This window comes from Arachis ipaensis, chromosome B5 (assembly GCF_059453495.1).
Source record: "Arachis ipaensis isolate K30076 ecotype BB chromosome B5, ASM5945349v1, whole genome shotgun sequence".
NCBI classification, from domain to species: Eukaryota; Viridiplantae; Streptophyta; class Magnoliopsida; order Fabales; family Fabaceae; genus Arachis; species Arachis ipaensis.
In genome coordinates this window covers 86,707,937-86,780,025 of record NC_142440.1, presented here as the reverse complement: position 1 = coordinate 86,780,025, position 72,089 = coordinate 86,707,937, and the positions used below count along the sequence as shown (strand labels likewise).

At 38.8% G+C, this 72,089-nt stretch overlaps 1 protein-coding gene and 4 non-coding genes across 5 annotated transcripts; 2 read left to right on the top strand and 3 right to left on the bottom strand.

Annotated features, from left to right (window-relative positions):
- Nucleotides 1–2,266: 2,266 nt before the first annotated feature.
- On the bottom strand, nucleotides 2,267–16,535 carry LOC148564862 (uncharacterized). The gene is made up of 6 exons (XM_088487101.1): nucleotides 16,266–16,535; nucleotides 15,507–16,196; nucleotides 14,516–14,594; nucleotides 13,968–14,278; nucleotides 3,199–3,504; nucleotides 2,267–2,305 (listed from the first exon to the last, which is right to left on the bottom strand). The coding sequence occupies exons 1-6, from the start codon at nucleotides 16,533–16,535 to the stop codon at nucleotides 2,267–2,269; spliced, it is 1,695 nt and encodes a 564-aa protein (XP_088343227.1).
- A 3,247-nt stretch (nucleotides 16,536–19,782) lies between these two features.
- TRNAW-CCA (transfer RNA tryptophan (anticodon CCA)) lies at nucleotides 19,783–19,856 on the bottom strand. Its single transcript has one exon. It is a non-coding gene; the product is annotated as a tRNA-Trp (tRNA).
- A 9,973-nt stretch (nucleotides 19,857–29,829) lies between these two features.
- Nucleotides 29,830–29,936, top strand: LOC148564861 (small nucleolar RNA R71). Its single transcript, XR_015884809.1, has one exon. It is a non-coding gene; the product is annotated as a small nucleolar RNA R71 (small nucleolar RNA).
- Nucleotides 29,937–41,394: 11,458 nt separating this feature from the next.
- On the bottom strand, nucleotides 41,395–41,502 carry LOC148564860 (small nucleolar RNA R71). The gene has a single exon (XR_015884598.1). It is a non-coding gene; the product is annotated as a small nucleolar RNA R71 (small nucleolar RNA).
- An 11,651-nt stretch (nucleotides 41,503–53,153) lies between these two features.
- Nucleotides 53,154–53,257, top strand: LOC148564859 (small nucleolar RNA R71). Its single transcript, XR_015883904.1, has one exon. It is a non-coding gene; the product is annotated as a small nucleolar RNA R71 (small nucleolar RNA).
- Nucleotides 53,258–72,089: the final 18,832 nt, after the last annotated feature.

Below are 72,089 nucleotides of genomic sequence, written 5' to 3'. Positions count from 1 at the left end.
CAAGAACACACATTCATAGCTTGAATTTCATCAAATTTCATCAAATTTTCACCAAATTTTCAACAAGAATTACTCATACAAACAATCAATTTCAAGCACAGCCAAACCATATCATAATCACACAACTCAAACACAATCAATCAAGATTAAATTCGTCAATCCCTACCTGGTTTTGCTGCTCCTAATTCGGTTAAACTTTCAGGTGGCCCTTAAGCACTTTTTCCTCCTAAATCACATCAAGAACAACTTTAAATCCAAAAACTCTCAACTGACCAAATCTCACTCAGTATGTTAGGAAGAGATATCTCACCTTAGACTTGCTGGAAATTCACGTTTCTTGGCCCTCAAGTCAAGTTAAGCATGATTCCTAAGGAAGAACATCAAGAAAACACATGTTTTGCATGGTTTTCCTTGAAAACCGAATTGAAATGGGAGGGAGACAGCCATCTCACCTTATTTCCATCCTTGATATGTTACATGGTTATGTAGAGGAAGAAGAGAGGATCATTTTGGTGAAATCGGAGTTTTGATTTGAGTTTTAGTTCAGAAGAAATCAAGCTTTGAAGATTAAGTGTTCATGAAAGTTTCTCTCTTTTCTCTCTTGTTATTTTCGGCCAAAATGATGAAATGAGACAGCCTTGGAGGTCTTGGGGGTGTAAGGTGAGTTGTGATTGGTTGGCTTGGAGGTGGATTAAAATAATATTAAAATATCTCTGGTGTACAACTACTAAAACTAGGTGTATCGGAACACTCGTAAAAACATCTCTAAAAATTATTTTCTGAGCTACTAGCATAAATGACACTAGTAACATATTTATTATGAGAATAGTACATGTATAATGAGGCCTTAGAATTGCTAAATTCATCAGAGAGTGTTGGTGCTAAGCTGCACCAGTAAACCGTAAACCCGGTTAAACCGATTTTCTGTTTTTAACTAAAACTGACCAGGTAACCTTATAATATTATTCAAGAAGCTTCTAATACTAATATAATGATAATATCATCCTATTATCTCTCTTCTCTCATAAATCGAGTCCGGTTCATCAAACTGAGACTATTTACAAAAAACCAAATCAAAACTTCTAACCGATACGGTTCAAAAACCAGGTTCTTTGTGACCGCGTTATCGAGCTTGTCTCGGAAAAGGTTCTAACTTAAAGATGACATAATGACAATGAGGATTGAGATACTTGATGATATATCAAAGGTTTTCCCCTTACTGATCTTCCGGAGAAATCCGTACTTTCAGAAAAGATTTCGTGTTCTCGAAAACCGGGGTTGTTACATTCTACCCTCCTAAAAGAAAATTTTGCCCTCAAAATTTTAGTTACCTGCGAATAGATGCGAGTAATCAGCTGTCATCTTATCTTCCAATTCCCAAGTGTGCTCTTCTTCTCCTCTTGGTTCCCATGCTACTTTGACTAAGCGAACAGTCTTGCCTCTTAGCTGCTTATCACTTCTTTCTACGATCTGAACTGGTGATGCTTGATATGTCAAATCATTTTATAACTGTACTGTTTCTAGTTATGAAATGTGACTATCATCGGAAACATATTTCTTAAGTTGCGACACATAAAAAAAAACATCATGAAGGTTTGATAAATAAGGAGGAAGGGCTATTTGATAAGCTACTAGACCGACTCTTTTAAGTATTTGGAAAGGTTCTATGTATCGTGGGTTAAGCTTCTTCATCTTAAGGGCTCTACCTATTCCAGTAATCGAAGTTACTTCTAGAAAGGCATGATCTCCCTCACTAAACTCTAAGGGTCTACGTCTATTATCGGCATAGCTCTTTTGACGGCTCTGTGCGGTCTGGATCTTCTGGCGAATCCCCTTTATCTTCTCAGTAGTTTCTTGCACTAAGTCTGGACCTAAGACACTAGCTTCTCCGTCATCATTCCAACACAATGGAGTCTGACATCTCCTTCCATAGAGAGCTTCATATGGTGCCATCCCGATACTTTGTTAGTAACTGTTGTTGTAGACGAACTCGACCTATGGCAAATACCTATCCCAACTGCCCTGGTTATCCATCACACAAGATCTTAACATGTCTTCCAATGTCTGGATTGTTCGTTCTGATTGTCCGTCTATCTGAGGATGGTATGCTGTATTCTTATGCAATTCTGTTCCTAAAGCTTTCTGGAATGCTCCCCAGAATCTGGAAGTAAACCTCGGATCTCGATCTGAAACAATTGACGAAGGTATCCCGTGCAATTGTACGATTTCTTGAATATATAGTCGTGCTAGCCTTTCTAAAGTATAGTCAACTCGAATCGGAAGAAAATGTGTTGATTCTATTAACCTATCCACAATCACCCAAATAGCATCGTGTCCTATTGAGGTCCTTGGCAATCCCGTGACAAAATCCATAGTGATCTGCTCCTATTTCCATGATGGTATTTCCAAGGGTTGCAGGGTTCCTGACGGTTTCTGGTGTTCCACCTTCACCTTCTGGCAGGTTAAACATTTTGAGACATAATCAGCTACCTCTTTCTTCAACCCGGCTACCAGAACATTTGTTTCAAATCCTTGATACATCTTTGTTACTCCAGGATGCATAGAAAATATACTTTGATGAGCTTCTGCAAGAATCCTTTGCCGCAAATCTCCAGAGCTAGGCACATAAATTCTGTTCTTATATCTCCAGAGGCTGCTACGATCTAGTCTTACAGCTTCTGGTTCCTCTACTTTCATCCGTCTCAGCATCGTCATCATTTCTGAATCCTATGCTTGTGCTTGCTGAATCCTAATCTTAAAATCTGGTCGTATATGCAATTGGGCCAAACGGACTCCACTTGACGTCTCAGTCATAGCCAACTTAAGATCCTCAAATTCCGCGAGTAACTTTTCTTCCTTTATCATCATCCAAGAGATATTCAAATTCTTCCTGCTCAAAGCGTCTGCCACCACGTTCGCTTTTCCTAAGTGATAACTTAACTTAAAATCATAGTCCTTCAGGAACTCCATCCACCTTCGCTGTCGCATATTAAGATCCTTCTGGTCAAAGATATACTTTAAACTTTTGTGGTCAGAGAAAACTTCTAGTTGAGCACCATACAAATAGTGTCTCCAGATCTTCAGAGCAAACACTACTGCAGCCAACTCCAAGTCATGCGTCGGATAATTTCGTTCATGAGGTCTCAGCTGCCGGGAAGCATAAGCCACCACATTTTTGTCTTGGATCAGCACACATACAAGTCCTTTATGAGAGGCGTCACAGTATACTTCAAAAGGTTTCTGCGAGTCGGGTAGTACTAATACAGGTGCAGTTGTTAACTTCTCCTTAAGCATCTTGAAACTTCTATCACACTCAGCCGTCCAAACGAACAGAACTTCCTTTCGTGTAAGGTAAGTCAGAGGTAAGGCTATCTGTGAAAACCCTTTAATAAACCTCCGGTAATATCCAGCAAGTCCGAGAAAACTCCGAACTTCTGTAACGATCGTAGGTGGTTCCCATTGCACTACTGCTTCAATTTTTGAAGGATCCACTGCAATTCCTCCCTGTGATATAACATGTCCCAAAAATGCCACCTTCTCTGTCCAGAACTCGCACTTTGATAGTTTAGCATATAACTTCCGAGTCCTTAGTATCTGCAATACAGTCCTTAGATGCTCTTCATGCTCTCTTTTTGTCTTCGAATAGATGAGAATATCGTCTATGAAGACTACTATGAACTGATCAAGGTACGGACGAAAAATACGATTCATGTAATCCATGAAAATCGCAGGAGCATTAGTTAGTCCAAACGACATAACCGTATACTCATAGTGACCATATCGAGTTCTAAATGCAGTCTTCGGTATATTTGACTCTTTCACTCGAATCTAGTGATAGCCCGATCGCAAATCAATCTTCGAAAACACAGTTGCACCTTTTAAATGATCCATCAAATCATCTATTCGTGGAAGTGGGTACTTGTTCTTGATAGTGACTTTATTTAACTATCGGTAATCTACACAAAGTCACATTCCACCATCCTTCTTCTTTACTAGCAACACCGGAGCTCCCAAGGTGATACGCTGGGACGAATAAATCTTTTTTTCCAAGTAGCTCATCCAACTGCTTCTTCAACTCTGCAAGTTCCAGTAGTGACATCCGGTACGGTGCTATGGAAATCGGTCCGGTTCCAGGTACAAGTTCAATGCTAAATTCTATCTCTCGCTAAAGAGGAAACTCAGGTATGTCGTCCGGAAAAATATCAGGAAATTCCTTCACCACTTGGATTCGTTCTAAGCTTAGTTCACTATCATTCGAGCTAGCCGCTAACAGAACGTACACCTCACAATCATTCCCGTCGAATGCAACTCTTACAGAATTCTGATATAAAGTATGAGACAGAAATGGTTTAATATCTAAACTATCAGACGGAATAACAGCAGTTCTTTCATAGCAATCAAGGAAAACATGATACTTAGATAACCAATCTAACCCTAGAATAACTTCTAAACCACATAGAGGCAAACAGATTAGATCATGTATAAAAGTTCTATTCCTAATAGTGAATGGTACTTGCAGGCACACTAAACTAGTCAAAGCATTTTGGGATGCAGGTGTATGGACAATTAGATCAAAGTTCAACTCAGAGAAATCTAGTCCCAACTCACGAGCAACAGTTAAAGAAACAAAGGAATGCGATGCACTCGAGTCATACAGTACAGTTAGAAATCGATCTTTGACAATACACTGACCTTGGATCAGGGCGTCTGATTGCATAGCATCATCAGCAGTCATGGCAAACACTCGACCTTGTTGCTAGGTTCGCACTAGATTCCGAAAAAACTTTCTTGGGTACATCCTAGCTGTGTGTCCAGATTCCTCACAAGTAAAATAAGCGTTCGTTCCTTACAGCATCCAAATATAACATAACCATAACCATGGAGATCATAATAGCTATGAGGATAGCTGTGCCTCGCATCGATTCATCATTCGAAACTCAATTAAACTATGTCTATTCGCAGTCATTAAGGTCCTATCCACACCAAACAATCAATATTAAGGTGATCAGTCTTAATATTTTAAGTAAGGCACGAACATTCCCAAAATGAGCACTCATAGACATTCATGCCAAATGTATCTTAAAGATACCCTAATGGCGTGAGACACACAAGCAGAGTATGCAATGAAGCATAGTCAGTCCACTCCCCAGGCTCTACTGGGAATGAACTGCTCTGATACCAAATTGTAACGACCCAATTTTCAGTACGCCTAGGGCATACCAGAAACTGAGTGCTACCAATTTGTCATACTATATATTATCTATTATTTATTATATGAGCCTGATTCGTTGTTAAAAGCGTAGTTAGTTAGCGAGGTACTTTTTTTTTGAAAACATTTTGATTAATAGACGGATTCATTCATAATCAACTCACATCTGATAACAGATAAAACAGTTATGAGCAACCACACATAAATACATCACAAGTAGCTAGCAACATTCATTTATCCAGCCTTTATTAGAGTATAGACCTTTAGTTAGAACACCTCTAGGTATAGCTAGATAATAACTATATACATATACATACATACATACAACATCCCAGGTCCTGACCTGTTCAAGAGGTCCCTAAGCTGGCACCTAGGCTAGCCTAGACTCTATACTCACTTAGTCCCTCTAAACTACTAAAGCGAGGGAAAGTACGTTCTAAGTCTTAACAACTCAAGTCAGGTGGAACGTCATCAAAAGATAGAACATCATCTGCTACTCCTCTGCATGATCAGACTTTTCCACAGGACGTCTCTCTGGTACCTCATGAAGTATCCACAAAATAGGAATCTCGTACACAGGATTTTGGTTAAAGTGCGCATACGAAAGGGTTCAGACGTTGGCTGGTCTCACAATATTTACATATAATCAGAGAATGATATTCACCCTAGACTCAGAAGACTATCTAGAGCAGAATCCTCTTCTTGCGAATGGTCATCAGCGAACTATGGTAAGGTACTCTTACTTCCATCTAAAGGGGGAAGGGAGAGAGAAGGGGTAAGAACTGGGGAGTTCTTAGTAGGGTCGGGGTTATTAGTTACGTTCATTAATTCTATGTTGTTTAGCAGACTATTAGAAGAATACAAGGAAGCAGTAATTAGAAAACACAGATAAGTAGAGAAGATAGAGAAAACAGATAGCAGAACACAAACAGAAGAATACAAGAAAATATCACAAGCGCAGAGAATGGAATACAAATAAGGAAAGCATACATTCATACCACAAACATAACAAAGGAAATGCGCAACCAAGTATGATGCATGTCTAGCCCTAGTGCAGGTAATGAGCTCATCTGTCGGTTACTAACCCGCTCCCGACATTATCCAGCAACCTCTGTCTGGATAAGGCTTTCCTATTGGCTATACCCCTGTGTACAGGAAATAACCCCTCTGCCACCACAGGGTCCACTGCACGCAGGAAATAACACATCTGCCACTGCAGGGATGTACGCCGACACACCTTCTGTATACAGGAAATAACCCCTCTGCCACTAGAGAAATGGAATAGGTGGTCACGGTACTTCTGTAGCAGGAAATAACCCCTCTGCCTTACAGAAATAAAATATGGATCTGTACCGTAGGAAAGCGTTCTCAGTTGTCGTACCACCATCTATCTGACTGCCTTCACGCAGTAGATCATCACATAATCATTCTCATTATCATCATTCATTATCATTCTCATTATTCATCATAACTTTCACATTCTTATGCAGTACTTCTTTCTTTCTCTGTTCAATCATACTATACAAACTTTACATCTTTCACTTTTACAATATCTTGGCTCAAACCATTTCTCTTTATCATATTACTCTTTTCTCTTTGTATCTCTTTACTCTATTCTGGTTTCTCTTTTCTCTGTATCCCTTTATTCTGCTCTGGTTACTCTGTTCTCTGTGTTTCTTTACTCTGCTCTGATTTCTCTGTTTAACGTATGTATTTTAAGCTTATGTAAATTTCGGTATGAATAGTTAGTCTGTCCCAAGTATAGGTTCATTAAGTCTATACTGAAACAGTTTAACTTTTCATATAATACCTAACCCTATTCGCAATTCCAGGACTAACTATGTTGCCCTAGTTCGTTCACTAGTCTCTGTCTGTTTTTCTATCATTAAAACTTTACAGACTTTTTCTTCGATTTTTATCTTTTCTTCAACTTTTTATCTTTTATTTATCTTTGCCTCACTAATATGTTTTTACCACTCCCTAAGTATTTTATGAAGGTAATTATGAGATTCTGCGCTTAAAGTTGTCTTTCTAAAGCTTTTGTAGAAAACTGCCTTTTCTGCATTATTTTATTATTTTTATTAAAATATTATTTTTAATTAAATATTATTATTTAATATTTTATTATTTTTTTATTATTTTATCATTAAATTTTCGAAAATTAACTTAACTTTTACTTTTAACCTTTAAAATTCACTTTTTACCACCCGTAACTTTTAATATTTCTACTTTTACCACCCTAACTTTCAGAAATTACCAAATAACCCCCCAAACACCAAATTAATTACTTCCTTGCCCTTTTATGAATCAAAAAGGTGTTCTTCATTGTTTTTCATCATACTCAAAGTGTTCTTCATGTTCTTCATAAATTCTTCAAATTCTTTCTCTGTTTTTACCCGTTTTTCAGTCTTTTCAGCAACCGATTTTTACTATAATTCATAATAAATTAGCAGCCACTAAAACCCCATCTTTTCTACATGATTTCAACACAAATTGAACCTCAATTTAAGCTTAGGATTTCATTTTTCCAGCTGCCCAAGAACATGAACTTTAAAGCTTGAATTTCATCAAATTTCATCAAAATTTCACCAAATTTTCACCAAGAATCAATCATATAAGCAACCAATTTTTAGCACAGCCAATTTATACAACATTCACACAACTCAAACACAAATAATCAAGATTAATTTCGTGACACCCTACCTGGTTTTGCTGCTCCTAATTCGGTTAAACTTTCAGGTGGTCCTTAAGCATTTTTTCCTCCTAAATCACATCAAGAACAACTTTAAATCCAAAAACTCTCAACTGACCAAATCTCACTCTGTATGTTAGGAAGAGATATCTCACCTTAGACTTGCTGGAAATTCACATTTCTTGGCCCTCAAGTCAAGTTAAGCATGATTCCTAAGGAAGAACATCAAGAAAACACATGTTTTGCATGGTTTTCCTTGAAAACCGAATTGAAATGGGAAAGGAACAGCCATCTCACCTTATTTCCATCCTTGATAAGTTACATGGTTATGTAGAGGAAGAAGAGAGGATCATTTTGGTGAAATCGGAGTTTTGATTTGAGTTTTAGTTCAGAAGAAATCAAGCTTTGAAGATTAAGAGTTCATGAAAGTTTCTCTCTTTTCTCTCTTGTTATTTTCGGCCAAAATGATGAAATGAGACAGCCTTGGAGGTCTTGGAGGTGTAAGGTGAGTTGTGATTGGTTGGCTTGGAGGTGGATTAAAATAATATTAAAATATCTCTGGTGTACAACTACTAAAACTAGGTGTATCGGAACACTCGTAAAAACATCTCTAAAAATTATTTTCTGAGCTACTAGCATAAATGACACTAGTAACATATTTATTATGAGAATAGTACATGTATAATGAGGCCTTAGCATTGCTAAATTCATCAGAGAGTGTTGGTGCTAAGCTGCACCAGTAAACCGTAAACCCGGTTAAACCGATTTTCTGTTTTTAACTAAAACTGACCAGGTAACCTTATAATATTATTCAAAAAGCTTCTAATACTAATATAATGATAATATCATCCTATTATCTCTCTTCTCTTATAAATCGAGTCCAGTTCATCAAACTGAGACTATTTACAAAAAACCAAATCAAAACTTCTAACCGATACGGTTCAAAAACCAGGTTCTTCGTGACCGCGTTATCGAGCTTGTCTCGGAGAAGGTTCTAACTTAAAGATGACATAATGACAATGAAGATTGAGATACTTGATGATATATCAAAGGTTTTCCCCTTACTGATCTTCCGGAGAAATCCGTACTTTCAGAAAAGATTTCGTGTTCTTGAAAACCGGGGTTGTTACAAGCAAGGTGAGAATGCAGTAGTGACATTAGACTAGCAAGCACAAACCTAGGCAATGAAAATACTAAAGACAGAATTGAAAATCCTAAACTACCATGGAAACATGTTCTATTTCATACATGATTTTCCTTATTTAAAACTTGAAAAAGATGAAACAAAGAGGGAACTCCACCACCTTTTACTCACGGGGTGTCCATGCTCTCCCTCTTGTTTGTCCTCTTCGTGTCTTTCTTGAGTGCTTGAACCCCCACTTCCCTTGCTTTTTTCAATCAACTTATTCCAGAAGCCAGCATCTTCCATCTTCTTTTTCAATGTTTCCTTTTGCTCTTTCACCTTCCTTTCCTCTTGTTCTGTTAGATCTTTTTGGACTGTATCATACCTAGGGATTGCAGAGTGCAAATTATGCATATGCCCAGATATATAGTTCAACTTGGCTTGAGTGTTTATGTTGAACTCTTCCCTATGTAGTTGTTGTCCTTCATTAAGTACGCTGAACTCATTGAATGCCTTCGTCTGAGCTAGCTGACGTTGGTTGAGTTCTTGAAGGCGTTTGTCTTGACACTCTTGCCTTTTAGTCACTTGATTGATGGCTTGAGTGAGCTGGGAGTAGTGTTCCATTTGCTGTTTCTGCCACTCCCCTTGTTGATTCATCCAATTAGAAAGGAGTTCTTCTTGACGATCCATCCTTTGGAATTGAATGTGTAGTTGTTGTTCTTGTCCCTCCATGTATCTCCTTGCTAGATCCTAAATGGCTCCTTGAATGTGATTTAGGTTTATGTTAGTTGGATCAAAGTACTCTTCCTGCTGGTATTCTTCTTGATGAGGTTCTTCTTGATGAGGTCCTTCCTGTGATGTTCTTTTCCCTATTTGGGGCCTTCTTTGCTGTTGGGCAGGTGTCACATAAGTTATACGCTGGAGCGTGACTAACCTCCCAGGGTTTACCCAATTTGGATTGCTGTCCTCGACGACTACCTTGGCTTTTGTACACAGTCTAAGGATGGTGCTGGGGTACCAAAGTCTAGCACCCAGATCATTCTTCTCGGCTGACTCTTGAATCCCCTCAGCTATAATTTCGTGTACATTGATGCCTCCACCCTTTATTAAGCAATGTACCATAGTAGCTCGAGTAGTGTTAACCTCAGAATTGTTCGCGGCTGGGAGGATAGATCTCCTCACGAGCTCAAACCATCCCTTGGCTTCCGGGATGAGGTCTCCTCTCCTGATGAACCGGGATCTCCTATCCGAATACCTTTCCCAGTCAGATCCTATAACACACATATCGTTCACAATTTCTTCAAGTTCATCATTGTTGTAACGACCCAACTTCCAGTATGCCATGGTCATACAAGAAGCTAAGTGTTATTAACTTATCCTTCCTAATTATTATTATTTATTTAATATATGAGCCTGTTCCTTGTTAGAGCGATGCCAATTTTACGATTAATTTTTTTTTGTTTGCGGATGGTCAGGTAAAATAAACAAGCATACATTGGGAGTAATAGAAAAGCGGCATAAAGAAACATAGAAATACAGCTGATAATATACATCATGTACACTATAACAAAACATGTAGCGTTTACACAAGATCAAGTCAGTTTACATCCTCGTCATCCTACGTAGCTAATATTTACACGACACTCCCAGGGCCTGTTCTTCATTGTTCTTTATCACACTCAAAGTGTTCTTCATGTTCTTCAGATTCTTTCTCTGTTTTTACCCGTTTTTCAGTCTTTTCAGCAACCGATTTTCACCATAATTCAAAATAAAATTGCAGCCACTAAAACCCCATCTTTTCTACATGATTTCAACATAAATTGAACCTCAATTTAAGCTTAGGGTTTCATTTTTCCAGCTGCCCAAGAATGTGAACTTTTAAGCTTGAATTTCATCAAATTTCATCAAAATTTCACCAAATTTTCACCAAGAATCAATCATATATGCAACCAATTTTTAGCACAGCCAAATAATACAACATTCACACAACTCAAACACAAATAATAAAGATTAATTTCGTGACACCCTACCTGGTCTTGCTGCTCCTAATTCAATCAAACTTTCAGGTGGTCCTTAAACACTTTTTCCTCCTAAATCACATCAAGAAAACACATATTTAAGCATGTTTCCTTGAAACTGAATCAAAAGAGAGATGGTACAGCCAACTCACCTTGATCCCATCCTTGATAAGTCATATGATCATGTAGAGAAAGAAGAGAGGATCATTTTGGTCGGATTGGAATTTTGATTTGAGTTTTAGTTCAGCAGAAATCAAGCTTTGAAGATTTGGAACTAAGAACTTTTCTCTCTTTTTCTCTCTACCTATTTTCGGCCACAAAGTGAAAATGAGCCAGCCTTGGGGGTTTTGGGGGTATAGGGTGAGTTGTGATTGGTTGGCTTGGAGGTGGATTAAAATAATATTAAAATATCTCAGGTGTATAACTACTAAAACTAGATGTATCGGAACACTTGCAAAAACATCTCTAAAAATTATTTTCTGAGCTACTAGCATAAATGACACTAGTAACATATTTATTATGAGAATGAAACATGAATAATGAGGCCTTAGCATTGCTAAAGTCATCAGAGAGTGCTGGTGCTAAGCTGCACCAGTAAATTGTGAACCCGGTTAAACCGGTTTTCTGGTTTTAACTAAAACTGATAAGGTAACCTTATAATATCATTCAAGAGGCTTCTAATACTCATATAATGATAATATCATCCTGTTATCTCTCTCCTCTCATAAATCGAGTCCGGTTTGTCAAACTGAGATTATTTACGAAAAACCAAATCAAAACTCCTAACCGATACGGTTAAAAAACTAGGTTCTTCGTGATTACGTTATCGAGCTTGTCTCGGAAAAGGTTCTAACTTAAAGATGACATAATGACAATGAGGATTGAGATACTTGATGATATATCAAAGGTTTTCCCCTTACTGATCTTCCGGAGAAATTCGTACTTTCAGAAAAGATCTCGCGTACTCGAAAACCGGGGTTGTTACATTCTACCCTCCTAAAAGAAAATTTTGCCCTCAAAATTTCAGTTACCTGAGAATAGATGCGGGTAATCAACTTTCATCTTATCTTCCAATTCCCAAGTGTGTTCTTCTTCTCCTCTTTGTCCCCAAGCTACTTTGACCAAGCGAACGATTTTGCCTCTTAGCTGCTTATCACTTCTTTCTACGATCCGAACTGGTGATGCTTGATATGTCAAATCGTTTCGTAACTGTACTGTCTCTGGTTGTAAAATATGACTCTCGTTGGGAATATATTTCTTAAGTTGCGAGACATGAAAAACATCATGAAGGTTTGACAAATATGGAGGAAGGGCTACTTGATAAGCTACTAGACCGACTCTTTTAAGTATTTGGAAAGGTCCTATGTATCGAGGGTTAAGCTTTTTAGTCTTAAGGGCTCTACCTATTCCAGTAGTCGGGGTTACTTTAAGAAAGACATGGTCTCCCTCACTAAACTCTAAGGGTCTACGTCTATTATCGGCATAGCTCTTTTGACGGCTCTGTGCTGTCTGGATCTTCTGGTGGATCCCCTTTATCTTCTCAGTAGTTTCTTGTACTAAGTCTGGACCTAAGACACTAGCTTCTCCGTCGTCATTCCAACACAATGGTGTCTGACATCTCCTTCCGTAGAGAGCTTCATATGGTGCCATCCCAATACTTTGTTGGTAACTGTTGTTGTAGACGAACTCGACCAATGGCAAATACCTATCCCAACTGCCTTGGTTATCCATCACACAAGATCTTAGCATGTCTTCCAATGTCTGGATTGTCCGCTCTGATTGTCCGTCTGTCTGAGGATGGTATGCTGTACTCATATGCAATTCTGTTCCCAATGCTTTTTGGAAAGCTCCCCAGAATCTGGAAGTAAACCTCGGATCTCGATCTGAAACAATTGACGAAGGTATTCCGTGCAATCGTACGATTTCTTGAATATATATTTGTGCCAGCCTTTCTAATGTATAGTCAACTCGAATCGGAAGGAAGTGCACTGATTTTGTCAACCTGTCCACAATTACCCAAATGGCATCGTGTCCTGTTGAGGTCCTTGGCAATCCCGTGACAAAATCCATAGTGATATGCTCCCATTTCCATTGTGGTATTTCTAAGGGTTGCAGGGTTCCTGACGGTTTCTGGTGTTCCACCTTCACCTTCTGGCAGGTTAAATATTTTGAGACATAATCAGCTACCTCTTTCTTCAAGCCCGGCCACCAGAACATTTGTTTCAAATCCTGATACATCTTTGTTACTCCAGGATGCATATAAGATCTACTTTGATGAGCTTCTGCAAGAATCCTTTGCCGCAAATCTCCAGAGCTAGGCACACAAATTCTGTTCTTGTATCTCCAGAGGCTGCTACGATCTAGTATTACAGCTTCTGGCTCCTCTACTTTCATCCGTCTCAGCATCGTCATCATTTCTGAATCCTGTGCTTGTGCTTGCTGAATCCTAATCTTAAAATCTGGTGTTATATGCAATTGGGCTAAACGGACTCCACTTGACGTCTCAGTCATAGCCAACTTAAGGTCCTCAAATTCCACGAGTAACTTTTCTTCCTTTATCATCATCCAAGAGATATTCAAATTCTTCCTGCTCAAAGCGTCTGCCACCACGTTCGCTTTTCCTGGGTGATAACTTAACTTAAAATCATAGTCCTTCAGGAACTCCATCCACCTTCACTGTCGCATATTAAGATCCTTCTGGTCAAAGATGTACTTTAAACTTTTGTGGTAAGAGAAAACTTCTAGCTGAGCGCCATACAAATAGTGTCTCCAGATCTTCAGAGCAAACACTACTGCAGCCAACTCCAAGTCATGCGTCGGATAATTTCGTTCATGAGGTCTCAGCTGCCGGGAAGCATAAGCCACCACATTTTTTTCTTGCATCAGCACACATCCAAGTCCTTTATGAGAAGCGTCACAGTATACTTCAAAAGGTTTCTGCGGGTCGGGTAGTACTAATACAGGTGCAGTTGTTAACTTCTCCTTAAGCATCTTGAAACTTCTATCACACTCAGCCGTCCAAACGAACGGAACTTCCTTTTGTGTAAGGTAAGTCAGAGGTAAGGCTATCTGTGAAAATTCTTTGATGAACCTCCGGTAATATCCAGCAAGTTCGAGAAAACTCCGAACTTTTGTAACGGTCGTAGGTGGTTTCCATTGCACTACTACTTCAATTTTTGAAAGATCCACTGCAATTCCTCCCTGTGATATAACATGTCCCAAAAATGCCACCTTCTCTGTCCAGAACTCGCACTTTGATAATTTAGCATATAACTTCTGAGTCCTTAGTATCTGCAATACAGTCCTTAGATGCTCTTCATGCTCTCTTTCTGTCTTCGAATAGATGAGAATATCGTCTATGAAGACTACTACGAACTGATCAAGGTACGGACGAAAAATACGATTCATGTAATCCATGAAAATCGCAGGAGCATTAGTTAGTCCAAACGACATAACCGTATACTCATAGTGACCATATCGAGTTCTAAATGCAGTCTTTGGTATATCTGACTCTTTCACTAGAATCTGGTGATAGCCCAATCGCAAATCAATCTTCAAAAACACAGTTGCACCTTTTAACTGATCCATTAGATCATCTATTCGTGGAAGTGGATACTTGTTCTTGATAGTGACTTTATTTAACTGTCGGTAATCTACGCAAAGTCTCATTCCACCATCCTTCTTCTTTACTAGCAATACCGGAGCTCCCCAAGGTGATGCGCTGAGACGAATAAATTTCTTTCCAAGTAGCTCATCCAACTGCTTCTTCAACTCTGCAAGTTCCAATGGTGACATCCGGTACGGTGCTATGGAAATTGGTCCGGTTCCAGGTACAAGTTCAACGTTGAATTCTATCTCTCGCTGAGGAGGAAACTCAGGTATGTCGTCCAGGAAAACATCAGAAAATATCTTCACCACTCGAATTTGTTCTAAGCTTAGTTCACTGTCACTCGAGCTAGCCGCTAACAGAACGTACCCCTCACAATCACTCCCATCTAATGCAACTCTTACAGAATTCAGATATAAAGTATGAGACAGAAATGGTTTAATATCTAAACTATCAGATGGAATAACAGCAGTTCTTTCATAGCAATCAAGGAAAATATGATACTTAGATAACCAATCTAACCCTGGAATAACTTTTAAACCACATAGAGGCAAACAGATTAGATCATGTATAAAAGTTCTGTTCCTAATAGTGAATGGTACTTGCAGGCACACTAAACTAGTCAAAGCATTTTGGGACGCAGGTGTATGGACAATCAGATCAAAGTTCAACTCAGAGAAATCTAGTCCCAACTCACGAGCAACAGTTAAAGAGATAAAGGAATGCGATGCACCCGAGTCATATAGTACAGTTAGAAATCGATTCTTGACATAACACTGACCTTGGATCAGGGCGTCTGATTGCATAGCATCATCAGCAGTCATAGCAAACACTCGACCTTGTTGCTGGGTTCGTACTGGATTCCGAGCGAATATCTTTGGGCATTCCTTAGCAATATGTCCAGTTCCTCCACATCTATAACAATTGAATGTTCCAAACAAACACGGCTTAATACCATGATCCTTCCCACATCGCTTGCATGTAGTGTTCACCTGCACCTGTTGAGGTCGATTACCATTATCCTGCCTCGGTCTACCTCCGTTTCCTCCCATAGGGCGAGCAGGGATGTTACCAACCTGTGGGTTTCTTTGATGTGGCACACCAGGTGTCTTGAAGTTTGTCCTTCGTGGTTGCCAATTATAATTATTGTAGTTCCTTGGTGGAAATCCTTGACGACTTGCTTTAGAGGCACTTACCTTCTTAGCACATTCTTCCACTAACTTACACTTATTAACCAGCTCAGCAAAATTTCGTATCTCCAATGGAACTACTGAACTCATCAGATCCTCACGAAGGCCCCCTTCGAACTTCAAACACTTCCATTCTTCAAAGTCAGCAGGATTCCCTTGGCAGATCTTGGAGAAACGGCACAAGTCATCAAACTTACGGGCATATTCTGCAACAGTTGTGTTACCCTGTTTCAGCTGCATAAGTTCCATCTCCTTAGCGTCACGAGCTGCCCTCGGAAAATACTTCTTATAAAATTCATCCTTAAAAGTATTCCAAGGAATATCGCCTTCATCTTGTTGCAACAGTCGCTGTATCCCCTGCCACCAATGCTCAGCTTCTCCTTCCAGCATATAAGTAGCAAACTCCACGTGTTGGCCTTCCAGAACATGCTGCGCTCGCAGTGATCGTTCGATAGCTCGAAACCAGTTGTCAGCATCAGTCGCAACGAGTGTACCTTTAAACTTAGGCGTTTTAACCTTCAGAAAAGTCACAAGGGTCATAGGTCTTTCGAAATGCCCCAAGTTATTCTCATCATTTCCACTATCTTCCCCATGCTCATTCTCATTCTCGTTTCTCACTCCAAGATGATCAACAGCCCTAGCCGCTGCTACTGCAGCCTCACGCACTGCCTCAGCCACAGCGTTCATGGTAGTCATAAACGTTTCCTGTTCCCTCTCGTAGTTAACATTAGGAATTCCTTCCCGTACGCCTCGTCTCCGTGAACCCATCATGGTCCTGTTCACACCAAACAATCATTATTAAGGTGATCAGTCTTAACACTTCAAGTCAAGTGTGAACACTCCCAGAATGAAAACACAGAGACAATCATGCAACACATATCATATAGATATCCTATAAGCATGAGACACACAACAGAGTATGCAATGAAGCATAGTCAGTTCACTCCCCAGGCTCTATTGGGAACGAACTGCTCTGATACCAAATTGTAACGACCAAACTTCCAGTATGCCATGGTCATACAAGAAGCTAAGTGTTACTAACTTATCCTTCCTAATTATTATTATTTATTTAATATATGAGCCTGTTCCTTGTTAGAGCGATGCCAATTTTACGAGTAATTTTTTTTTGTTTACGGATGGTCAGGTAAAATAAACAAGCATACATTGGGAGTAATAGAAAAGCGGCATAAAGAAACATAGAAATACAGCTGATAATATACATCATGTACACTATAACAAAACATGTAGCGTTTACACAAGATCAAGTCAGTTTACATCCTCGTCATCCTACGTAGCTAATATTTACACGACACTCCCAGGGCCTGTTCTTCATTGTTCTTCATCACACTCAAAGTGTTCTTCATGTTCTTCAGATTCTTTCTCTGTTTTTACCCGTTTTTCAGTCTTTTCAGCAACCGATTTTTACCATAATTCAAAATAAAATTGCAGCCACTAAAACCCCATCTTTTCTACATGATTTCAACATAAATTGAACCTCAATTTAAGCTTAGGGTTTCGTTTTTCCAGCTACCCAAGAATATGAACTTTAAAGCTTGAATTTCATCAAATTTCATCAAAATTTCACCAAATTTTCACCAAGAATCAATCATATATGCAACCAATTTTTAGCACAGCCAAATAATACAACATTCACACAACTCAAACACAAATAATAAAGATTAATTTCGTGACACCCTACCTGGTCTTGCTGCTCCTAATTCAATCAAACTTTCAGGTGGTCCTTAAACACTTTTTCCTCCTAAATCACATCAAGAAAACACATATTTAAGCATGTTTCCTTGAAACTGAATCAAAAGAGAGATGGTACAGTCAACTCACCTTGATCCCAGCCTTGATAAGTCATATGATCATGTAGAGAAAGAAGAGAGGATCATTTTGGTCGGATTGAAATTTTGATTTGAGTTTTAGTTCAGCAGAAATCAAGCTTTGAAGATTTGGAACTAAGAACTTTTCTCTCTTTTTCTCTCTACCTATTTTCGGCCACAAAGTGAAAATGAGCCAGCCTTGGGGGTTTTGGGGGTATAGGGTGAGTTGTGATTGGTTGGCTTGGAGGTGGATTAAAATAATATTAAAATATCTCAGGTGTATAACTACTAAAACTAGATGTATCGGAACACTTGCAAAAACATCTCTAAAAATTATTTTCAGAGCTACTAGCATAAATGACACAAGTAACATATTTATTATGAGAATGAAACATGAATAATGAGGCCTTAGCATTGCTAAAGTCATCAGAGAGTGCTGGTGCTAAGCTGCACCAGTAAATTGTGAACCCGGTTAAACCGGTTTTCTGTTTTTAACTAAAACTGATCAGGTAACCTTATAATATCATTCAAGAGGCTTCTAATACTCATATAATGATAATATCATCCTATTATCTCTCTCCTCTCATAAATCGATTCCGGTTTGTCAAACTGAGATTATTTACGAAAAACCAAATCAAAACTCCTAACCGATACGGTTCAAAAACTAGGTTCTTCGTGATTGCGTTATTGAGCTTGTCTCGGAAAAGGTTCTAACTTAAAGATGACATAATGACAATGAGGATTGAGATACTTGATGATATATCAAAGGTTTTTCCCTTACTAATCTTCCGGAGAAATTCGTACTTTCAGAAAAGATCTCGCGTACTCGAAAACCGGGGTTGTTACAATTGTCGGGGCATTACTTATTCTTACATGATAACTGGGCTCATCAAAATGTGGCGATTTCAGCTGAAGAGTCCTTGTTATGGCGTTGGGGCTGAAGTCCACCTCTGTTCCTCTCACATAACTTTTGAAGGTGGGGGCCTTGGTTTTGTCTTCTCTGACCACATTTGCATAGAACTCTTTGATGAGGTTTGCATTTATCTTTGATTCTGGGTTCGTGAGTCTTTGCCAACCTCTTTGTTCAATCTTCTCTCGAATCTGTGGGCACTCATCCTCGTTGAACTGGAATGTTAACTCAGGAAATATCTTTTTGAGCTTTATCCGTTCAAATTCGAGTTCATGGAATGCAGTTTTGAATCTCCCTTCATCGAAAGGGATGCTCTCCACCGGTTCCTTCCTCTTTTGCCTCTTGGAGCTCGATGATGCCATGAGTAGGAGTTGATATGTGAAGGTGGGAAGTGTGTCTTTGATGGGGAAAGAGGAGTTGGGTGTCGAAAGTGGAGAGTACAAAGAATGGGAAGTGGAATGTGAAGGGAGTACGGAATAAGGACCACTTATATAGGGAGGTGGTGAGTGAATGAAAGGTGTGGATTGATGGAGTGGGTGTAAGATGAACGGATGGGGTTTAGCATGGGATGAGCACTAGGATCATCACTTTTATGATGGGGTTGGTTCAGTTTCCAAGCGTGTTCTTCTTCCAATGTTGCATGGCAACATTTTCCAATGCATTCCCCTTGAAGACACGTGTATATTCCTCTTCTTTTGAAGTGGCCGAACCCTTCCTCCTTCAATTGTCCCATCAATTTCCTACAAAACAAAAGAAATATGATTAATGAATTTGTGGATAGTGGCGGCAAAATTTAAAAGGAAAGAATAACTACCTTTTAAAATTTTTGTTTTTTGAATTATGGGGATAAGAAAAAGAATTCAATACGTAAATTTAGCATTCAAAGAATATTCTTTACTAATCTTATTTTTCAGTTATTTAACCCCCTTGTCTTACCAAGTTCCATATTAGTCAGATTAGTAAACAAATAAAAAAAGAGAGCGAATTACTAAAAGAATGAATAAAAAAGATAATACATATATATATATATGTATATATATATATATATATGTATATATATATATATATATATATATATATATGAAGAAATTCGTCCACCCCCAATATATTTTATAGCCTCTCCCATAAAAAAATAGGAGGTCAAATTCAGCCTTTAAACTACTGTTTAATTATTTCATTGTCATTCTCAATATAACAAGAATGGAATCACGCTCTGTAGGATTTGAACCTACGACATCGGGTTTTGGAGACCCACGTTCTACCGAACTGAACTAAGAGCGCTTATTATTTATTTTTTTTAATAACATAATAATATTATATTTTGGCAAAATTACCCGAAGCCTATGCTTTTTTGAATCCAATTGTAGATATTATGCCAGTAATACCCTTACTCTTTTTTCTTTTAGCTTTTGTTTGGCAAGCTGCTGTAAGTTTTCGATGAAATAGTCAATTGGAATAAATATCCGAACTAGTTTTTTTTTTTAACTTAATCCATAAATTTTCTGAAAAATCAGTATCAGCCTTGAATTTTGAAGGACTTGTATTCTTTCCGGAATATGCACACATAACGCCTAAAAAAATTCAATTCTTATTTGACGCAATTCGAACAGATCTGAAGGATAAAACAATTAAAAAAAATGTATTGTAATAAAGGAAATCGAAAAACAAGTTCCTCGATGGCCTTACAAACTAATCGATGAAATCCAAGACCTCGAAGAGGGAAACAAAGACGAACAGAAGTATGGAATTCGTTCCCGAAAAGCCAAACGTGTAGTTATTTTTACTTATACTAAAAAATCAAAAGATTTTAATCCTTATGGGGATACTAGAGAGTTCTTCTTTCTTTTATCACCTCCTTTTCAGGGAGAACTAATGCTTGTTGGGTAGTTTGGTTTGACACGGCTTCACACCCCAAAAGAAGCGAGCTACGTCTGAGTTAAATTTGGAGATGGAAGTTTTCTTTCATTTCTCGGAGGTGAAGTAAGACTAAGCTCATGAGCTTATTATCCTAGGTCGGAACAAGTTGATAGGAGCTCTTTCTTTTTTAATTTAAGATACGAAGGCTTCTTATTCCACAACAACGAAAGCACTTTTTCACTCTTTCATATACTAGGGGATTTCACTTGGAAAAGAGAATGTTCCATACTAATGGACTCGGGTGCATAACCATAACTATGGGTTCCAATGTACGAGATCTTGTAGCACTTACCAATGAGGCCCTATCGATTAGTATTATACAAAAGAAATCCATTATAGACACTAATATAATTAGATCTGCTCTTCATAGACAAACTTGGGATTTGCGATCCCAGGTAAGATCGGTTCAGGATCATGGGATCCTTTTCTATCAGATAGGAAGGGCTATTTCAAAAAATGTACTTCTAAGTAATTGCTCCATAGATCCTATATCTATCTATATGAAGAAGAAATCTTGTAACGAGGGGGATTCTTATTTGTACAAATGGTACTTCGAACTTGGAACGAACATGAAGGAATTAACGATACTTCTTTATAAAAATTGGGTGCTATCATATAGCATAGCTTTGTATCGGCTAAGTTCACGAGTTGGAGATAAGCTGAATCGAACCGCTGACATCCGCCACAAGGTAAACCACCGCCTCTCAGGCCCTGACTGATTCTACCGTAGAGGCCAACGATAGACAATAACTCCCCCCCGAACACAGCTTACAACTTTCATCGTACTATGCTCTCCAAAGAGCAACTCTTCTCAAAATCTCAAAAGGTGCTGAGTTGGAATCCCATTCTAACTAAGGATTCTTGTGGTTCCGGAGGATCCAGCTACAGGAGAACCGGGAACGGAGAGCCCCCCTTTCCGCCCGACTCTTTGGTCTTAAGAATGCTGGTTTTAAGAATGAGTGATTGCCCTTCTCCGACCCTTACTGCCCAACCTGAGAGCGGATAGCTAATGCGTTCCGCTTTTTGAACAGGGTTCTATGGTCGGTCCGCGACCCCTGGATGCCGAAGGCGTCCTTGGGGTGATCTTGTAGTTCCTACGGGGTGGAGACGATGGGGTCGGTCCATGGATTTTCTTTCCTTTTTAGTTTAGTAAAAAAAATAGGAAAAAGATTCATTTATTGGACCTGAAAATTCAATTTCTACAATAAATTTTGGTAGGTCACTGGCATAGTTAGTTCCCTATCCATGATTCGGCTATTTACTGAAAAACTATTCCTGGAATATGGGAAGAATCTCTTGGGTGGTGGCGATAAAGAAAAAGATTGGAATGTTGTTTAGCTTGCTTTTGTAAAAAATAAAAATAACAAACTTTCCAATTTGACCTAACCCGCGGATCTTTTTTTCAGTCATTCATTGAATGATAAATCACGACAAGTGATGGAGATACGCGATTTAAATAACGGAAAATCCAATATTTTATAATAGTATCTAAAATGACTGGAAATGTGGAAACAAGACCAGATTTAATTTGATCATTCTGAGCAAATCCAAAATCTTTATAGAGAGAACCAATCATTAGTTCCCACCCATGGGTCGAATGGAATCCTATACATAAATCTGTTAATAAAAGAATGGAAAAAGCTTTTATTGTGTCACTTAAGTTTTATAGGAATTCTCGAACCCATGAGTTAAGAATAAGAAGTTCTTGATTACCCAGACTGGAATAACCACTTAGAATAACAAAACTAAGTATGTTTGTCGAGAAATGCAAAATTGCATGGATACGATCCTCGTTGTGCGTCGTGATCAATTAGATGGTTTCTTTGTATATTTTGGTACGAAGATTTTAAAGCTGCGCGAAACTATCACAAGAGTTTATGTACAAAGAACGGGCAAACCTGTATGGCTTGTATCCGAAGACATGGAAAGGGATGCTTTTATGTCAGCAGCAGAAGCTCAAGCCCACGAAATTGTTGATCTTGTCGCGGTTGCGAATTAGCAACAATGATTCCGCGCAAATGCACGATTTTCTATTTTTTTTATTCATCTAATCTTCTTATTATCTTATCGGATTTCTTATAACTTATAATATTTATATAAAAAATTTCTATTAATTAGTTTATAACTGATTTTTAAACATCGGGTTAAGATTGATCTAAACCAACTCAGTATGTATACGACTCACCATGCCAACTATGAAACAACTTATTTTATTTGAACTTATCTAGTTCAAAATCCTTCCAGTCTGAAAAAAAAAAGAGGAAACGAGACTTTCATACAATATCTTAATTGAATTCTACGTAATGATCAATAATTTCAGTTTTATTCTATTCTATATCTATATGGATATTAAACTCCCAGCAACATTAATAGTGTTTATGAATGTCGAATAAAAAAAATGGGGCGTCGCCAAGCGGTAAGGCATCGGATTTTGGTCCCACCATTCGGAGGTTCGAATCCTTCCGTCCTAGAGCATATCCATTCATGATGTATATCCTATTTGAATAAAAATTGTATCTCGGGATAAAAATGACCCTTTTTTAATCATTCGTTTATAATCTAAATAGAGTCGCTTTTGAATCCACATCAATCGTCAAACTCTATTTTTTTTATATTTGATTTCCATATAAAGGATACGACGAGTAGAAATACCCTCTTTAACTTCTATTCTGATGGACTGAATATCTTTCATAAGAAATCGAAGAAAAATACGACGATTTTTTCCAGGAAATCCCCAACGAAAAATACACACTATTCCCGCTTTTTTATCGAATCGATCATAACCACTACCCACATTCCACCAAATTGTACACCACAAATATGAACTAATAAAGAGACCCGTGATTCCATAGAAAGACATCACGATTCCTTGTGGAAAAAAAAGAATTTGCTGAGACGGAAATAAGGATAACAAATTCCTACCAAGATAACTGGAAATTCCAACCAATAAGAACCCCAATGAACCTAAAAAAAGGATAAAGGCCCAGCAGAAATTGCTAGTTTTTCGAGACCCCGCTATAAGTTCTACCCATATACGTTCTGATCGATAACTCATATTAGATCCAGTTCTGTTTTATTGGAATTGTTAGAATAAATAAACCAAACCCAAGTAAATTAATTTGACTTGATTCTTCTTTGTTTCCGAAGTAACTCTCATCAACTAGCACTATTATGGTGTAAACCTTTAGGAGTGATTATTCATCAAGTTGCTCCCTGATCTAAAAAAATATACTTGATTTATGCCTATTGTCTGTATCTAAAAGATCTTGTTCTTTTAAACATAAAGAAATAAAGAAGCCATTGCAAGTGCCGGAAATACTAGGCCCACTAAAGGCACAAAAATGGAAGGTAAGTTTATCATAGAATGGGTACCTCGATTTAATATTTGTACCTGCTATATATAATTATTAATTATAGAATATTTAATTTATATATCGCATTTTTTTCTTATATTGTTATAAAGATAGTCTATAATCAATAGAATTCAAATATACTTAGTATGACTCAATGGATCACTTTTTTCGATAAGTATTTTTTATGGATTCTACTCATCCTATTCCTATTAACTGAATATATATATTCAGTTAATAGAATGAGTAGAAAAGAGTATATTGAGGAGTATAAAATAGAATCTAATTCTATATATAATAATATATTATTAAAATAATAAAAAATAGAAAGAATGAATGTAAAACGTAGAACTAAAAAAATGGATTGATTTCGCCTTCTATTTCCGCAAGGAACATAGGTATGATAATACACTTTTTCATTTTTTCTGAGGTTTTGTTTAATTGTTCATAGGGTCTTAACAAGAGAATTCTTATCAATACTAATAATAAAGAAGACGGCACTAAAAAAGTCGCATTCTACAAAAAAATCAAAGAAAAAATGAAGTAAATAGAATATTCAAGAGGCCTGTAAAGATCAAGATAAAGACGAGTGCGCCGACTTGAGATTTTGGCATTATAACCCTGCACAGATCAATTTAAGGATTTATATATTTTTCTTATCTTCAAATAAGATTTGGAATAATAGGATTAAATTAAGAAGTTTAAAACTTTTTATTATTTAACATATCCGTTTCCGTTACAACCAGTATTGGGTTTTTCTGTTTGAGCCGTACGAGATGAAATTCTCATATACGGTTCTCAGAGGGATCCTTTATTCCTCTCAATGAAAAATTCAAGGAATAATCTAAATTATCGTAATTTGTATCTAAGAAGAATCAATTCTCAATTGACAAAAAGTAAAATGTCTTGACAAGAAAAAGGTCCTATTTGACCGCTGTACATTGCTAGCATTAGAAAATGGAATAATCGGGATTCTCGAGTAACCGGTTGAGCCGCTAAAGTAGCTATAGTGGTAATAAATCCCGTCAATATCCAATGTTGCATGGCAACATTTTCCAATGCATTCCCCTTGAAGACACGTGTATAGTCCTCTTTTTTTGAAGTGGCCGAACCCTTCCTCCTTCAATTGTCCCATTAATTTCCTACAAAACAAAAGAAATATGATTAATGAATTTGTGGATAGTGGCGGCAAAATTTAAAAGGAAAGAATAACTACCTTTTAAAATTTTTGTTTCTAAATGGTAAGTGCTATTCATGAATACAAACCAACTGACTAATTAACTGTCCATGTATGCAACATTGGTGACACCAAACTTAGTTTGTGGCACTGTGGCGTAAAAAGTTTTGTTCAAGGCTCTAAGAGTGACATGATATGAATTGCATTTATGCTCTCTTAGTATGCCTTGAACACCAAACTTGTTCTTCACTATGTGCTACATAAAAAGATTCATTCAAGTATGTGTCAAAGTTGATTTGGAATTCATGAGCCTTGCATTATTAACTACTTTAAAAGCATATAAAACATGGGTTGCCTCCCATGAAGCGCTTCTTTAGTGTCACTAGCTTGACGTTCTGACTTTGTCAGGGTGGTTGGTAATGCTTCAAATCTTCCCCCCTCGCAGTAAATCTATCTCCATTGGCTTCATCAAGAATCTCCACATGTTCTAGGGAGAGAATTCTGTTGATGGTGAAAACTTTAGGTAGCTGAGATGGAATGGTGGGGAGATGAGATGGGATATCTGGGAAATAAGCTGAGATCACTTTATCCCCTGGAGAGAAATCCTCTGTAGGGATCTTCTTGTTCCTCCACCTCCTTGGTGCCTTCTTCTTTGTTTCTTTTACTATTGCCCTGCTCTTTGTGACCTCTTTTTCCAATGAAATTTTGTTGCTGGTCTCATATGACTCTGGTGGTTTAGGTTCCTCCTGGTTTTCCTTTTGCTGTGACAACTGCTGACTGTCTTGTTCATCAACCAAAGGGATTCCCAGGTGTACAGCTTGTGCTTCAATGCTTGTTTCTTCCACCAGTGCTTTGTCGTGCTCTCTCCTTGGTTCCTTGCTTTCCTGATCTGCTTCTTGTGAGGGTTTGAAGACATTGAATGCGAGTTGTTCGTCATGTATCCTCAGTATTAGCTCTCCTCGCTCCACATCTATGAGCGCTCTGGCTGTAGCTAGGAATGGTCTTCCCAATATGATTGGGTGAAGGTGACTCTCTTCCATTTCCAATATGACAAAGTCTGTGGGAAGGAAGTAGTTCCCAACCTTTACCAACACGTTTTCAACCACTCCTAATGCTTGTTTTTGAGTTTTGTCAGCCAGCCTAATGACTACGTCTGTGGGCATTAGCTCATTGATCTGTAGCTTCTTCATAAGGGATAAAGGCATTAAGTTAATGCTTGCTCCCAGGTCACAGAGTCCTTTATCAAACATTATTTCTCCTATGGCACAGGGGATGTGAAAACTCCCTAGGTCCTTCCTTTTTGTAGGCAACTCTGGTTGAATGAGAGCACTGCATTCCTTATTCATCACTATTGTTTGTCCTCCTTTGAGTGAGCTTTTCCTGGTCAGCAACTCTTTCATATACTTAATGTACGAGGGAATTTGTTGGAGAGGCCTTGATGAATGGTATGTTTACATGGAGAGATGCAAACATATCAAGGAACTTTGAGTATATTCTCTTTTCCACACCACCCTTAAGTCTTTGGGGAAAAGGTGCATAGAGTTTCAGCATCTCCTTCTGTGAAATTTTGGTTTCTTGGTGACCCTCTTCCTGCTTTTCTGCTGAAGTATCTCCAGAGTGTTCGAAGAGTTTGTTCAGCTCTTCCTCAGTCCCCTTATCACTTATAGTGACCATCTTGCAGTCTTCCCATCTTACTTTCTTTTCTTCACCTCTCGGATTTTTCTCTGTGTCACTTGGGAAGCTATCAGTAGGTTTGGAAATCTTCTCAGAGAGGTATCCCACTTGAAATTCTAGATGGTGTCTCCCTAGTTTTTGATATTCGCTCGTACCTCCTCCTTGAACACCTTGTTCTCTTGGAGTTCCTTACATATGCCTTCAAGTAGGGTCTCAATCCTTGAGAGTTTATCTTCGGATGATGGTGAGTTGGAGTTGGAGGGATGAGAATGGCCATTTTGGTTTTGATATGGATGTTAAGAGGTGATGTTAGGTGGGTGCCGATATAATCTCTGTGTGGAATGTTGGTGAGCTGCATTGTTGTTGGGGTTGTCACGTCTCTGATCTTGGCCTTGATCTTGTTGATTTCCCCACCCAAAGTTTGGGTGGTTCCTCCAACCAGGATTGTAAGTTTTGGAGTATGGATCATGGTTTTACCTAGGTGAATTTCCAATGTAGTTGGCTTGTTCCTGATCACCCTCTGCTTCTGTATTCACTCCTTCTTGGGTTGCTGATGAGGTGGTGATTGCTGCTACTTGATTCCTTTCCATCTTCTTGGTAAGATCGGCCAGCTGCTTGGTGATCATCTTGTTTTGGGCTAGCAGTGCATCCACGTTGTTTAGCTCCATCACTCCTCTAGTGTTGCCTCTTTCAGAAGCATAGAAGTAGTCATTCTCAGCTACAGTCTCAATGACATCTATGGCTTCTTCAATTGTCTTCTTCTTGTTCAGAGATCCCCTAAATGAGTAGTCTACTGCCTTCTTTGATTCATAAGAAAGATGATGCCAAGGTATCTTAGGCTAGTTTCACTAGCATTTTTCTGTTAGTTTTAGTTGTTTTATGCATTTTCTTGAGCTTAAAGTAACCAAGAATGGTTAAATGAATAACAAAGCAATGAACCATCCAAACAGTATGATTTTGATGCAAATTCCATGAGTTTTAGTTATATTACTTGAATGCTATGAATGGAAGATTTCTCATGAAATTTTGCAAGACTTTGATGCAATTGTTTGGATGATTTCAGGGAAGAAGAGGCTAGGCAAGGAAGCAACAAAATCAATAAAGGAAGCTTGAATATCACATGTGGAGTTTAAGTTCCAGTTTAAGCTTAAACTGGAACTTAAACTACCAAGCCATATAATGCTGGAAATGGCGTTTAAGTTCCAGTTTAAGCCTAAACTGGAGCTTAAACGCCAGAATCATGAAGGCTAAGAAATGCTGAAACTGAAGTTTAACCTCCAGTTTAACCTTAAACTGGAGGTTAAACGCCAGAATGAGAATTCCACTCAGGAAGCATTTCCACGTTTAACCTCCAGTTTAACCTTAAACTGGAGGTTAAACGCCAGAAGTAAGAAAAGCACCAGGGAGCTTAAACGTGTTCGACCAAGTTTTCTCCTCCAGGGTTGCTTTCTCCATTTCCACGTTTAAGCTCCAGTTTAACCTTAAACTGGAGCTTAAACGTGTTCGACCTCCAGGGCTGCCTTTCTCTATTCCCACGTTTAAGCTCCAGTTTAACCTTAAACTGGAGCTTAAACGTGTTCGACCTCCAGGGCTGCCTTTCCTATCTCCACGTTTAAGCTTCAGTTTAACCTTAAACTGAAGCTTAAACGTGTTCGACTACGTTACCCTCCAGGGCTGCCTTCTTCCATTTCCACGTTTAAGCTTCAGTTTAACCTTAAACTGAAGCTTAAACGTGCTTCCACAAAAGGCATCACTGGAAGTGTCTGGCGTTTAAGCTGCAGTTTAAGCTTAAACTGCAACTTAAACGCCACTCTTGGAAAAGGTTTCTGGGCCAAAAATATTGCAGTTTAAGTTAGCTTTTGAACACAAACATTAACTTAAACTTACTCTGGTATGAAACCCAATTGAATATCATGGTTTATGGGATTGGGCCTGAAGGATTGATGAGTCTGGAATTTCAATTTGTTGAGTCATGTGTCATTACTTGATTATCACTAAGTTGGCTCAATGAATGTTACAGAATTTGGATCAGCAGCCTCATCAAGATTATGGATCATAAACCCAAAGCAAAAGGAAAGCAGGGAGAGGCCTCAAAGCCTAAGAAACACAACAGAAGCTCAATATAGAAAGTGTATAAATAGGATAGAATTTAAGTTAGGAGGAACTTTTACCTTTTCATTTTTTGCTAGTTTTCATACCTTTGTAATTGAATTCAGAGCTATGACTCACTAAACCCCCTTTCATTGGGTTAGGGAGCTCTATTGTAATTCAATGAATCAATAATAGTTTATCTTCTTCTTCAATCTTTTCTCTTGAATTTTGTTAGAAAGCTTCTCGATCTAATTCCATTGGGTAGTTGTCTTGGGAAAGAAACTACCCATAATTGGAATCCTTCGGAACCTTGGGAAAGGAATGGAGGATTCATGCTAGAGAAGCTTTCTCACAGTGAATTGGATTGGGGTTTGGATGGATATTGTGACATGTAATCCTACCAAATTGTGGTTCATGAAACTGTGTGGTATAATCAGTGATCGAGCATCATCTCTTCTTATGAACATTTAAGCCAAGGGATTGGAAATTTGTTTGTTTTTAGAGAGAATTGGTGAGCCAAGGGATTGGGATCCAATCATATAAGATTGCCAAGCAAAATTCAATGAACGCATTGGTTGAGGAAGAGATAAACATGTTTTGATTCGGAGATCTCAATATCTCCTATAACCCAATGAATTCCCCATTTCTGATTTCCACTTTCTCTTTACATTCTGCAACTCAATTCATGCAATCACCCCCATTCCCTTTTAATTTCAGCAATTTAGCTTCTGCTCTTTAATTCATGCAATTTAAGATTCCGCCATTTCAATTTCTTGTCATTTACGTTTCCCGCCAATTTTACATTCCGCAATTCTCATCTAAATCTTGATTCCGCTCAACTAGAACATACTTCTAATCCGAATTGCTCACTCAACCAATCCTTGTGGGATTCGACCTCACTCTATTGTGAGTTTTTACTTGACGATAACCGGTGCACTTGCCGGAAGGAATTTTGCCGATCGTGCAATTTCCTAAATCGTAGCATAACTAGTTTATGCACATCAAAAGACCTTCATACAAAATGTGTAACTACACCCATTCATTGAACATATCTGGCGGGCACCTTCTTGTTAAGTCTTTGAACCTCTCCCATGCTTCATAGAGAGTTTCATCGTCTTGTTGCCTGAAAGTTTGTACCTCACCTCTCAACCTGTTGATCCTTTGAGGAGGATAGAATCTCGCCAAGAATTTGTTCACCACATCTTTCCAGGTTGTTAAACTCTCCTTCAGGAAGGATTCTAGCCATTTAGATGCTTTGTCCTTGAGTGAGAAGGGAAACAGAAGCAGTCTGTAGGTGTCAGGATGAACACCATTAGACTTCATAGTATCACATATCCTCAGGAATGTGGTGAGATGTTGATTGGGATCTTCTTGGACACTTCCTCCGAATGAACAGTTGTTCTGAACAAGGGTGATGAGCTGTGGCTTTAGTTCAAAGTTATTGGCATTCATGGTTGGCTTTTGGATGCTACTTCCACAGTTTCCTGGGTTTGGATTGATATAAGAGCCTAGAACTCTTCTTTCTTGTCCAGCATGATGCACTGGTCCTTCTCTGCCATGGTTGTGAGCCTCTTCTTCATGATGGTTCTCCATATTCTCATCAATGTTTGGTTCAAAATACTCCTCTTCTTCCTCAGCACTAACGACTCTCTTTCCTCTTGCTTCCCTCTTTAGTCTAAGGAAGGTTCTCTTAGGTTCAGAATCAAAGGAAGTTGAAGCCCCGCTTCTTCTACCTGTCATACAACCAACAAAGCACAAGCAAGAAAGAGATAAATTCAGGAAGTATTCTTGTCAGAAATGCTATTAGTGTGAGTGATGCAATATATCAAACAGTCAGTGGGTTAGTGAACTGAATTACAACAAAGAAGAGAACACCACAAACGGGTAGGGGTAAAGGGAAGAAAATAACTAAAACCGAAAGTAAATCACTCAAACAGAAATTAAATCAAACAAAAGAAAAATGCTCAATCTAGTTATCCACTAATTTAATCATTGTTGATACAAAATCAATCCCCGGCAACGGCACCATAAACTTGATGCACGGAAACTTGTCTCACAACAAATTTCCCTCGGCAAGTATACTGAATTGTCGTCAAGTAAAAACTCACAATAGAGTGAGGTTGAATCCCACAGGGATTGATTGGTCAAGCAACTTTAATCGGAGGAATGTTCTAGTTGAGCTAAGCAGAAGTTGATTTGAGAGTTGCAGAAAATTAAATGGCGGGAAAGTAAATAGCAGAAATTGTAAATGCTGGAAATAAAGAACTGAATATAAATGACAGAAAATAAATTGCAGAATCTTAAATGGGAAATGGGGAATTCAGCATAAAAGTAAATGGCAGAAAATAAAGAGAATGGGTAAGATTAGAAATGGGGAATTCATTGGGCTCAGGAGATGTTGCATTCTCCGGATCAAGTTCATTTTCATCTCTTCCTCAATCAACACATTCATTGATCTCCTTGGCAATCTTAAGTGATTGAATTCCAATTCCTTGGTAATTCAATCTCTCAAATCTTGATCAATAGCCAATTCCTTGGTCTAATTGCTCATGAGAAGAGATGAAGTGTGGTCACTGATTATACGACATGTATTCCCAAATCAAAATATTGGTAGGATTATATGTCACTATATCCATCCAAACACCAATTTGGTCCAACATGAGAAAGCATTTCTAGCATGATCTCTTCATTCCTCTTCCAAGGTTCCGAAGAGATACAAGTATGAATAGCTTCTTTTCCAAGACAACTACCCAATTGGATGAAGATTGAAAGCTTTCTAGTAAAATCAAGAGAAAAGAAAGAAGAAGAATAATGAAAACTATTATTGATCCATCAAATTACAATAGAGCTCCCTAACCCAATGAAAGGGGTTTAGTTGTTCATAGCTCTGGGAATGGAAAGCAAAGATGGAAAATACATTCTGAAAATAAAACTAGAAGTTGCAGAGAAAGTAAAATTTTACAGAGAGTGGTTCTCCCAATCCAAAAGCTCTTTTCTAGTTTAAAACTACTCCTATATATACTACTCTTCTGATCTTCTAGTTGGCTCTTCAAGTCTTAGATATGGGCCTTTGGATCTTGAGTTGAAGCAGTTTGGAATCTTCAGTGGGCTCAGCTTTACTTGCAGAGAAAGTGTGAAGTAGGCATGGACTTTAGCTAGGACGTTAGTGGCGTTAACGTTAAGTGAAAATGTGGGTTCGAGAATGTTAGTGACAATCACCTTTTCCATTAACGTTCCTAGCCCAAGATAGTTCACGTTAACTTCAACGTTAGTGGCACTAACATGACCACTAACGTTGCCTCTTGGTCCATCGCAAGCGTTATTGGCGTTTACCTTTGCCAATAACGTTGCTCTTAGCCCCCCTTTTCTCACATTAGAGTCCACGTTAGTATAACTAACGTGGCTCTTAACGTGGGCATGCCTTAGCCTCGAGAGCGTTAGTGACACTTACCTTTGTCACTAATGCTCCAAACGCCCCTTCTCACGTTAGTGCCTCACGTTAATTGTCTTAACGTGGCCACTAACGTGGTGGTGATTGCCATCTCCAACGTTAGTGACAAAGGTGATTGTCACTAACGTTGGCTCATCATTTCTTTCCTCCCACGTTAGAGTTCACATTAATGTAGTTAACGTAACTCTTAACGTGGCTCATAGTGGCTTAGTCCAATGTTAGTGACAAAGGTGAGTGTGACTAACGTTGGCGATTCCTTGCTCCTCCCACGTTAGAGTTCACGTTAATGTAGTTAACGTGACTCTTAACGTGGCCAATTGGGCTTTGTCCAACGTTAGTGACAAAGATGAGTGTCACTAATGTTGGCATTGTCTTCCCTTTCCATGTTAGAGTTCACGTTAACTCAATGTGACCCTTAACGTGGCTAATTGCCAATTTGGAGCGTTAGTGGTGTTCACTTTTACCACTAACGCTGGAGCTCCCTTTCTCTCCACGTTAACTACCACATTAACTACCACGTTAATATAGTTAACGTGGCAATTAACGTGGGCCATGATGGTTTCGAAGGCATTATTGGAAATCACTTTTCTCATTAACGTTGCAAGTTTATTCCCATTCCACGTTAGTGGTCACGTTAAGTAGATTAACGTGGCTGCTAATGTGGCTCTTCCTTGCTTCCTTTGTCCTGAAATCAAGCAAATAAAGTGCATCAACGCTCTAATCCAAGTTATGAGACATGCATTATCCAATTTGTCATTCAATTCATGCATAATTCTCATAAAATCACATGAAATTCACAATGTTTGCTTGAATCAAGATGTAAGTGATTATCTACCCAAAACTTGCTTATTAACTAAGAAAATGCATGAAACTACCCTAAAACAATAAAGAAAAGGTAAGTGAAACTGGCCAAAATTCCCTGGCATCAATTGACCCTATACACTTGAGTGATTAGAGCGAATACACATCCGGTGAGGGTTCAAACACTCAATTACATGCTTCCACTTATCATTATTGCTTAATCTTGCAAGTTGTTAATGCTTTTTCAATAACTCTAATCAATTATGGATTTGACTTGATTTAGATTGCTTTAGCCTTATGTTCATATATGTATTCTTGGAGTTGATTTATTTTAACTGAGTAGTTGCATTTATGTAGATAGATTGCATGTAGGTAGTTTACTTGCTTTGAATAAATATAATACCCCTTGTTTCCTTCTTGAGTATAGCATGAGGATATGCTATTGTTTAAGTGTGGGCATGTGATGAATCCACATTTCATGGTAATTATTTGCTCTATTTGGGTGGATTTCATCAACTTTTCCTACACTTATTCAATGAAATAGCATAGTTTCATGATTTCTTCCTAAATTGTGCTTGAAAGTGAAAACATACTTTTTAGGCCTTATAATTGCTAAACTTTATCCACTTTAATTCCATATGATGCCTTGATGTGTTTGCTAAGTGATTTCAGATTTCCAAGGCAAGTATGGGTTGAAGAAGTGAGAAAAAGAGCATGCAAAAGAGAAGAAGCCATGAAGAAATAGAGTTTGGAAGATTTAGCATCCGTGCATGCACCCAAGCAAGGCGTGCGCGCGCACAAGTGCGAGCTCGGCGACGCGTACGCATGACCCACGCGTACGCGTGGAAGTGAATTTTACCAGGCGACTCGTACGCGTGACCTGAGTCACGTGAGCTCATTAATGCAAATCGCTGGGGGCGAATTCTGGTCCTCCAAAACCCAATCCAGCTCATTTCTGAAGCTATTTCAACCCCAATTCAAGTGGAAGCAAGGGGGCAATTAGGTTTAGCTCTTCTATGCTTTTCTCTTAGTTTTTTAGAGAGAGAAGCTCCCCCCTCTCTCTAGAATTATGTTAGGTCTAGTTAATTTCTCTTTAATTTCAGTCTTTAATTCTTGTCTTAATGTAGTTTCCTTTATGTTTTCATGCTTTCTTGTCTTTATCTTCTTTATTTCTCTTGTTATTTCCTTTCTTTTGTAATTTTTATGTTTATGGATACTTTTGTAAATTTCAATTTTAATTAATGCAATTTATATTTTATGTTCATTTATTGCTTTCTTTAGTTGTTGTTATGATTTTCTTGCATTTGGTAGTTAGATTTTATTTTTAATGCAATTTAATATTATTTTATTTTCATGCACACCAAGTGTTTGATGAAATGCTTGGCTTAGTTTTTACATAGTTTTTCTTCACTCTTGGCTTGAAATTGATGACTTTGGTGCTCCTTGAGTTATTTATGTCCATTCTTGTTTGATATATTAGAGTAGTTAGTTGATTTGGTCTCCTTTGACTCTAAGTGACCCCATAGTGTTGACTCAGGACTTAGGGATTGGAATTAACTATGCTTATTTGACTTATCCTCGATGTAGGGTTGACTACGTAGGACTAACTCTTCATAATCATCATGTGTTTTTGGTTAATGTCTAGGATAGGTAGCCTTAGTTCTCAATTACTTGCCAAGAGGTTTTCTTGCATTTGAAGTTTCCTTTCCTTGCATTTAATTGCTTTGACTTTTATCGCTTTAACTTTTATTTCTTACATGTTTAGTTTTCACACTCTTGGTTGAGAAATTGGGTGTTTGGGTGGAATTGAGTTGTGGATGTCCATTCCACATTGTGTGAGGATTGTTAATTGGTTCGGTTTCCCTTGACTCTAAGTGACCCACTAGTGTTGACTTAGTACTTAGGGATTGGAATCAATTATGCCCTTTTGACTAATTCTCAAGTAGGATTGACTAATTGGGATTAATTCCAAGCAATTGCCATGTTTGTGGTCCATAACTAGGATAGGAATCCTTAATTCCTAAATTCTCACCAAGAGCTCTTTTTAGTACTTAATTTCCATTTTCATTGTCTTTGCTTGCTTTCATTTAATTTCATGCTTGTTTCATTTAATTCCTTGCATTCTTGTTTTATTCCTTGCTTTTCTTGCATATCTTGTCATTCAACCCCCATTTCCTCCCATAACCAATAATATGACACTTAATTGCAACTCCTAGGGAAGACGACCCGGGAGTTAAATACTCTCGGTTTATAATATTTGTTTTGTATTGTGACATCTTTAGAATTTAAATTTGATTGTGAGAATTGATTGCCGGTTTAGTTTATACTTGCAACGGAAGTTATCTTTAGTGGAAAAATCCAAACCGGTGCAAATTTTCACTCATCACTTATCTTGTTGACTAAGATAAGGGAGATATTCGAATTTGAATGTTAGTTAGGGAATTGTGATCTCTTGGATAGTTTGGGCCGCAGAGAGGGCCTCGTATTGGGAAACTAGGTCGTTACTAAGCCATTTTGGGGACCCAATGACCGTGTACCGAACAGTTGCCCCCGGAGCGAGAGGCCATACATGCTTAATCTCACCGTTGATTCAGTTTAGTTTTTCGTGGCTTCGGAGGTCATGGACCTTGTGTGGGAAGATGTAGTCCTACCCCGTGCTTTTGGCCAAGGTCAGGAATCTGTGGGTGTTCAGAATGCCTAGACGTCCTGTACCTTGTTCGTTGCATTTCTTGATTGTAGGTTCCGTCGGTTGTGGCTTCCAAGGTGTCATAATGACACTTAATGGGAGGAGAGAGGTTTGGATTTTTCTCTTTTTTCCTTTGTCCCTCCATATTTCCAATCGAAATGTTGGGTGGTTTCTATTTCTTTTTTGCTTGTAACTGCTTCCTTTTGTTTTCTTCATTCTATATTTCCTTTCACTTGTAACTACTCCCCTCTATCTCCTTCATTTTCTCTACCGTCTCTCACTTTTCTTTGTTCAAAAATGCTCTTTGCTACACTTTTAGGTGATTACTGGGGTTACATTTCTCCTGCTTCGTGCTTATATGTCATTTCCCTTCATTTTCTGCAAACAAGTAGGTGCTTGTATTTATCTTGGTCTTTCGTACATTGTATTGCTTTTGTTTTTTCCCATGTGTTAGGTGATTTCTATGTGGTAGTAGTAGGAACAATAGGGGGTACCACTGTTCTTTGGGTTGTTTTTAGGTGCTTGGTAGATTTTAGTGTAGAATTTTATGTTCATTCTTTTTTAGAGAGTGGGCTGACGGTGGTACCCCCTTTGGTTATAGGTATGGTTCGGCGGAGATTTGAGGATGCTAGGTGGTGCAAAGAATTTAACTTCACACAAATGAACCAGCAAGTGTACTGGGTCGTCCAAGTAATACCTAAGGTGAGTCAGGGTCGATCTCACGAGGATTGTCGGCTTGGATCAAACAGTGGTTATCTTGTAAATCTTAGTCAGGCGAATAGAAAAGTTGTTTGGTTGTGTAAGCGCATAAAAGTAAAATAAAGATAACGTTACTTAATAATTGTGAATTCAATGATAAGAAGATGGTTAAGGATTCAGAGGTTCTTTGTTCTTCTAGATCAATACTTTCTTATTGTCTAATCTAATTGTGAATGATTTCTTCTATAGCAGGCTGTATATGATCAACACCGGTTTGAGCGGCTACCAATCTTCCTCTAGGCTAAACACCAAGTTTAGTGCGCATCCAGTCTGAATTAGGGTGAAGCTTCTGCAGTTCATCCCATTGGTGATCCTATTCAAAACACCACAGAGGTCGAATCTTCCGAATCAGAGAATGTTGTGCCTTGATTCTAGCCTTTACCACAAAGACTCTAATCTCCCCATACCTCGGCTGAACTGATGTCTCGAGAAATTCCCAACAAAGTCGTGGATTAGCTGTCTATGAGACGTATCCTCGAGCTAGTGGTTCATTGATATCCGATGAAAGACGCTCGCTGAACCCATGTAGAATAGAGATAACTTTTGACAACTCAACTCATTCATAAGGTTGGAGAACAAAGATACATATTATGAGAGAATCAAACACGAATTCAAATAGAATAGTAGTGCTTTTATTAATCCATAAAACTCAGTAGAGCACCTAACCTTAACCTCAGGAGGTTTAATGATTCATACTGTACATAATAGTGTTCGAAAATAATGGAGGAGGAAGAAGATCCTGAACATGGGTGATCTTCTCCTATATATACTAATTTAATGACTAAGGATTATAGAAATATGATAGACTAGACCAAGGAGTGCGAAAATCCACTTCTGGGGCCCATTTGGTGAGTGTTTGGGCTGAGCTTGAGTGTCTCCCACATGCTAGTGTCCCTTAAGGGCGTTGAATGCTGGCTAGGGACCCCCTTTTGGGTGTTGAACTCCAGTTGCTCCGTTGCGGGCGTTGGATGCCAGGAATAGGGCTGGTGGCTGGTGTTGAACGCCAGTTTTGGGCCTTCATTTTCGAAATAAAGTATGGTCTATTATATATTTCTGGAAAGCCCTGGATATTAGATTTCCATAGCCATTGAGAGCATGCCATTTGGACTTCTGTAGCTCCAGAAAAACTCCTTTGAGAGCATGGAGGTCAGATCGTGGTAGAATCTGCAGTCCTTTCTTTGCTTCTGAATCAGACTTTTGCTCAAGCTCCTCGATTTCAGCCAGAAAATACCTGACACTACTATAAAACACGAAAACTTAAAGTAGAATCCAAAAATATGAATTTTGCACTAAAACCTATGAAAATACAATAAAACTTAAATAAAACATAGTAAAAACTATATGAAAATGATGGCAAAAAGCGTATAAAATATCCGCTCATCACTAGGGTTCTCGTTTACCTGGACGGAGGCGTTCCTAACTATTACTATTTGGTGACCTTTGACGTGATGGGTACGCCTTCCCGACTTACAGAGGAGGACCTTCAGAAGCTTTGGGATGGGGGTATGGTGTGTGGAGGCAATGATGTAGAGTGGCAGTATGAGTTGGCGTTCGCCGGGGAGGATGAAAGGGTTTGTTACATTAACCCTGACTCCCCCCGTGTTGCCGACTAGATGTGGGTTTATGAGCCCAGGTTCACGAAGTTGGGAGTGCGGCTCCCTTTCTCCACCTTTGTCCATGACATTTTGAACTAATGTTCGATGGCGTTGTCGCAACTCTACTCAAACAGTTGGGTGGTTGATGAGCGGATAATTTATACCCTTTTTGGCATTGTTTTTACATAGTTTTTAGTGTGTTTTAGTTACTTTTTATTATATTTTTATTAGCTTTTATCCAAAAATCACATTTTTGGACTTTGCTATGAGTTTGTGTGTTTTTCTGTGATTTTCAGGTATTTTCTGGCTAAAATTGAGGGACCTGAGTAAAAATCTGATTCAGAGGTTGAAAAAGGACTGCAGATGCTGTTGGATTCTGACCCTCCTAAACTCGAAGTGAATTTTATGGAGCTGCAAAAACCCAATTGGCATGCTCTCTATTGCGTTGGAAAGTCGACATCCTGGGCTTTCCAGAAATATATAATAGTCCATACTTTGCCCGAGATTTGATGGCCCAAATTGGCGTTCAAAGTCAGCTTAAAACATCTTGGCGTAAAACGCCCAAACTGGCACCAGATTTGGAGTTAAATGCCCAAACTGGCACCAAAGCTGGCGTTTAACTCCAGAAACAGCCTAAGCACGAAAAAGCTTCAATGCTCAGCCTAAGCACACAACAAGTGGGCCCCGAAAGTAGATTTCTGCACTATCTGCACTTAGTTACACATTTTCTATAAACCCTAGTTACTAGTTTAGTATAAAAACTACGTTTAGAGACTTATTTTATATGTTTTTAATCTTTGGAATATCTTTTGATCACTTTGATCTTAGAGACCATTGTACACCTTTGGGGGCTGGCCTCACGGCCATGCCTAGACCTTTTTCAGTTATGTATTTTCTACGGTGGAGTTTCTACACCCCATAGATTAAGGTGTGGAGCTCTGCTGTTCTTCATGAATTAATGCAATTACTACTATTTTTCTATTCAATTCATGCCTACTTTTTCTCCAAGATATACTCTCGTACTTAATTCAGTTAAGTCAGAATGAAAGGGTGACCCGTGACAATCACCCAATCTTCGTTACTCGCTTAGCCAAGATCGCATGCCTGACAACCACAAAGCGATCTACATGATGTTCAACGTAGTCATTGGATGACAGCTGGAGTATATTCTCTTGGGTTTCTAATCTATGATTCACATCGTCTCTCCTGACAACAGAGCATCTGAATCTGAGACCAGAACCTTCGTGGTATAGGCTAGAACCATTAGCAGCATCCCTGAGATCCGGAAAGTCTAAACCTTGTCTGTGGTATTCTGAGTAGGATCTGGGAATGGATGACTGTGACGAGCTTCAAACTTGCGAATGTTGGGTGTAGTGACAGTGTGCAAAAGGACAATGGTCCTATTCCGACGCTAGCGGGAACCGATAGATGATTAGCCGTGTGGTGACAGCGCATATGGATTTATTTTCATCCAAGAGGATCATACAACTTGCCATGGAAGGAGGTAACGCATGATTGGAAGAAGGCAGTAGGAAAGCAGAAGTTCAGAAGCAACAAAGCATCTCCAGACGCTTATCTGAAATTCCCTCCATTGAATTACATAAGTAACTTTATCTTATTTTGTATTTTATTTATATTTTAATTGTGAAAACCTCATAAACATTTGAATCTGCCTGACTGAGATTTACAGGGATGACCATAGCTTGCTTCAAGCCGACAATCTTCGTGGGATCGACCCTTACTCACGTAAGGTTTATTACTTGGACGACCCAGTGCACTTGCTGATTAGTTACGCGGGTTTGTGTAAGAAGTCTTGAGATGACGTTTTCCAACACCAAATTTTTGGCGCCGTTATCGGGGAATAAACAATTTGCGTTCCAAGTTTTTGGCACCATTGCCGGGGATTGTTCGAGTTTGGACAACTGACGGTTCATCTTATTGCTCAGATTAGGTAATTTTATTTTATTTTTAAGATTTTTATTATTATTTTGAAAAAAAATTTCAAAAAATTTTAAAAATTTATTTTATTTTGTTCTTTAAAATTTTTAAGAATGAATTATAGAGCTTCATCATGATCTGTTAAAGCTTGGCTGGCTGTCAAGCTATGTCTAAATTTTTTTTGGACCGAGGCTTCCACTTATCATTGTAGGAGCTTTTTGATTCCCATCAATTTGGCTGTTGTATGTAATGCTCTGCTGAAGCTTGGCTGGCCATTGGCCATGTCTAATCTTTTGGACCGAAGCTTTCACATAAAGCTTGGCTGTCTATTAAGCTATGTCTAAATTTTTGGACCGAAGCTTTAGACTAACATTGCATGATTCCTGGAATTCTTATTAAAAATTTTGAACTTCTTTATTTTCTTTTCCTGATTAATTTTCGAAAAATCCAAAAAAATTTAATAAAATCATAAAAACCAAAAAAATTTTTGTGTTTCTTGTTTGATTCTTGTGTCATGTTTTAAGTTTGGTGTCAATTGCATCTTTTTAATTCTCTAAAAATTTTCGAAAATTCATGCATGTGTTCTTCATTGATCTTTAAGTTGTTCTTGATGATTGTCTTTGTTTGATCTTCAAATTCTCTCTCTCTCATCTCTTTCTATTTATTTATTTATTTACTAACACTTCTCTTCTTCTTATAATTTGAACCTCTCTCCCTCTCTGTGTTTGAATTCTTCATCTTCTCTCTTCTTCATTCTACTCTTCTATTCTTCTACTCACATAAATGAATCTCTATACTGTGACATAGAGGATTCCTATTCTTTTTTGTTCTCTTCTTTTTCATATGAGCAGGAGCAAGGATAAGAACATTCTTGTTGAAGCTGATCCAGAACCTGAAAGGACTCTAAAGAAGAAGCTAAGAGAAGCTAAAGCACAACACTCTGGAGAAGACCTGATAGAATTTTTTGAAAAAGAAGAGATGGCCGAACCCAACGACAATGGTGGAGATGCAAGGAAGATGCTTGGTGACTTTATTGCACCCTCTTTTGACTTCTGTGGAAGGAGTATCTCAATTCCTGCAATTGGAGCAAACAACTTTGAGCTTAAGCCTCAATTAGTTTCTTTAATGCAGCAGAATTGCAAGTTTCATGGACTTCCATTGGAAGATCCTCATCAGTTTTTAGCTGATTTCTTGCAAATCTATGACACTGTTAAAACCAATGGGGTTAATCCTGAGGTCTACAGACTTATGCTTTTCCCCTATGCTGTAAGAGACAGAGCTAGGACATGGTTCGACTCACAACCTAAAGATAGCTTGAACTCTTGGGAAAAGCTGGTCAATGCTTTCTTGGCCAAATTCTTTCCACCTCAAAAGATGAGTAAGCTTAGAGTGGAAGTCTAAACCTTCAGACAGAAGGAAGGTGAATCCCTCTATGAAGCTTGGAAAAGATATAAGTAATTGATCAGAAGGTGTCCTTCTGACATGCTTTCAGAATGGAGAATCATATGTATATTCTATGATGGTCTGTCTGAATTATCCAATATGTCATTAGACCACTCTGCTGGAGGATCTCTTCATCTGAAGAAGACACCTGCAGAAGCCCAGGAACTCATTAAAATGGTGGCAAATAACCAGTTCATGTACACTTCTGAAAGGAATCCTGTGAATAATGGGACAACTCAGAAGAAAGGAGTTCCGGAGATTGATACTCTGAATACCATATTGGCTCAGAACAAAATATTAACTCAGCAAGTCAATATGATTTCTCAGAGCCTGACTGGAATGCAAGCTGCTTCCTACAGTACTAAAGAAGCTTCCTTTGAAGAAGAAGCTTATGACCCTGAAAATCCTATAATGGAAGAGGTGAATTACATAGGAGAATCCTATGGAAACACCTATAATCCTTCATGGAGGAATCATGAAGATTTCTCATGGAAGGATCAACAGAAGCCTAATCAAGGCTTCAGTAACAATAATGGTGGGAGAAATAGGTTTGGCACTAGCAAATCTTTTCCATCATCTTCTCAGCAATAGACAGAGAATTATAAACAGAGCCACTCTGACTTCGCAACTGTAGTCTCTGATCTATCTAAGACCACTCTCAGTTTCATGACTGAAGCAAGGTCCTCCATTAGAAATATGGAGGAACAAGTGGGTCAGCTGAGTAAAAAAGTTACTGAACTCCCTCCTAGTACTCTCCCAAGCAATACAGAAGAGAATCCAAAAAGAGAGTGCAAGGCCATAAACACGTCCCACATGGCCGAACCTATAGAGGAGGGAAAGGCAGTGATTTTCAGTGAGGAAGACCTCAATGGACGTCCACTGGCCTCCAAGGAGTTCCCTAATGAGGAACCAAGGGAATGTGAGGCTCATATAGAGACCATAGAGATTCCACTGAACTTACTGTTGCCATTCATGAGCTCTGATGAGTATTCTTCCTCTAAAGAAGAAGAAGATACTATTAAAGAGCAAGTTGCTCAATATCCAGGAGCAATCATAAAGCTGAATGCTAAGTTATTTGGTAATGATACTTGGGAGGATGAACCCCTATTGCTTATTAATGAACTAAATAATCTGGTTCAACTGAAATTACCTCAGAAGAAATAGGATCTTGGAAAGTTCTTAATACCTTGTACCATAGGCACCATGACCTTTGAGAAGGCTCTGTGTGACCTGGAGTCAGGGATAAACCTCATACCCGTCTCTGTAATGGAGAAACTAGGGATTTTTGAGGTACAAGCTGCTAAAATCTCACTAGAGATGGCAGACAATTCAAGGAAACAGGCCTATGGACTTGTAGAGGATGTCTTAGTGAAGGTTGAAGGCTTTTACATCCCTGCTGACTTCATAATCTTAGACACTGGGAAGGATGAAGATGATTCCATCATCCTTGGAAGACCCTTCCTAGCCACAGTAAGAACTGTGATTGATGTGGACAGAAGAGAGCTAGTCCTTCAATTGAATGAAGACTACCTTGTGTTTAAGGCTCAAGGATCTTCTTCTGTAACCATGGAGAGGAAGCATGAAAAGCTTCTCTCAACACAGAGTCAAACAGAGTCCCAACACTCAACTTCTAAGTTTGGTGTTGGGAGGCCATCATTAAGCTCTGAGTCTCTGTGAAGCTCTCTAAGAGCTTCACTGTCAAGCTATTGACATTAAAGAAGTGCTTGTTGGGAGGCAACCCAATGTTATTTAATTATATTTATTTGTTTTCCTTTGTTACTTTATGTTTTCTTTAGGTTGATGATCATGTGAAGTCACAAAAACAACTGAAAAATTAAAAACAGAATGAAAAACAGCATTAAAAATAGCACACCCTGAAGGACAGGCTTACTGGCATTTAAACGCCAGTAAGGATAGCAGAATGGGCGTTTAACACCCAGCCTGGCAGCATTCTGGGTGTTTAACGCCAGAAAAGGCTGTCTGGCATCTGGCTGGCGTTAAACGCCAGAAATGGGCATCTGGCTGGCGTTTAACGCCAGAAATGGGCATCTGGCTGGCATTTAACGCCAGCAATGGGCAACAGAGTGGCGTTTAACGCTAGGAAAGGTAGCAGAGCTGGCGTTAAACGCCATATTTGGCACACAATGGGCGTTTAAAGGCTAGAATGGTGCAGGGACTCAAATTCCTTGACACCTCAGGATCTGTAGACCCCACAGGATCCCCACCTACCCCACCTCTTTTTCTCTCCTCTTCACACCTTTCCATAACACTCTTCCCCAAATACCCTAAACTGTTTCCCTCCCAAACCCACCCCTCATACACGGTTACCCTCTCTCCCCTACCCTATAAATACCCCTCCTCACCACCTTCAATTTCACACATCATACATATTACACCCCATGATGCCAGGGCATTTTGGCCAGTTTCACTGACCTTTTCTTTATTGTTTTAGGGTAGTTTCATGCATTTTCTTAGGAAATAAGCAAGTTTTGCGTAGAATTTCACTTACATCTTGATTCAAGCAAACATTGTGCACTTTACATGATTTCATGAGAATTATGCAAGAATTGAATGACAAATTGGATGATGCATGTCTCATGATTTGGATTAGAACTTTGATGCACTCTATTGCTTGATTTCAGGACAAAGGAAGCAAGGAAGAACCACGTTAGCAACCACGTTAGTCTAACTAACGTAACCACTAACGTGGAATGGGAGCTAGCTTGCAACGTTAATGAGAAAAGTAATCGCCAATAACGTCCTCGAAGCCATCACAGCCCACGTTAAGAGTCACGTTAACTAAGTTAACGTGAACTCTAACGTGGAAGAAGAAATTGAAGCCAACGTTAGTGACACTCACCTTTGTCACTAACGTTGGACCAAGCTCATATTGGCCACGTTAAGAGCCACGTTAACTAAGTTAACGTGGACTCTAACGTGGGGAAGCAAAAGAATGGCCAACGTTAGTGACACTCACCTTTGTCACTAACGTTGGACTAAGCCACTTTGAGCCACGTTAGTTGACACGTTAACTTAGTTAACGTGGAAGCTAACGTGGAGGGAGAAAGAATCGCCAACGTTAGTGACACTCACCTTTGTCACTAACGTTGGAATGAGCCACTATGAGCAACGTTAACTCCCACGTTAACTTAGTTAACGTGGAAGCTAACATGGATTGAAGAATGATGAGCCAACGTTAATGACACTCACCTTTGTCACTAACGTTGGAGATGGCTATCACCACCACGTTAGAAGCCACGTTAACCTAGTTAACGTGAACTCTAACGTGGGAAGTAGGGGCGTTTTAAAACGTTAGTGACAAAGGTAAGTGTCACTAACGTTCTCGAAGATGTGGCAAGCCTATGTTAAGGGTCACGTTAGCCACACTAACGTGAACTCTAACGTAGGGAGAAAGGAGGATTCTCAACGTTATTGGAAAAAGTAAGTCCCAATAACGTGTGCGAAGGACCAAGAGGCAACGTTAGTGGTCACGCTGATGCCACTAACGTTGAAGTTAACATGGATCATCCTTGGGATTGGAACGTTAGTGAAAAAGGTGATTGCCACTAACGTTCTCGAATCCACACTTTCACTTAACGTTAACGCCACTAACGTCCTAAGCTAAAAGTCCCTGCATACTTCATACTTTCTCTCTGCAAGTAAAGCTAAGCCCACTGAAGAGGATAACTGCTTCAAACTCAAGATCCAAAGGCCCATATCCAATATTTGAAGAACCAACTAGAAGATTAGAAGAGTAGTATATATAGGGGTAGTTTTGAATTAAAAAGGAGGTTGGAAATTTGAGAACTAATCTCTGTAAAATTTACTTTCTCTGTACTTCTAGTTTACTTTTCATAATATATTTTCCATCTTTGCTTTCCATTTCCAGAGCTATGAACAACTAAACCCCTTTTATTGGGTTAGGGAGCTCTATTGTAATTTGATGGATCAATATTAGTTTTCATTATTCTTCTTCTATCTTTTCTCTTGATTTTACTAGAAAGCTTTCAATCTTCATTCAATTGGGTAGTTATCTTAGAAAAGAAGCTATTCATACTTGGATCTCTTCGGAACTTTGGAAGAGGAATGAAGAGATCATGCTAGAAATGTTTTCTCATGTTGGACCAAATTGGGGTTTGGATAGATATAGTGACATATAATCCTACCAACACTTTAATTTGGAAATACATGTGGTATAATCAGTGACTTCATCTCTTCTCATGAGCAATTGACCAAAGAATTGGCTATTGATCAAGATTTGAGAGATTGAATTACCAAGAAATTGGAATTCGATCACTTAAGATTGCCAAGGAGATCAATGAATGCATTGATTGAGGAAGAGATGAAAATGAACTTGATCCGGAGAATGCAACATCTCCTAAGCCCAATGAATTCCCCATTTCTGATCTTACCCATTCTCTTTAAATTCTACAATCTACTTTTATGAGCATCTTCCCCATTCCCATTTAAGATTCTGTAATTTACTTTCCGCCATTTACATTCAGCTCTTTATTTCCAGCATTTACATTTTCTGCTATTTACTTTCCCGCCATTTAATTTTCTGCAAATCTCAAATCCAATTCTGCTTAGTTCAACTAGAACATTCCTCTAATTAAAGTTGCTTGACCAATCAATCCCTGTGGGATTCGACCTCACTCTATTGTGAGTTTTTACTTGACGACAATTCGGTATACTTGCCGAAGGAAAATTATTGAGAGACAAGTTTTCGTGCATCACCCCACTTGGCCGAAACCTCTCCTCACCTCCATCTCCTTCACTTCTTCTTTTTCTACTCATTTCTTTCTTTTTTTGCTCGAGGACGAGCAAACATTTTAAGTTTGGTGTGGAAAAAGCATTTCTTTTTTGTTTTCCATAACCATTAATGGTACCAAAGGCCGAAGAAACCTCTAGAAAGAGGAAAAGGAAGGCAATCGCTTCCACCTCCGAGTCATGGGAGATGGAGATATTCATCTCAAAAGTGCATCAAGACCACTTCTATGTAGTTGTGGCCAAGAAGAAGGTGATTTCCGAGGTCCCCTTCAAACTTAAAAAGAGTGAATATCCAGAGATCCGACATGAGATTCAAAGAAGAGGTTGGAAAACTCTCACCAACCCCATTCAACAAGTCGGGATCTTCATGGTTCAAGAGTTATATGCCAATGCATGGATCACTAAGAACCATGACCAAAATTTGAATCCGAACCCAAAGAATTGGCTCACAATAGTTCGGGGAAACCACTTGGATTTCAGTCCGGAAAATGTGAGGCTAGCATTCAACTTGCCAATGATGCAAGGAGACCCTTACCTTTTCACTAGAAGGGTCAACTTTGATCAAAGGTTGGACCAAGTCCTTAGGGACATTTATGTGGAAGGTTCTCAATGGAAGAGAGACTCAAGAGGCATGCCGGTTGATGCGCATAAACTTGTTATGCTACGATTTAGGAAATTGCACGATCGGCAAAATTCCTTCCGGCAAGTGCACCGGTTATCGTTAAGTAAAAACTCACAATAGAGTGAGGTCGAATCCCACAAGGATTGGTTGAGTGAGCAATTCGGATTAGAAGTATGTTCTAGTTGAGCGGAATCAAGATTTAGATGAGAATTGCGGAATGTAAAATTGGCGGGAAACGTAAATGACAAGAAATTGAAATGGCGGAATCTTAAATTGCATGAATTAAAGAGCAGAAGCTAAATTGCTGAAATTAAAAGGGAATGGGGGTGATTGCATGAATTGAGTTGCAGAATGTAAAGAGAAAGTGGAAATCAGAAATGGGGAATTCATTGGGTTATAGGAGATATTGAGATCTCCGAATCAAAACATGTTTATCTCTTCCTCAACCAATGCGTTCATTGAATTTTGCTTGGCAATCTTATATGATTGGATCCCAATCCCTTGGCTCACCAATTCTCTCTAAAAACAAACAAATTTCCAATCCCTTGGCTTAAATGTTCATAAGAAGAGATGATGCTCGATCACTGATTATATCACACAGTTTCATGAACCACAATTTGGTAGGATTACATGTCACAATATCCATCCAAACCCCAATCCAATTTACTGTGAGAAAGCTTCTCTAGCATGAATCCTCCATTCCTTTCCCAAGGTTCCGAAGGATTCCAATTATGGGTAGTTTCTTTCCCAAGACAACTACCCAATGGAATTAGATCGAGAAGCTTTCTAACAAAATTCAAGAGAAAAGATTGAAGAAGAAGATAAACTATTATTGATTCATTGAATTACAATAGAGCTCCCTAACCCAATGAAAGGGGGTTTAGTGAGTCATAGCTCTGAATTCAATTACAAAGGTATGAAAACTAGCAAAAAATGAAAAGGTAAAAGTTCCTCCTAACTTAAATTCTATCCTATTTATACACTTTCTATATTGAGCTTCTGTTGTGTTTCTTGGGCTTTGAGGCCTCTCCCTGCTTTCCTTTTGCTTTGGGTTTATGATCCATAATCTTGATGAGGCTGCTGATCCAAATTCTGTAACATTCATTGAGCCAACTTAGTGATAATCAAGTAATGACACATGACTCAACAAATTGAAATTCCAGACTCATCAATCCTTCAGGCCCAATCCCATAAACCATGATATTCAATTGGGTTTCATACCAGAATAAGTTTAAGTTAATGTTTGTGTTCAAAAGCTAACTTAAACTGCAATATTTTTGGCCCAGAAACCTTTTCCAAGAGTGGCGTTTAAGTTGCAGTTTAAGCTTAAACTGCAGCTTAAACGCCAGACACTTCCAGTGATGCCTTTTGTGGAAGCACGTTTAAGCTTCAGTTTAAGGTTAAACTGAAGCTTAAACGTGGAAATGGAAGAAGGCAGCCCTGGAGGGTAACGTAGTCGAACACGTTTAAGCTTCAGTTTAAGGTTAAACTGAAGCTTAAACGTGGAGATAGGAAAGGCAGCCCTGGAGGTCGAACACGTTTAAGCTCCAGTTTAAGGTTAAACTGGAGCTTAAACGTGGGAATAGAGAAAGGCAGCCCTGGAGGTCGAACACGTTTAAGCTCCAGTTTAAGGTTAAACTGGAGCTTAAACTTGGGAATAGAGAAAGGCATCCTGGAGGTCGAACACGTTTAAGCTCCAGTTTAAGGTTAAACTGGAGCTTAAACGTGGAAGCTGAGAAAGGTAGCCCTGGAGGTGTCGAACACGTTTAAGCTCCAGTTTAAGGTTAAACTGGAGCTTAAACGTGGAAATGGAGAAAGCAACCCTGGAGGAGAAAACTTGGTCGAACACGTTTAAGCTCCAGTTTAAGGTTAAACTGGAGCTTAAACGTGGAAATGGCTCCCTGGTGCATTTCCCATTTCTGGCGTTTAACTTCCAGTTTAAGGTTAAACTGGAGGTTAAACGCCACTTTCAGCATTTCCTTAGCTCTCATGGTTTTGGCGTTTAAGCTCCAGTTTAAGCTTAAACTGGAGCTTAAACTCCACATGTGATATTCAAGCTTCCTTTATTGATTTTGTTGCTTCCTTGCCTAGCCTCTTCTTCCCTGAAATCATCCAAACAACTGCATCAAAGTCTTGCAAAATTTCATGAGAAATCTTTCATTCATAGCATTCAAGGAATATAACTAAAAACTCATGGAATTTGCATCAAAATCTTCATGTTTGAATGATTTAAGACAAGCATGACTATTTGGCCCAAATGATTACTTAAGGCTCAAGAAAATGCATAAAACAACTAAAAATAACAGAAAAAATGCTAGTGAAACTAGCCTAAGATGCCTTGGCATCACAACACCAAACTTAATACTTGCTTGTCCCTAAGCAAGTCCTGAGTTATTTGAGAAGAAAGTATGAAACAGAAAGCAATTACATTGGCTATATTAGCAAGCATTTGAAGTTCATCAGAAGGGTTTTATGCAGAAAGTTGCAGCATCACTTTTTCATTCTTATCAAGGAAGATTATCACTTTTTCATTGCATCCATCAAACACTGCTATGGCCCCTTGTTATTCTTATGTCCTTGGCACTTTTCTCTTCTTTGTTTTTCTTTTCTTTTTCTTAGAGCTCCTTTTGCTCCTTGTTTGCTCAGTGTCATGTGTTGCACAAGCCTTTGGCATTTTCTTTTTCTTATCAGTGCACTACACATATCCACTACAGGCATTTTAGTTCACATTTCTTCTTGAGACATTGGTGTCCAGCACCTCTTTGTGTGACTAAATGTTTTGTATTTAGGTTGCTCTTGATAATGGACTTTTGGTTGATAATCCCGGGTTAGTTAACCCAAGTTACCAAGTGTTGAAACACTCCTCAGAACTTATTCATCCAAGCATATCCTTAATACATAAACACCACAGACATTTGTCTCAGAAGTTCAAACCATTGGTGCCTAGCTTATTTTCTCAAATTTTTTTTTTTTTTTGCTTTTTGTTGCCTTTTTTCAGTGGCTTTTTCTTCTTCTTTTTCTTTCTTTTACATGGCCAAAGACATTTATTCATCAAGATCCATAGACAGTTTTCAATTTCTACACAAAAAATGATAATTCTACACTCTATTTCCAGTGATCTGACTAAACAATCAAGCATGCATACCACCACTTAATTCTACTTGATTTGTCACTAATTGAGCCAAGTTACTTTTGTTCAAACTTTTCTTTTATTTTTGGAAACAGAACAAGCATGGCAAGCATACATTTAAGCAAGTGAAGTTTATCCAGACACTTAGACTATCACTTATTTGGAAATTAAACAAACAGACAAACAAAAACTGCAATGACTCAAACTTAAAGCAGGGGTGCATGCAAACTTCCAATATCAGCAATTCAAAGTACAAGCAATTAAGTGACAATACAACCTTTTAGCATCTTCTTTGTTGTTCATCATCCTTCCTTTTCCCATGTGTTAGTTTCAAAGACTTGTGAACTTCCTTTTTGACCAAGCACCGTACCTCCCCCTTGTATTTTTCCTCCATTCTTATCTTTCCTTTTGTACCTGCACAAACAAACAAATTTGCTATCATTTTTTTTCGGTCATGTGAATAGTGAATAGTACTTGTACATGTTTTTCCTTCTTTTTGAATTGTAAATCAATGATTGACTTCCTGAGCTTATAGCCGTGACCTTTGTATGTATGCACACTTATTACTGGACACCAAACTTAGTGTTTGGTAATGTCTCCTGATGACATGGAATCCATGTTGGTTGTCCTTAATGAATGTGCATAATTCTAATAAATCCTAGTCACTTTGGCTCTTTGATCCTAAACAATTTTACTACCTAGAGTAATTGAAATCAAAGTATTAAAACATGCAAATCGTATACTTGTCATGAATTTCTAAATCCAGAGGAACTTCTTGCTTTTCATTAACTGTGTTCAAAAGGAACACCAAACTTAATGTTTGGTCGTGCACCTTGAATGAAAGATTGAATACAATTTGAATAAGATTTGGGAGTGCCTTCAGGCACACCAAACTTAGAGACCAATTGTAATTTACATGCAATGTTTAGTGCACTTTATCAACAGTTGTCCTGAGGATTCAAGTTCATGCATAAGAAACCATGCTTTATTAGATGTAAAACAAAACAATAAAGAGTAAGGATACTAAAACATGGGTTGCCTCCCATGAAGCGCTTCTTTAACGTCACTAGCTTAACGGTTGTCCCTTGTTAGGGTGGATTGTAGTGCTTGATGTCTTCTCCTCTCACTATGAAAATGTCCCCATTTGATTCCTTCATGACCTCTAAATGTTCCATAGAAAGAACTTTCCTGATTGTGAACACTTGAGGGAGCTGGGAAGGAATGGTTTTGAGGCCAGGTGGGATTGGCAGATAATGACTTGATATCACTTTATCTCCCGGAGAAAAACCTTCAGTGGGAATTTTCTTGTTTCTCCACCCTCTTGGCAATTTCCCTACCATTCTTCACTTTCTCTTGAGGATTTCTTCATTGACCCTTATGCCAGGAGGATCCTTCTGATCTGTTTCCATTGATTCTTGTGGCTTTAACTCTTGCAACTCTTGTTTGCCTTCCAAGGACTATTTTAGAGTTTCAGCTGCTGGATTACTTTCCTCCAAACACAGATGGCTACTATCATCCTTAGGCTTTTCAGGTTCTGGTTCAGGCTCAGATGCAGGTTTGAAAACTTTGAAAATGAGCTGTTCATCATGTATTCTCAGAATTAGCTCTCCTTGTTCTACATCTATTAGCGCTCTAGTAGTGGCTAGGAAAGGCCTGCCCAGAATGATAGGGTGTAAGTAGCTTTCCTCCATGTCCAAAATGACAAAGTCTGTGGGGAAGTAATAATCTCCCACTTTCACCAGCACATTCTCAACAACCCCTTCAGCTTGCTTCTGAGTTTTGTCAGCCAGTTGTATGATTACATCAGTGGATCTCACCTCATTCAGTTGTAGCCTCTTCATAAGAGTTAGAGGCATCACATTTATGCTAGCTCCTAGATCACAGAATCCTCTGTCAATTTTTGTTTCCCCTATGATGCAGGGGATATGAAAACTTCCTGGGTCTGTTTTCTTAGAGACTGTGTCCTTCTTGATGAGGGCACTGCATTCTTTGTTCATTGTTACCGTTTGTCCTCCCTTCAAAATTCTTTTCTTGCTCAACAATTCCTTTAAATACTTGATATGTGTAGGCATTTGCTGGAGAATCTCAAGAAAGGGAATATTGATGTGGAGAGACTTAAATGTCTCTAAAAACCTTGAATAGGTTTTCCCTTTTTCACCTCCTCCTAACCTCTGAGGAAATGGTGCTTTTGGTTGGTATGTTTCCATCGTGCCTTTTTGCAATTCCTTGGCTTGCTCAGTTTCACTTTCCTGCTTAGCTTCCTCCACACCTTCCTTCAAGATTTCTGGCTCCTGTTCTGAGGGTCCAATTCCTTCTTCTTCTGAGACTTCTTTCAATATGGTGATGGCCTTGCATTCTTCCCATCTTACTCTCTTTTGTTCCCCTTTAGGATTCTTTTCTGTGTCACTAGGGAACACTGCGGTTGATTTGGGGGCCTGTTGAGATAGCTCTCCTACTTGAGACTCCATCCTCTTGAGTTTTTCACCATGGTTTCTTAAGGTAGATCTCACATCATCCCTGAAGCTTTTCAACTCAATTATGTCCTGACTCATGGTTGCAAGCATTCCTTCTATCCTGTTTAATTGATCTTGAAATTGTTGGTTCGGATTAGGTTGGGCAGGTTGATTATTTTGGCTATGATATGGTGGTTGAGAGTAAGTGTTTTGTGTGGCTTGGTATGATCTTTGGTTGGAGTTTTGGTATGTGGACTTGTTATGTTGGTTTTGCTGGTTTCCCCACCCAAAGTTTGGGTGGTTTTTCCAGCCTGGGTTGTAAGTGTTGGAATGTGGATCATATGGTTGCCTTTGTTGGTTTCCCACATAGTTGGCCTCTTCCCAATCACCTCCTTCAATGCTTACTTCCTCTTGATCTTGTGTGTGTATTGCAGCCACTTGCTTTGTTTCTAATTGCCTGGTAAGCTCTGCTAGTTGCTTGGCAAACACCTTGTTTTGGGCTAAAATTGTATCAACATGGTTCAGCTCCATGACTCCCTTAGTGTTGTGTCTCTCTGATGCATAGTAGTACTCATTCTCAGCCACTGTCTCAATCACTTCAATGGCTTCTTCCACAGTCTTTTTCCTGTTCAATGAACCTCCTGATGAATGGTCTACAGCCTTCCTTGATTCATAAGACAGTCCATCATAGAAAATATGCAATTGCACCCAGTCATGGAACATGTCTGGTGGGCATTTCCTTGTCAAATCCTTGAATCTCTCCCATGCCTCGTAGATAGTTTCACCATCTTGTTGTCTAAAAGTCTGAACCTCAGATCGAAGCCTATTGACCTTTTGTGGGGGGTAGAAACGTGCCAGAAACTTTCTTTCCACCTCGTCCCATGTTGTTAGGCTTCCCCTTGGGAATGATTCCAGCCACTTAGCTACCTTGTCCCTAAGTGAAAATGGGAACAAAAGCAGTTTATAGGCATCTTCCTGGACTCCATTGGACTTCACAGTGTCGCAAATTCTCAGGAATTTTGTGAGATGTTGGTTTGGGTCTTCATTAGCACTCCCACCAAATGAACAATGATTCTCCACAAGTGATATTAGCTGTGGTTTGAGCTCAAAATTGTTGGCCTGAATGGGTGGTTTTTGAATGCTGCTACCACAATTCCCAGAGGTTGGGTTTATGTATGAACTAAGAACCCTCCTCTCAGGAATGGCATTGTTTCCATCAGCTCTCTCATGGTTGTGAACTTCTCTATCCATGTTGAGATCTAAAGCTTCCTCAAAATTGTCCTCAGATTCTCCTTCAGATTCTTCTTCTCCCAGTACTCTCTTCCCTCTTGCTTCCCTTCTAAGTCTATGAAGGGTCCTCTCTGGTTCGGTATATGGAGGAGTTGATGTCTCTCCTCTCCTACCTGTCATACAAGAACACAGCACAGGCAACAAACAAGTGAAATACTCTTGGTTAATGGAAGAGTATGGTTAGAGCAGTTGAGGAATTAATTCAAACAGTTAGTGAGTCAGTGAGTTAGTTGCTTGAATTTAAAGGCATAAAGAAAGAAAGCATGTAACAGAGTGCAGAAATTAAAATTCAACAAGTAACTTGTACTGAATTAATCAAAACAAAAAAAATATGCTCAATCTAGTTAACTTCCAATTTGAGAATTGTCAATCGAAAACCAATCCCCGGCAACGGCGCCATAAACTTGATGCGCATAAACTTGTTATGCTACGATTTAGGAAATTGCACGATCGGAAAAATTCCTTCCGGCAAGTGCACCGGTTATCGTTAAGTAAAAACTCACAATAGAGTGAGGTCGAATCCCACAAGGATTGGTTGAGTGAGCAATTCGGATTAGAAGTATGTTCTAGTTGAGCGGAATCAAGATTTAGATGAGAATTGTGGAATGTAAAATTGGCGGGAAACGTAAATGACAAGAAATTGAAATGGTGGAATCTTAAATTGCATGAATTAAAGAGCAGAAGCTAAATTGCTGAAATTAAAAGGGAATGGGGGTGATTGCATGAATTGAGTTGCAGAATGTAAAGAGAAAGTGGAAATCAGAAATAGGGAATTCATTGGGTTATAGGAGATATTGAGATCTCCGAATCAAAACATGTTTATCTCTTCCTCAACCAATGCGTTCATTGAATTTTGCTTGGCAATCTTATATGATTGGATCCCAATCCCTTGGCTCACCAATTCTCTCTAAAAACAAACAAATTTCCAATCCCTTGGCTTAAATGTTCATAAGAAGAGATGATGCTCGATCACTGATTATACCACATAGTTTCATGAACCACAATTTGGTAGGATTACATGTCACAATATCCATCCAAACCCCAATCCAATTCACTGTGAGAAAGCTTCTCTAGCATGAATCCTCCATTCCTTTCCCAAGGTTCCGAAGGATTCCAATTATGGGTAGTTTCTTTCCCAAGACAACTACCCAATGGAATTAGATCGAGAAGCTTTCTAACAAAATTCAAGAGAAAAGATTGAAGAAGAAGATAAACTATTATTGATTCATTGAATTACAATAGAGCTCCCTAACCCAATGAAAGGGGGTTTAGTGAGTCATAGCTCTGAATTCAATTACAAAGGTATGAAAACTAGCAAAAAATGAAAAGGTAAAAGTTCCTCCTAACTTAAATTCTATCCTATTTATACACTTTCTATATTGAGCTTCTGTTGTGTTTCTTGGGCTTTGAGGCCTCTCCCTGCTTTCCTTTTGCTTTGGATTTATGATCCATAATCTTGATGAGGCTGCTGATCCAAATTCTGTAACATTCATTGAGCCAACTTAGTGATAATCAAGTAATGACACATGACTCAACAAATTGAAATTCCAGACTCATCAATCCTTCAGGCCCAATCCCATAAACCATGATATTCAATTGGGTTTCATACCAGAGTAAGTTTAAGTTAATGTTTGTGTTCAAAAGCTAACTTAAACTGCAATATTTTTGGCCCAGAAACCTTTTCCAAGAGTGGCGTTTAAGTTGCAGTTTAAGCTTAAACTGCAGCTTAAACGCCAGACACTTCCAGTGATGCCTTTTGTGGAAGCACGTTTAAGCTTCAGTTTAAGGTTAAACTGAAGCTTAAACGTGGAAATGGAAGAAGGCAGCCCTGGAGGGTAACGTAGTCGAACACGTTTAAGCTTCAGTTTAAGGTTAAACTGAAGCTTAAACGTGGAGATAGGAAAGGCAGCCCTGGAGGTCGAACACGTTTAAGCTCCAGTTTAAGGTTAAACTGGAGCTTAAACGTGGGAATAGAGAAAGGCAGCCCTGGAGGTCGAACACGTTTAAGCTCCAGTTTAAGGTTAAACTGGAGCTTAAACTTGGGAATAGAGAAAGGCATCCTGGAGGTCGAACACGTTTAAGCTCCAGTTTAAGGTTAAACTGGAGCTTAAACGTGGAAGCTGAGAAAGGTAGCCCTGGAGGTGTCGAACACGTTTAAGCTCCAGTTTAAGGTTAAACTGGAGCTTAAACGTGGAAATGGAGAAAGCAACCCTGGAGGAGAAAACTTGGTCGAACACGTTTAAGCTCCAGTTTAAGGTTAAACTGGAGCTTAAACGTGGAAATGGCTCCCTGGTGCATTTCCCATTTCTGGCGTTTAACTTCCAGTTTAAGGTTAAACTGGAGGTTAAACGCCACTTTCAGCATTTCCTTAGCTCTCATGGTTTTGGCGTTTAAGCTCCAGTTTAAGCTTAAACTGGAGCTTAAACTCCACATGTGATATTCAAGCTTCCTTTATTGATTTTGTTGCTTCCTTGCCTAGCCTCTTCTTCCCTGAAATCATCCAAACAACTGCATCAAAGTCTTGCAAAATTTCATGAGAAATCTTTCATTCATAGCATTCAAGGAATATAACTAAAAACTCATGGAATTTGCATCAAAATCTTCATGTTTGAATGATTTAAGACAAGCATGACTATTTGGCCCAAATGATTACTTAAGGCTCAAGAAAATGCATAAAACAACTAAAAATAACAGAAAAAATGCTAGTGAAACTAGCCTAAGATGCCTTGGCATCACAACACCAAACTTAATACTTGCTTGTCCCTAAGCAAGTCCTGAGTTATTTGAGAAGAAAGTATGAAACAGAAAGCAATTACATTGGCTATATTAGCAAGCACTTGAAGTTCATCAGAAGGGTTTTATGCAGAAAGTTGCAGCATCACTTTTTCATTCTTATCAAGGAAGATTATCACTTTTTCATTGCATCCATCAAACATTGCTATGGCCCCTTGTTATTCTTATGTCCTTGGCACTTTTCTCTTCTTTGTTTTTCTTTTCTTTTTCTTAGAGCTCCTTTTGCTCCTTGTTTGCTCAGTGTCATGTGTTGCACAAGCCTTTGGCATTTTCTTTTTCTTATCAGTGCACTACACATATCCACTACAGGCATTTTAGTTCACATTTCTTCTTGAGACATTGGTGTCCAGCACCTCTTTGTGTGACTAAATGTTTTGTATTTAGGAAGATATCCTCATTGAAGAGGACAAGCCCATCACTAAGAGAAGGGTGGAGCAAACAAGAGAGCCCACTCATGGACCTCAACTAGAGTATGAGAAAGTTCCTTATCAAGAAATCCCTGAGATGCCTCAAGGGATGCACTTTCCTCCACAAAACTATTGGGAGCAAATTAACACTTCCTTAGGAGAACTGAGTTCCAACATAGGACAACTAAGGATGGAGCACCAAGAGCATTCCATCCTCCTCCATGAAATTAGAGAAGACCAAAGAGCCATGAGAGAGGAACAACAAAGGCAAGGAAGAAAGATAGAGGAGCTCAAGCACTCTATAAGATCTTCAAGAGGAAGAACTAGCCGCCATCACTAAGGTGGACCCGTTCTTTAATTTCCTTGTTCTTATTTTTCTATTTTTTCGAAAATTATGCTTTATTTTTTGTCTATGTTTGTGTCTTTATTACATGATCATTAGTGTCTAGTGTCTATGTCTTAAAGCTATGAATGTCCTATGAATCCTTAAACTTTCTTAAATGAAAAAAAATGTTTTTAATTGCAAAAGAACAAGAAGTACATGATTTCGAATTCTATCTTGAAATTAGTTTAATTATTTTGATGTGGTGGCAATACTTTTTGTTTTCTGAATGAATGCTTGAATAGTGCATATTTTTTAATTTGTTGTTTATGAATGTTAAAATTGTTGGCTCTTGAAAGAATAATGAAAAAGGAGAAATGTTATTGGTAATCTGAAAAATCATAAAATTGATTCTTGAAGCAAGAAAAAGCATTGAAAAACAAAGCTAGCGAAAAAAATGCAAAAAAAAAATAATAAAGAAAAAAAAAGAAGCAAGTAGAAAAAGCCAATAGCCCTTTAAACCAAAAGGCAAGGGTAAAAAGGATCCAAGGCTTTGAGCATTAACAGATAGGAGGGCCCACAGGAATAAAATCCTGGCCTAAGCGGCTAAACCAAGTTGTCCCTAACCATGTGCTTATGGCGTGAAGGTGTCAAGTGAAAAGCTTGAGACTGAGCAGTTAAAGTCGTGGTCCAAAGCAAAAAGAGTGTGCTTAAGAGCTCCGGGCACCTCTAACTGGGGACTCTAGCAAAGCTGAGTCACAATCTAAAAAGGTTCACCCAGTTATGTGTATGTGGCATTTATGTATCCAGTGGTAATACTGGAAAGCAAACTGCTTAGGGTCACGGCCAAGACTCATAAAGTATCTGTGTTCAAGAATCAACATACTGAACTAAGAGAATCAATAACACTATCTGAATTTTGAGTTCCTATAGATGCCAATCATTCTGAACTTCAAAGGATAAAGTGAGATGCCAAAACTGTTCAGAAGCAAAAAGGCTACAAGTCCCGCTCATCTAATTAAAGCTAATCTTCATTGATAAGTTTGGAATTCATTGTATATTCTCTTCTTTTCATCCTATTTTGTTTTTAGTTGCTTGGGGACAAGCAATAATTTAAGTTTGGTGTTGTGATGAATGGATAATTTATACACTTTTTGGCATTGTTTTTATATAGTTTTTAGTGTGTTTTAGTTACTTTTTATTATATTTTTATTAGTTTTTATTTAAAAATCACATTTCTGGACTTTACTATGAGTTTGTGTGTTTTTCTGTGATTTCAGGTATTTTCTGGCTGAAATTGAGGGACCTGAGCAAAAATCTGATTCAGAGGCTGAAAAAGGACTGCAGATGCTGTTGGATTCTGACCCTCCTGCACTCGAAGTGGATTTTCTAGCGCTACAGAAGTCCAATTGGCGCGCTCTCTATTGCGTTGAAAAGTAGACATGCTGGGCTTTCCAGAAATATATAATAGTTCATACTTTGCCTGAGATTTGATGGCCCAAATTGGGGTTCAAAGTCAGCTTAAAACATCTTGGAGTAAAACGCCCAAACTGGCACCAGAATTGGATTTAAATGCCCAAACTGGCACCAAAGCTGGCGTTTAACTCCAGGAACAGCCTAAGCACGAAAACACTTTAATGCTCAGCCCAAGCACACACCAAGTGGGCCCCAGAAGTGGATTTCTGCACTATCTGCACTTAGTTACTCATTTTCTGTAAACCCTAGTTACTAGTTTGGTATAAAAACTACTTTTAGAGACTTATTTTATATCTATTTAATCTTTGGAATATCTTTTGATCACTTTGATCTTAGAGAACATTGTACACGTTTGGAGGCTAGCCTCACGACCATGCCTAGACCTTTTTCACTTAGGTATTTTCTACGGTGGAGTTTCTACACCCATAGATTAAGGTGTGGAGCTCTGCTGTTCGTCATGAATTAATGCAATTACTACTGTTTTTCTATTCAATTCACGAATACTTCTTCTCCAAGATATACTCTCGTACTTAATTCAGTTAAGTCAGAATGAAGGGGTGACCCGTGACAATCACCCAATCTTCGTTACTCGATTAGCCAAGATCGCGTGCCTGACAACCACAAAGCGTTCTACATGATGTTCAACGTAGTCATTGGATGACAGCCATAGTATATTCTCTTGGGTTTCTAATCTATGATTCACATCGTCTCTCCTGACAATAGAGCATTTGAATCTGAAACCAGAACTTTCGTGGTATAGGCTAGAACCATTAGCAGCATTCCTGAGATCCGGAAAGTCTAAACCTTGTCTGTGGTATTCTGAGTAGGATCTGGGAAGGGATGACTGTGACGAGCTTCAAACTTGCGAATGTTGGGTGCAGTGACAGTGTGCAAAAGGACAATGGTCCTATTTCGACGCTAGCAGGAACTGACAGATGATTAGCCATGCGGTGACAGCGCATATGGATTTATTTTCATTCGAGAGGATCATATAGCTTGCCATGGAAGGAGGTAACACATGATTGGAAGAAGGCAGTAGGAAAGCAGAAGTTCAGAAGCAACAAAGCATCTCCAGACGCTTATCTAAAATTCTCACCAATGAATTACATAAGTAACTTTATCTTATTTTATATTTTATTTATATTGTAATTGTCAAAACCTCATAACCATTTGAATCTGCCTGAGTGAGATTTACAAGGATGACCATAGCTTGCTTCAAGCCGACAATCTCCGTGGGATCGATCCTTACTCACGTAAGGTTTATTACTTGGACGACCCAGTGCACTTGCTGGTTAGTTACGCGGGTTTGTGTAAGAAGTCTTGAGATGACTAATGATCGTGACTCTCGGCGGTTTAGAATTTATCTAATGAGGTCTCGTTGTTAAGTATAGTTTCTAAACTAACCAATAGTCATTTCATACAAAAATTTAGGTTGTCACAAGTAACAAACCCCAATGAAAATTTACCAGAGTATTTGGACTCCGGGTTGTCTCCCTAGGAACCAATGGAGTGCATGCGTATTGGCTATGATGGGGTAAAAAGGGGGTTTTATTTATAAGATGGCAAGGAAGTAGACTGAGTGAGTAAGTAAAGAAAGCAAAATAAAGAACTCTTGGCTAAGACTTGGGTACTTGAGATCACCATCCTAGTTAACAAACCAATTATTGACAATTATGAGAGGCCAACCCATTAAGTTTACTTCTCGAAGCCTTAAGTACGTAACATTTACTCCTAAATTTGAAGTATGTCAAACAGGCTTGATCACATCCACCCATAAGTCCTAACCTACCTACCAATTGGCTTAGTAGTGGGTTAGCGTCAATGGGCTTCAAATTGATTACACAGGGTTCTCAAATTACCAAATCCATTATATCCAAAAATTCAAGACCACTCAAGTCCCTTGGCTTAGGCCAACTCAAGAACTAAAGAGAGCATTTCATCAAACACTTAGAATGCAATGAAAATCAACATCATAAATTGCAAGATGCTAAAATCTATCACTATCAATTGCAAGAAAAGTGAGATCACAACTCAATTCATCAATTAAAGAAACATCAACATCAAAATTACATTAAATGTAAACAAATCCAACATGAGTCATCATCACAAAAGAGAGCAAAATGGAAAATTAACATAAAAACTAAGAGAATCAAGATGTAGAAAGGAGAAATTATAGGAGAAACAAGATGAGATCAAGTAATTAAACATGAAATTAAAATAATCTAACCTAATCCTAACCTAATTCTAGAGAGAAGAGTGAGCTTCTCTCTCTAGAAAACTATCTAAAGGTTCATGTTGGCTAAACTAATTGCTCCCCCCTTGCTTAGACTTCAATTCTGCATGAAATACACTCAGAAATCGCCCCCAGCATTTTGCCTTCAAGTGGGCCACGTGAGAGTATCGGCGCGTGCGCGCGCGTGTGCGTCGCTGGCAAATTCTCAACCCGCGCGGACTCGGCATGTACGTGTCGTGTCCATAGGCGGAATCACTTTTGCGCTTGCGCGTTGCGGTGGCGCTGGGGCTGTGAGAGCCAGCAGAGACAGAGAGGGGTGGAGTGGAGGAGAGAAAGGGAGTGAGGAGGAGGGGGTTGGTGACAGCAGCGGTGATGGTCGTGGGTCACTTGTCGGAGGGCAGGCGGTGGTGGGTTGCTCAAAGGTTAGAGGTTGAAGATTGATGAGCGGATAATTTATACGCTTTTTGGTATTGTTTTTAGTATGTTTTTAGTATATTTTAGTTAGTTTTTATTTTGTTTTTATTAGTTTTTAAATAAAAATCACAATTCTGGAATTTACTATGAGTTTGTGTGTTTTTCTGTGATTTCAGGTATTTTCTGGCTGAAATTGAGGGACCTGAGCAAAAATCTGATTCAGAGGCTGAAAAAGGACTGCAGATGCTGTTGGATTCTGAGCTCCCTGCACTCAAAGTGGATTTTCTGGAGCTACAGAAGCCCAATTGGCGCGCTCTCAATTGCGTTAGAAAGTAGACATCATGGGCTTTCCAGCAATATATAATAGTTTATACTTTTCCCAAGATTTGGTAGCCCAAACAGGCGTTCCAAGACAGCTCAAGAATTCTGGCGTTTAACTCCAAAACTGGCACAAAAGCTGGCGTTTAACTCCAAGAAAAGTCTCTACACATGGAAGCTTCAATGCTCAGCCCAAGCACACACCAAGTTTGCCCGGAAGAAGATTTATGCATTAATTACTCATTTCTGTAACCCTAGGCTACTAGTTCTCTATAAATAGGACCTTTTACTATTGTATTTAGGGAGATTTTTGGACGTTTAGTCCCTAGACCTTGGAGGCTGGCTATTCGGTGATGCTTACACCGTTATCAGTTTTGTATTTTCAACGGTGGAGTTTCTACCCACCAAAGATTAAGGTGTGGAGCTCTGCTGTTCTTCATGAATTAATACAAAGTACTATTCTTTTTCTATTCAACTCAAGTCTATTTCTTCTCCAAGATATTCATTCGTTCTTCAACTTGATGAATGTGATGATCCGTGACACTCATCATCATTCTCACCTATGAACATGTGCCTGACAACCACCTCTATTCTACTAGCAATGGCTTGAATGCGTATCTCTTGGGTTTCTAATCTAAGATTGGAACCTTCGTGGTATAGGCTAGAATTATTGGCGGCTGATGAGCGGATAATTTATACGCTTTTTCACACTGTTTTTAGTATGTTTTTAGTAGAATCTAGTTACTTTTAGGGACATTTTCATTAGTTTTTATGATAAATTCACATTTCTGGACTTTACTATGAGTTTGTGTGTTTTTCTGTGATTTCAGGTATTTTCTGGCTGAAATTGAGGGACTTGAGCAAAAATCAGATTCAGAGGTTGAAAAAGGACTGCTGATGCTGTTGGATTCTGACCTCCCTGCACTCAAAGTGGATTTTCTAGAGCTACAGAACTCGAAATGGCGCGCTTCCAATTGCGTTGGAAAGTAGACATCCAGGGCTTTCCAGCAATATATAATAGTCCATACTTTGGCCAAGAATTGACGACGTAAACTGGCGTTCAACGCCAGCCTTCTGCCCAAATCTGGCGTCCAGCGCCAGAAAAGGATCCAAAACCAGAGTTGAACGCCCAAACTGGCACAGAAACTGGCGTTCAACTCCACAAATGGCCTCTGCACGTGCAACACTCAGGCTCAGCCCAAACACACACCAAGTGGGCCCAGGAAGTGGATTTATGCATCAATTACTTACTCATGTAAACCCTAGTAGCTAGTTTATTATAAATAGGACCTCTTACTATTGTATTTGACATCTTTGGATTACCTTATGATCCTTTGATCACGTTTTAGGGGGCTGGCCATCTCGGCCATGCCTGGACCTCCACTTATGTATTTTCATATGGTAGAGTTTCTACACTCCATAGATTAAGGTGTGGAGCTTTGCTGTTCCTCAAAGATTAATGCAAAGTACTACTATCTTCTATTCAATTCTTCTTATTTCGTTTCTAAGATATCCATTCGCACCCAAGAACGTGATGAAGGTGATGATTATGTGTGACGCTCATCACCATCTCCCCTATGAACGCGTGCCTGACAAACACTTCTGTTCTACATGAATTAAGCTAGAATGAGTATCTCTTAGATCTCCTAACCAGAATCTTCGTGGCGTAAGCTAGAATGATGGCGGCATTCAAGAGAATCCGGAAGGTCTAAACCTTGTCTGTGGTATTCTGAGTAGGATTCAATGATTGAATGACTGTGATGAGCTCCTAACTCGCGATTGCAGGGCGTTAGTGACAGACGCAAAAGGATAGTAAATCCTATTCCAGCATGATCGAGAACCGACAGATGAATAGCCGTGCCGTGACAGGGTACGTGAGCATATTATTCACTGAGAGGATAAGATGAAGCCATTGGCAAGGGTGATGCCTCCAGACGATTAGCCGTGCCGTGACAGGGCATTAGATCATTTTCCCGTGAGATGATCGAAAGTAGCCGTTGACAGTGGTGATGTATCACATAAAGCCAGCCATGGGAAGGAGTAAGACTGATTGGATGAAGATAGCAGGAAAGCAGAGGTTCAGAGGAACGAAAAGTATCTCCATTCGCTTATCTGAAAGTTCTACCAATGATTTACATAAGTATCTCTATCCCTTTTATTGTTTATTTGAATCTAATAAAATATCATGTTTAAATCCGCCTGACTGAGATTTACAAGGTGACCATAGCTTGCTTCATACCAACAATCTCCGTGGGATTCGACCCTTACTCACGTAAGGTATTACTTGGACGACCCAGTGCACTTGCTGGTTAGTTGTATCGAAGTTGTGACAATTATGAATTAAGATCAAAGCACCAAGCTTTGGAGCCATTACCAGGATTTGTTCGAGCCTGGAGATCACAATTTCGTGCACCAAGTTTTTGGCGCCGTTGCCGGGGATTGTTCGAGTTTGGACAACTGACGGTTCATCTTGTTGCTCAGATTAGGTAATTTTCTTTTGTTTTATTTTCAAAAATTTTTCAAAAAAAATTTCTAAAATTTTCTCATCTGTTTTCGAAAAAAAAAATAAAAATGTTTTCAAAAATAAATTATTCTATGGCTTCGAAATTTTTAAGAATGAATTCTAGTGTTTCATGAAATATGTTGAATCATATCTGGCTGTAAAGCCATACCCAAACTACTTTGGGATTGGTATTCAACTAATCACCCCAGCCCATGTAATTATATGTTGCAGCCTGGCTGGCTGTAAAGCCATGTCTAAATTCATTTGGACTGAGGCAGCAATTTGTTATCAAGAGCAAGCTAGTTGGAGTTAATCCACCTGCTACTGTTTCTGATCACCTGCTGAAGCTTGGCTGGCCATTGGCCATGTCTAGTGTTTTGGACTGGAGCTTTCTTTAAAAGCTTGGCTGGCTAGTGAGCCATGTCTAATTCCTGGACTGAAGCTTTAGACTAACATGGCAAGATTCCTGGAATTCATATTAAAAATTTTGGAATCCTTATTTTTTCTTTTTTTCATATAATTTTCGAAAAAATCCAAAAAAATTAGAAAATCATAAAAATCAAAAAATATTTTTTTCTTGTGTGAGTCTTGAGTCATATCATAAGTTTGGTGTCACTTGCATATGCATCTTGCATTTTTCAAAAAAAAATTTCATGCATTCATAGTGTTCTTCATGATCTTCAAGTTGTTCTTGGTAAGTCTTCTTGTTTGATCTTGATGAATTTTTGTTTTGTGTCTTTTCATGTTTATCATATGCATTCTTGAATTCTTAGTGCGTAAGCATTAAAGAATTCTAAGTTTGGTGTCTTGCATGTTTTCTTTGCATTAAAAATTTTTCAAAAAATATGTTCTTGATGTTCATCATGACATTCAAAGTGTTCTTTGTGTTCATCTTGACATTCATAGCATTCTTGTATGCATCACATGTTTTGATCTAAAAATTTCATGCATTGCATCTTTTTAGTGTTTTTCTCTTGCATCATAAAAATTCAAAAAAAAAAAAAATAGCTTTCCTATTTTCTCTCATCAAATTCGAAAATTTGGAGTTGACTTTTTCAAAAATTTTTAAAATCAAGTTGTTTCTCATGAGTCAAATCAAATTTTCAATTTGAAAATCTTATCTTTTTCAAAATCTTTTTCAAAAATCAAATCTTTTTCAAAATTCTTAGTTATTTTCGAAAATTTCAAAAATATTTTTGAAAAATCTTTTTCTTATTTTTATACCAAATTTTCGAAAATAACTTAATCAATTAATGTTTTGATTCAAAAATTTGAAGTTTGTTACTTGCTTGTTAAGAAAGATCCAAACTTTAAGTTCTAGAATCATATCTTGTGATTTCTTATGAATCAAGTCATTAATTGAGATTTTAAAAATCAAATCCTTTTCAAAAACTAATTTCTATCATATCTTTTCAAAAAAATATCTTCTCATCTTATCTTTTTCAAAAATATCTTTTCAAAATATCTTTTCTAACTTCCTAACTTCTTATCTTTTCAAAATTTGTTTCAACTAACTAACTAACTTTTTGTTTGTTTCTTAACTTTTTCAAAACTACCTAACTAACTCTCTCTCTCTAATTTTCGAAAATATCTCCCCCTTTTTCAAAAATTTCTTTTTAATTAACTAATTATTTTTATTTCAAAAATTTTCGAAAAAAAAAAAATTACTAACAATTTTCAAAAACCAATTTTCAAAAAATCAATAACCCTTTTTCAAAATAATTTTCGAAAATTATACCTCCCCCATCCTATTCTATTTATTCATTCATATCCTAACATCTCATCTCACATCTCTTCCATTCGTACAGTTGCATTTCTTCCTTTACATCACATTCTTTGTCTCCCCCTTCTCTTCCACTCACAAAGGGATCCCTATACTGTGGTATAGAGGATCTCTATTATTATTATCATTTTTCTGGCCATTCTTCCTTGTCATATGAGCAGGAGCAAGGATAAGAACATTCTTGTGGAAGCAGATCCAGAACCTGAAAGGACTCTGAAGAGAAAATTAAGAGAAGCTAAAATACAACAATCCAGAGATAACCTTTCAGAAATTTTCGAACAGGCAGAGGAGATGGCAGCCGAAAATAATAATAATGTAAGGAAGATGCTTGGTGACTTCACTACACCTAATTCCAATCTACATGGAAGAAGCATCTCCATTCCTGCCATTGGAGCAAACAACTTTGAGCTGAAACCTCAATTAGTTTCTCTGATGCAGCAGAATTGCAAGTTTCATGGACTTCCATCTGAAGATCCTTTTCAGTTCTTAACTGAATTCTTGCAGATATGTGATACTGTTAAGACTAATGGAATAGATCCTGAAGTCTACAGGCTCATGCTTTTCCCTTTTGCTGTAAGAGACAGAGCTAGATTATGGTTGGATTCTCAACCTAAAGACAGCCTGAACTCTTGGGATAAGCTGGTCACGGCTTTCTTAGCCAAGTACTTTCCTCCTCAAAAGCTGAGCAAGCTTAGAGCTGATGTTCAAACCTTCAGGCAGAAAGAAGGTGAATCTCTCTATGAAGCTTGGGAAAGATACAAACAGTGGACCAAAAAGTGTCCTTCTGACATGCTTTCAGAATGGACCATCCTGGATATATTCTATGATCGTCTGTCTGAGTTATCTAAGATGTCATTAGATACTTCTGCAGGTGGATCCATTCACCTAAAGAAAACGCCTGCAGAAGCTCAAGAACTCATTGACATGGTTGCTAATAACCAGTTCATGTACACTTCTGAAAGGAATCCTGTGAACAATGGGACGCCGATGAAGAAGGGAGTTCTTGAGGTTGATACTCTGAATGCCATATTGGCTCAGAACAAAATATTGACTCAGCAAGTCAATATGATCTCTCAGAGTCTGCATGGAATGCAAGCTGCATCCAACAGTACTCAAGAGGCATCTTCTGAAGAGGAAGCCTATGATCCTGAGAACCCTGCAATAGCAGAGGTAAATTATTTAGGTGAACCTTATGGAAACACCTATAACTCAACATGGAGAAATCATCCAAATTTCTCATGGAAGGATCAGAAGCCTCAACAAGGCTTTAACAATGGTGGAAGAAACAGGTTTAGCAATAGCAAACCTTTTCCATCATCAACTCAGCAACAGACAGAGAACTCTGAACAAAATGCTTCTAATTTAGCAAATCTAGTCTCTGATCTATCTAAGGCCACTGTAAGTTTCATGAATGAAACAAGGTCTTCCATTAGAAATCTGGAAGCACAAGTGGGCCAGCTGAGTAAAAGGATCACTGAAATCCCTCCTAGTACTCTCCCAAGCAATACAGAAGAGAACCCAAAAGGAGAGTGCAAGGCCATTGACATAAGTGCCATGGCCGAACCTGTGAGGAGAGGAGAGGACGTGAATCCCAAGGGGGAAGACCTCCTGGGACGTCCAGTGATCAATAAGGAACCAAAGGAATCTGAGGCTCATCTAGAGACCATAGAGATTCCATTGAACCTCCTTATGCCCTTCATGAGCTCTGACAAGTATTCCTCTTCAGAAGAGAATGAGGATGTTACTAAAGAACAAACTGCCAAGTTTCTTGGTGCAATCATGAAGCTGAATGCCAAATTATTTGGCATTGATACTTGGGAAGTTGAACCTCCCTTGTTCATCAATGAACTAAGTGATCTGGATCAACTGACATTGCCTCAGAAGAGACAGGATCCTGGAAAGTTCATAATACCCTGCACCATAGGCACCATGATCTTTAAGGCTCTGTGTGACCTTGGTTCAGGAATAAACCTCATGCCCCTCTCTGTAATAGAGAAACTGGGAATCTATGGGGTGCAAGCTGCTAAAATCTCACTAGAGATGGCAGACAGCTCAAGAAAACAGGCTTATGGACAAGTAGAGGACGTGTTAGTAAAGGTTGAAGGCCTTTACATCCCTGCTGATTTCATAATCCTGGATACTGGAAAGGAAGAGGATGAATCCATCATCTTAGGAAGACCTTTCTTGGCTACAGCAAGAGCTGTGATTGATGTTGACAGAGGTAAAATAGTCCTTCAATGGAATGAGAACTCCCTTGTATTCAAAACTCAAGGATCTCCCTCTGCAACCATGGAGAGGAAGCAGGAAAAGCTTCTCTACAAGCAGAGTCAACCAAAGCCCCCACAGTCAAACTCTAAGTTTGGTGTTGGGAGGCCACAACCAAACTCTAAGTTTGGTGTTGAACTCCCATATCCAAACTCTAAGTTTGGTGTTGGAGAGTCTCAACAAAGCTCTGCACATCTGTGAGGCTCTATGAGAGCCCACTGTCAAGCTATTGACATTAAAGAAGCGCTTGTTGGGAGGCAACCCAATGTTTATCTAATTCTTATTTTTATTGTTTTTCATGTTTTCTTAGGTGCATGATCATGTGGAGTCACAAAATAAATATAAAAATTGAAAACGGAATCAAAAACAGCAAAAGAAAAATCACACCCTGGAGGAGCATCTGTCTGGCGTTCAGTGCCAGAACAGAGCATGGTTCTGGCGCTGAACGCCCAAAATGGGCATCTTCTGGGCGCTGAACGCCAGAACAGGCATGGTTTTGGCGTTCAACGCCAGAAATGGCACACAGATGGGCGTTGAACGCCCAAAATGGCCACCAACCTGGCGCTGAACGCCCAGAGTTGGGTACAAAGGCATTTTTACATGCCTAATGGGTGCAGGGATGTAAATGCCTTGACACCTCAGGATCTGTGGACCCCACAGGATCCACTCAGGATCTGTGGACCCCACAGGATCATCTCAGGATCTGTGGACCCCACAGGATCCCCACCTACCTCCACTCACCTCTTCTCACCACTCTCTTTCACACAACCCCATAAACACTCTTCCCAAAAACCCTTCACCTATCACCTCAATCTCTCTTCCCCATCACCTCTTCACCACTCACATCCATCCACTCTTCCCCATAAACCTACCTTATAAACTCCACCTACCTTCAAAATTCAAAACCAATTTCCCACCCAAACCCACCCATATGGCCGAACCAATACCCCCCTCCCTTCCCTATATAAAGACCTCCATTCTTCATCAAATTCACACAACACACCCCTCTACACTCTCCTTGGCCGAAACCACCTCTCCCTCTCCCTCTCCATATTTCTTCTTCTTCTTCTTCTATTCTTTTGTTTATTGCTCGAGGGCGAGCAATATTCTAAGTTTGGTGTGGTAAAAGCATAGCTTTTTTGTTTTTCCATTACCATTGATGGCACCTAAGACCGGAGAATCCTCTAGAAGAGGGAAAGGGAAGATAATAGCTTCCACTTCCGAGTCATGAGAGATGGAAAGGTTCATCTCCAAAGCCCATCAAGACCACTTCTATGATGTTGTGGCCAAGAAAAAGGTGATCCCTGAGGTCCCTTTTGAACTCAAAAGAAATGAGTATCCGGAGATCCGACATGAAATTCAAAGAAGAGGTTGGGAAGTTCTAACAAACCCCATCCAACAAGTCGGCATCTTAATGGTTCAAGAGTTCTATGCCAATGCATGGATCACCAAGAACCATGATCAAAGTAAGAACCCGGATCCAAAGAACTATGTTACAATGGTTCGGGGGAAATACTTGGATTTTAGTCCGGAAAATGTGCGGTTGGCGTTCAACTTGCCATACATGGAAGAGAACGCACGCCCCTACACAAGGAGAGTCAACTTTGATCAAAGGTTGGACCAAGTCCTTATGGACATATGTGTAGAAGGAGCTCAATGGAAGATTGACTCCAAAGGCAAGCCGGTTCAACTAAGAAGATTGGACCTCAAGCCTGTAGCTAGAGGATGGTTGGAGTTCATTCAATGCTCAATCATCCCCACTACCAACTGGTCTGAAGTTACTATAGACCGGGCCATCATGATCCATAGCATCATGACTGGAGAAGAGGTGGAAGTTCATGAGATTATACCTCAAGAACTCTACAAGGTGGCTGACAAGTCCTCCACCATGGCAAGGTTAGCCTTTCCTCACCTCATTTGCCACCTATGCAATTCAGCTGGGATTGACATAGAGGGAGATATCCTCATCAAAGAGGACAAGCCCATCACTAAGAAAAAGATGGAGCAAGCAAGAGAGCCCAGTCATGGAGCTCAAGAGGCGCAAGAAGCTCACTTCCATGAGATTCCGGAAATGCCTCAAATGCACTTTTCTCCACAAAACTATTGGGAGCACATCAACACCTCCCTAGAAGAATTGAGTTCCAATATGGGACAACTAAGGGTGGAACATCAAGAGCACTCCATCATGCTTCATGAAATAAGAGAAGATCAAAAAGCAATGAGGGAGGAGCAACAAAGACAAGGAAGAGACATAGAAGAGCTCAAGGACATCATTGGTTCCTCAAGAAGGAAACGCCACCATCACTAAGGTGGATTCATTCCTTGTTCTTCTTCCTTCTGTTTTTCGTTTTCTATGTTATGTGCTTATCTATGTTTGTGTCTTCATTACATGATCATTAGTAGTTAGTAACTTTGTCTTAAAGATATAAATGTCCTATGAATCCATCACCTCTCTTAAATAAAAACTGTTTTAATTCAAAAGAACAAGAAGTACATGAGTTTCGAATTTATCCTTGAACTTAGTTTAATTATATTGATGTGGTGACAATGCTTCTTGTTTTCTGAATGTATGCTTGAACAGTGCATATGTCTTTTGAAGTTGTTGTTTAAGAATGTTAAATATGTTGGCTCTTGAAAGAATGATGACTAGGAGACATGTTATTTGATAATCTGAAAAATCATAAAAATGATTCTTGAAGCAAGAAAAAGCAGCAAAGAACAAAGCTTGCAGAAAAAAAAAAAAGGGCGAAAAAAATAGAAAAAAAAAATAATATAGAAAGAAAAAGAAAGAGCAAGCAGAAAAAGCCAATAACCCTTAAAACCAAAAGGCAAGGGCAAAATAAAAAGGATCCCAAGGCTTTGAGCAGTAGTGGATAGGAGGGCCTAAAGGAATAAAATCCTGGTCTAAGCGGCTAAAACAAGCTGTCCCTAACCATGTGCTTGTGGCGTGTAGGTGTCAATTGAAAACTTGAGACTGAGCGGTTAAAGTCAAGGTCCAAAGCAAAAAAACGGAGTGTGCTTAAGAACCCTGGACACCTCTAATTGGGGACTCTAGCAAAGCTGAGTCACAATCTGAAAAGGTTCACCCAATTATGTGTTTGTGGCATTTATGTATCCGGTGGTAATACTGGAAAACAAAGTGCTTAGGGCCACGGCCAAGACTCATAAAGAAGCTGTGTTCAAGAATCATCATACTGAACTAGGAGAATCAATAACACTATCTGAACTCTGAGTTCCTATAGATGCCAATCATTCTGAACCTCAATGGATAAAGTGAGATGCCAAAACTATTCAAGAGGCAAAAAGCTATAAGTCCCGCTCATTTGATTGGAGCTATGTTTCATTGATAGTTTGGAATTTATAGTATATTCTCTTCTTTTTATCCTATTTGATTTTCAGTTGCTTGGGGACAAGCAACAATTTAAGTTTGGTGTTGTGATGAGCGGATAATTTATACGCTTTTTGACACTGTTTTTAGTAGAATCTAGTTACTTTTAGGGATGTTTTCATTAGTTTTTATGATAAATTCACATTTCTAGACTTTACTATGAGTTTGTGTGTTTTTCTGTGATTTCAGGTATTTTCTGGCTGAAATTGAGGGACTTGAGCAAAAATCAGATTCAGAGGTTGAAAAAGGACTGCTGATGCTGTTGGATTCTGACCTCCCTGCACTCAAAGTGGATTTTCTAGAGCTACAGAACTCAAAATGGCGCGCTTCCAATTGCATTGGAAAGTAGACATCCAGGGCTTTCCATCAATATATAATAGTCCATACTTTGGCCAAGAATTGACGACGTAAACTGGCGTTCAACGCCAGCCTTCTGCCCAAATCTGGCGTCCAGCGCCAGAAAAG

What these genes read in the sequence shown, in the direction of transcription:
- LOC148564862 (XM_088487101.1), bottom strand. Translation starts at nt 16,535, where the DNA reads ATGACTACCATGAACGCTGTGGCTGAGGCAGTGCGTGAGGCTGCAGTA. An exon ending in TGCATTTAGAACTCGATATG is followed by an intron (nt 14,279 to 14,515) that starts GTCACTATGAGT and finishes AGTTCTGGACAG; the next exon opens with AGAAGGTGGCATTTTTGGGA. An exon ending in ACCCGCAGAAACCTTTTGAA is followed by an intron (nt 3,505 to 13,967) that starts GTATACTGTGAC and finishes GTTATATCACAG; the next exon opens with GGAGGAATTGCAGTGGATCC.